This window comes from Heterodontus francisci, chromosome 23 (genome assembly GCF_036365525.1).
Source record: "Heterodontus francisci isolate sHetFra1 chromosome 23, sHetFra1.hap1, whole genome shotgun sequence".
In the NCBI taxonomy this organism is placed as follows: Eukaryota; Metazoa; Chordata; class Chondrichthyes; order Heterodontiformes; family Heterodontidae; genus Heterodontus; species Heterodontus francisci.
In genome coordinates, this window is record NC_090393.1 from 7670557 (window position 1) to 7742645 (window position 72089).

A 72089-nucleotide genomic window follows, 5' to 3' on the forward strand; every position below is an offset into this window, starting at 1 on the left:
TCGAAAAGTGAAGCATGAGGAGAGGTGACCTAATAAAGGTCCTTACAATCAGGAAGGGGTTTGATTACTTAGACATAGGGAAGATGTATCCACTTGGGGAGCAGTCCTAAACTCCTGCTTATAAATATGATAGTCACTAATAAATCCAATAAGCAATTCAGGAGAAACATCTTTACCCAGAGAGTGGTGAGAATGTGGAACTCACTACAACAGGGAGTGGTTGAGGCAAATAGAATTGATGCATTTAAAGAGAAGCTGGATTAGCAGATGAGGGAGAAAGGAATAGAAGGTTATGGTGATAGGGTGAGATGGGTGGGAGAAAGCTAGTGGGGAGCATGGACCAGTTGGGCTGAATGGCCTGTTTCTGTGCTGTAAATTCTATGTGATTTGATGTATCAGTGTAAGGACTTGGCAGGAATGTCATCACTCTATGTACTTGATGTTAAATCACTTCCCCTGTGACACACTCTCCTGTGACAAACTCATTCTACAGCTGGTAGTGCGAGAGCTGCACATTGTATAACTTGTAATTAGATTGTGCTGTATTATACCCAGGCCCCCTGCATGTCACCGTAATAAATTAACTGTCCCTCTCTGGCTTTTATCTGTAGACTTGAGAGAGCAGTGTTGAGTTGGGGGGGGGGGGTGGGGGGGGTGATGGTGGAGGTGTTGTTGGTGGTGAGGGAGGAGGTGTTGTTGGTGGAGGAGGAGGAGGTGTTGTTGGTGGTGGGGGAGGAGGTGTTGTTGGCGGAGGAGGTGTTGTTGGTGGGGGAGGAGGTGTTGTTGGTGGAGGAGGAGGAGATGTTGTTGGTGGAGGAGGAGGAGGTGTTGTTGGTGGGGGAGGTGTTGTTGGTGGGGGAGGTGTTGTTGGTGGGGGAGGAGGTGTTGTTGGTGGAGGAGGAGGAGGTGTTGTTGGTGGGGGAGGAGGTGTTGTTGGTGGAGGAGGAGGAGGTGTTGTTAGTGGAGGAGGAGGAGGTGTTGTTAGTGGAGGAGGAGGAGGTGTTGTTGTTGGTGGGGGAGGTGTTGTTGTTGGTGGGGGAGGTGTTGTTGGTGGTGGGGGAGGAGGTGTTGTTGGTGGAGGAGGTGTTGTTGGTGGGGGAGGAGGTGTTGGTGGAGGAGGAGGAGGTGTTGTTGGTGGGGGAGCTGTTGTTGTTGGTGGGGGAGGTGTTGTTGTTGGTGGGGGGGTGTTGTTGGTGGTGGGGGAGGTGTTGTTGGTGGAGGAGGTGTTGTTAGTGGAGGAGGAGGAGGTGTTGTTGTTGGTGGGGGAGGTGTTGTTGTTGGTGGGGGAGGTGTTGTTGGTGCGGGAGGTGTTGTTGGTGGAGGAGGTGTTGTTGGTGGAGGAGGAGGAGGTGTTGTTGTTGGTGGGGGAGGTGTTGTTGGTGGTGGGGGAGGAGGTGTTGTTATTAGTGGGGGAGGTGTTGTTGGTGGTGGGGGAGGTGTTGTTGTTGGTGGGGGAGGAGGTGTTGTTGTTGGTGGGGGAGGAGGTGTTGTTGTGGGTGGGGGAGGTGTTGTTGGTGGAGGAGGAGAAGGTGTTGTTGTTGGTGGGGTAGGTGTTGTTGTTGGTGGGGGAGGAGGTGTTGTTGTTGGTGGGGGAGGTGTTGTTGGTGGGGGAGGTGTTGTTGGTGGGGGAGGTGTTGTTGGTGGTGGGGGAGGTGTTGTTGTTGGTGGGGGAGGAGGTGTTGTTGTTGGTGGGGGAGGTGTTGGTGTTGGTGGGGGAGGAGTTGTTGTTGGTGGGGGAGGAGTTGTTGTTGGTGGGGGAGGTGTTGTTGGTGGTGGGGGAGGTGTTGTTGGTGGTGGGGGAGGAGGTGTTGTTGTTGGTGGGGGAGGTGTTGTTGGTGGTGGGGGAGGAGGTGTTGTTGGTGGTGGAGGAGGTGTTGTTGGTGGTGGGGGAGGTGTTGTTGGTGGTGGGGGAGGCTACTCTTTTCAGTATTGTTGGCTATTTTACAGGTTCTTAGGTCTAGCTATTTGTTCTAAATGCAATTTAACATCGCCTTCAGATGTGGAACTGAGAATGATTCTCCCCATTAGGGTCACCGTGTACAGACGTCTTACCACTGAGAGGAATATAATCGTTTATTAATAAATAAGCAAACAGCTCTGTATCCATAACATGGGCCACTCAAAACTGGGCATTATTATCACCAATGGAAGCTGTGCAGTGGTCAAGTTACAGAAAAACACTACAACCACCATTGCTGCTCCATGTTAATTGCAGCCACAAATTCCCTTCAAGTAATGGCTGGAGACTTTCTGGAGTCAATTAATCAAAATAAACAGACCAAACAGCCAGGACTCAGTTCTCCCTGCGTAAATAGGAATGCAAGATGCCCTCTTGGCTTCCCCCCTTTCCATTAGACCATTTATTGCAGTCGACAGGCTGACAGCTTGCGTCTGTGTTCCTACGGGTAACATCACTTGCAGGCAATCAAAGCACGATCCAGCCCCATTATATTTCCAATTTACAACTTGATTAGTAAATAATAACTACAGTCAAGCAGAAAAAAAGTTGGCATAATTGTCACTCTCGCAAATAGTTTCACGTGGCAGCGGAGTAATTATGCTCGGCAGAGAGTAAACAATTGGCGAAACAATGTCACGTTGAGCATATTTGATTCATTGCTGTAGTTGCTTCACCAAACGGCATCATTTGCACCCCATGCGCACTCATTGGTGTACAGCTGATCTATTGTTCAATGTTAGCCTATCAGTTCTGAGTTCCACTGATCTGCTATTAAGTAATCAAATGTGAACCCAACCACTTTGGTTTGATGGATGGTTTTGGTGTTTCTGCTCCTTGGCAATACAGTAAAAGAAAGAATCCACATTCATGCTCTCTTGAAATCCCAAAATGCTTCACAACCAATTATACCTTTTTTAAGTGCAGTCAAGTTGTGCACAGCAAGCTCCCATGCACACCAGATAATCTGTTTTGGCAGTGTTGATTGAAGATTAAATATTGGCTAGAACACCAGGGATAATTCCCCTGTTCCAGACGGGCCTCGTTTTAACATCTCATCCAAAAGATGTCACCTTTGATGAAGCAGCACTCCCTCAGTGTTGCACTGGGAGCGTCAGTTTAGATTCTGTGCTCGAGTCTCTGGATTGGGATTCAAACCCCCTGAACCATGACTGACACTTACAGGAACCCACAGCAGTGATGCTGAATGCAATATGTCTAAGAAGAAAGAAAGACTTGCATTTATATAGCTCCTTTCACATCCTCAGGACCTTCCAAAATGCCTCACAGGCAATGAACTACTTTTAAAGTGTAGTCACTGTAGGCAACCAATTTTCGCACAGAAAAGTCCCAGAAACAGCAATGAGATGAACAACTGGGTGGTCTGTTTTGGAAGGCAGTCCAATTTCTTGAAAGGGAGAGATAAAATAGCCATTAAACCTCTCATTTATAGATAAGGGGCCCAATGCCTATTTCAGGCGGCTGCGGGGAGTCCTGAAAAATTGTCCTGCCCAGTATTGGGTCAGAACGTGTTTTGAGCGTCCTTGGGGCGCAGGATAGTTTTGGATTAGTTGGTATTGAAAGGGTTGATTGGTGAAGCAGTCTCCCAGACCTTTAATCAATTGTCACTGAGAAAGGCACAGGTTAATCAAGGATAGTCAGCATGGAGTTGCTAAGGGAAGATCTTGTTTGACCAACTTGATCGAATTTTTTGAAGAAGTAACAAGGAAGATAGATGAGGGCAGCGCAGTTGATGTGGTCTACATGGATTTTATTAAGACATTTGACAACGTCCCATATGGTAGACTGGTTAAAAAATAAAATCCCATGGGATCCAGGGAAATGCAGCAAAGTGGATACAAAATTGGCTCAGTGGCAGGAAACAAAGAATAATTATTGACGGCTGTTTTAGCAACTGGAGGGCTGTTTCCAGTGGCATTCAGCAGGGCTCAGTACTGGGTTCCCTGCTTTTTGTGGTGTATAGTAACGATTTGGACATAAATGTAAGGGGCATGATCAAGAAGTTTGCCGATGACCCAAAGATTGGCCGTGTGGTAGATAGCGAGGAGGATAGCTGTAGGCTGCAGGAAGATATTGATGGTCTGGTCAGATGGGCAGAAAAGTGACAAATGGAATTCAACCCAGAGAAGTGTGAGGTGATGCATTTGGGGAGGTCAAAAAGGCAAAGGAATACACGATTAATGGGAAAATACTGAGAAGTGTCGAGTAAGTGAGGGACCTTGGAGTGAATGTACACAGATCCCTGAAGGTAGCAGGACAGGTCGATAAGGTGGTTAAAAAGGCATATGGAACCCTTTCCTTTATTAGCCGAGGTATAGACTATAAGAACAGGGAGGTTATGCTGGAACTGTATAACTCATTGGTTAGGCCACAACTTGAGTACTGTGTGCAGTTCTGGTCACCTCATTACAGAAAGAATGTAATTACACTAGAGAGGGTACAGAGGAGATTTACGAGGATGTTGCCAGGACTGGAAAAATGCAAGTATGAGGAAAGATTGGATAGACTGGGGTTGTTCTCCTTGGAACAGAGAAGGCTGAGGGGAGATCTGATTGAAATGTACAAAATTTTGAGGGGCCTGAATAGAGTGGAGGTGAAGGGTCTATTCGCCTTAGCAGAGAGGTCAGTGACTAGGGGGCACAGATTTAAAGTGATTGGTAGAAAAATTAGAGGGGAGATGAGGAAAACCATTTTCACCCAGAGGGTGGTGGGGGTCTGGAACTCACTGCCTGAAAGGGTAGTGGAGGCAGAGACCCTCAATTAATTCAAAAGAAGTCTGGATATGCACCTCAAGTGCCATAATCTGCAGGGCTACAGACCAAATGCTGGAAGTTGGGATTAGAATAGGTGGATCGTATCTTGGCCGGCACAGACACGATGAGCCAAGTGGCCTCTTTCTGTGCCTTAAACTTTCTGATTCTATGATTCTAATTGTCTTAGGGAATCAGAAGAGGATTTTGCCTCAGGCATTTTGCTTTCCCCATGAGATTCCATGACATAGTGGGTGAGGCTGCCCCATGTCTGGATAGTGTGAGCTTGATAGGCTGGGATTGTCTTTCCCTGTCCCTTTTGTCTGTGTAGTGTACAACAACCTTGCCACTGACTCAAAAGGTTGTGAGTTCGAGTTCTCCTCCATCCCAGGCAGTGGAGGCACTCAGGTTAAAACCTCCCTGTACATGGATGACGTCGCCATCTTCTGCTCGGATCCGCTGTCTGTGCGCAGACTGATGAGCATCTGGGACCAGTTCGAACTGGCCTCGGGAGCCAAAGTTAACCACGGCAAGAGTAAGGCCATGTTCTTTGGGAATTGGGCTGACCGATCCTTTGTCCCCTTCACCGTCAGGTCAGACTACCTGAAGGTGCTGGGGATATGGTTCGGAAGGGCCGGGGCGTGCACCAAAACCTGGGAGGAGCGAGTAGCCAGGGTACAACACAAGCTGAGCATGTGGAAGCAGCAATCTCTCTCCATTATGGAGAAGAACCTGGTTATCAGGTGCGAAGCGCTCACGTTGTTGCTGTACGTGGCGCAGGTCTGGCCCATACCCCACTCCTGCGCTGTGGCGGTCACCCAAGCCATTTTCCGCTTCATCTGAGGATCCAAAATGGACCGGGTCCGGAGGGACACGATGTTAAAATCTCTGGATAAGGGCAGGAAAAATGTACCCAACGTCGCCCTCATCCTGATGACCACCTTCGTGTGCGGCTGCATCAAGCTGTGTGTAGACCTCCAGTACGCAAACTCCAAGTGTCACTACGTGCTGAGGTTCTATCTGTCCCCGGTGTTGCGAAGGATGGGCCTGGTCACATTGCCGCGGAACGCTCCATCCAGTTGGACCGTGCAGTACCACCTATCCTTCGTGCAGCAGTTTCTGTGGAAAAATACCTTTGACCACTGATCCATCAGGCAGTGGTCTGCACAGAATGTCCTCAAGGCCCTACGGGAAAAGGAGAGGGTGGATCCTGTCGGATGGTTCCCCGAGCAGACCGCCAAAGTCATTTGGCGGAATGCCTCATCACCAGAACTTTCAAACAAGCATCAAGATGTAGCTTGGCTGGTGGTGAGAAGAGCCCTCCCCGTCAGATCCTTCCTGCACGCCTGAAGTCTCACCCCCTCTGCACAATGCCCTTGCGGTGGCTGTGGTGGGGAAGAGATGGTTGCCCACCTCCTTCTGGAATGTGTCTTTGCAAAGCAGGTGTGGAAAGAGATGCAGTGGTTTTTGTCGAGGTTCATCCCAAGCTGCTCTGTAACACAGGAGTCTGTGCTCTACGGGCTGTTCCCAGGGACGCACACCGAGATAAACATCAACTGCTGCTGGAGGACTATCAATTCGGTGAAAGACGCCCTTTAGCTGCCCGAAACTTGCTGGTCTTCCAGCGCAAAGAGTTGTCCACGACCGAATGTTGCGGACTGGCACATTCCAAGGTCCAGGATTACGTGCTGAGGGACGCACTAAAGCTTGGGGCAGCCGCAGCAAAGGCTCAATGGGGAAAGACCACAGTGTAAGGTCCCCCCACCAAGCTGAATAGAGGGGCTGGATCCATGGAAAACCCCTCGAACTGTATCGGAAAATTTTCATTTGCTGTAAAATGTATATGGCATGAAAAATGAAATGGAAGGGTTGTGAGGCAACTCACTCCTGTATTGAAGGAAACTGACCTCCTTTGCTCTGTTTGTATTTTTTTGACTTGGTGCGGTTTGGAACTGTTTTGTCATGTATTGTTAACAGATTTTTATGAATAAAGTATATTTTGGAAATTAAAAAAAAGTTCTCCTCCAGAGGTTTGAGCTCAAAGATCTAGGCTGACACTCCCAGTGCAGCACTGAGAGAGTGCGGCACTGTTAGAGGTGCTGTCTTTCTGCTGAGATGTTAAACCAACTCCCCATTTGCTCTCTCAGAAGGATTTGAAAGATCCCCGAGCTGCTATCTGATGGAGACAGGGAGTTTCCCCCTGGTGTCCTAGCCAATATTTAACACTCAACTAACGTCACTAAAAACACAGATTATCTGGGTCATTATCTCATTGCTGTTTGTGAGATCTTGCTGTGTGCAAATTGGCTGCTGTATTTCTAACATAACAACAGTGACACTTCAGAAGTACTTTAGTGGCTGTAAGGAACTTTGGAACATCCTGAAGCCATGAACAACGCTACAGAAATGCACATCTTTCTTTATGTGAATTCTCAGTTTGAATAACCTACACACAAGGCTAAGCAAAGCTATTTGATCCTAAGGTCAGATCCGAAAAATCAATTTTAGAACTCATCTCTGCCGATATAAATGTCATTTAATTTAAATACACTCAGAATGTGACCTTTAATAACATATTTGTAATAGTACATTACTGGAGGAGTCAAACAGCAATGGGAGAGCTGTTTTTCTGTGATGGAGTTTTAATATCCAATTTAACCATTACACATTACACAATTTAACCATTACATTTAATCTACATATAGACTGGAAAAATTGATGGGCAAAGGTAGCCTCGATGAGGAGTTTATGGAATGTTTTCGGGATAGTTTCTTAGAACAGCACATTCTGGAACCAACCAGAGAGCAGGCTATACCAGACCTGGCAAGATAGGATTAATTAATGACCTCAGAGTGAAGGCACCCTTAGGCATCAGCGATCATAATATGATTGAATTTTACATTCAGTTTGAGGGAGAGAAGAGTGGGTCCAAGATTAGTATTTTAAACTCAAATAAGGGCAATTATGAGGGCATGAAAGCAGAGCTAGCAAAAGTGAACTGGCAAATTAGGTTATGGGATAGATCAATCGAGTCACAGTGGCAGACATTTAAGGGAATATTTCAGAATACAGAGAATAGATACATTTCAACAAGAAAGAAAAATTCCAAGGGGAGGACCCACCATCTATGGTTAACTAAAACAGTGAAAGATAGTATCAAATTTAAAGAAAAAGCCTATAACTGCACATAGGAAAGTGGCAGGTTACAAGATTGGACAGAATATAAAAAGCAGCAAAGAACGACTAAAACATTAATAAAGAGGGAAAAATTAGAGTATGAGGGAAAGCTGGCTATAAATATAAAAACAGATAGTAAGAGTTTCTATAGACATTTAAAAAAGGAAGGAGTTAACAAAGTGAATGTTGGTCCTATAGAAAGTGAGTCTGGGGAATTAATAATGGATAATAAGGAGATGGCACATGAATTGAACAGATATTTTGTATCACTCTTCACCATAGAGGATACAAGTAACATCTCAGAATTAGCTGTAAATCAGGAAATGGAAGGAAGAGAGGAAGTCAAGAAAATTACAATCACCAGGGAAGTGGTACTGAGCAAATTGTTGGAGCTGTGGGCTGACAAGTCTCCGGGTGCTGATGGACTTCATTCTAGGGTTTTAAAAGCCGTGGCTAGTGAGATAGTTGATGCGTTGTTTCGAATTTCCAAAATTCCCTAGATTCGGGGAAGGTTCCAGTAGTTTGGAAAATAGCCAATGCAACTCCTTTGTTCAAAAAGGGAGGGAGACAGAAAGCAGGAAACTACAAGCCAGTTAGCTTAACATCTGTCTTAGGGAAAATGTTAGAAGCTATTATTAAAGACGTTATAGCAGGGCACTTAGAAAAATGCAAAATAATTAGGCAGAGTCAACATAGTTTTGTGAAAGGGAAATCGTGTTTAACCAATTTATTGGAGTTCTTTATTAATTTATTAATGTTTATTAATGTTTTATTAATGTTTTAGTCGTTCTTTGCTGCTTTTTATATTCTGTCCAATCTTCTAACCTGCCACTCTCCTATGTGCAATTATCTGCTTTCGGGGTGGCACAGTGGCGCAGTGGTTAGCACTGCAACCTCACAGCTCCAGCGACCCGGGTTCTGGGTACTGCCTGTGCGGAGTTTGCAAGTTCTCCCTGTGACCATGTGGGTTTTCGACGGGTGCTCCAGTTTCCTCCCACAGCCAAAGACTTGCAGGGTGATAGGTAAATTCGCCATTGTAAATTACCCCTAGTGTGGGGATGGGGTAGGAATATGGGATTAATGTAGGATTAGTGTATATGGGTGGTTGATGGTCGGCACAGACTCGGTGGGATGAAGGGCCTGTTTCAGTGCTGTATCTCTAAATAAATAAAAAATAAGTAACATATGCTGTGGATAAAGAGGAACCAGTGGATGTATTGTACTTAGATTTCCAGAAATCATTAGATAAGGTGCCACATCAAAGGTTACTGCAGAAAATAAAAACTTATGGTGTAGGGGGTAACATTTTGGCATGGATAGAGATTGGTGAGCTGACAGGAAACAGAGAGTAGGCATAAATGGGTCATTTTCTGGTTGGCAAGATGTAACGAGTGGTGTGCCACAGGGATCAGTGCTGGGGCCTCAACGTTTTACAATTTATATAAATGACCTAGATGAAGGGACCGAAGGTATGGTTGCTAAATTTGCTGATGACACAAAGATAGGTAGGAAAATAAGTTGTGACGAGGACATAAGGAAGCTACAAAGGGATATAGATAGGTTAAGTGAGTGGACAAAGATCTGGCAAATGGAATATAATGTGGGAAAGTGGGAAATTGTCCATTTTGGCAGGAAGAATAACAAAGAAGCATATTATCTAAATGGTGAGAGATTGCAGAGCTCTGAGATGCAGAGAGCTCTGAGATGCAGAGGGATCTGGGTGTCCTAGTGCATGAATTACAAAAGGTTAGTATGCAGGTACAGCAAGTAATTAGGAAAGCTAATAGAATGTTATCGTTTATCGCGAGGGGAATTGAATACAAAAGGAGGGAGGTTATGCTTCAGTTATACAGGGCATTGGTGAGACCACATCTGGAGTACTGTGTACAGTATTGGTCTCTTTGTTTAAGGAAAGATATAAATGCGTTGAAAGCAGTACAGAGAAGGTTTACTGGACTAATACCTGGAATGGGCAGGTTGTCTTATGAGGAAAAGTTGGACAGGCTAGGCTTGTATCCGCTGGAGTTTAGAAGAGTAAGAGGTGACTTGATTGAAACATAAGGTTCTAAGGGGTCTTGACAGGGTGGATGTGGAAAGGATGTTTCCCCTTGTGGGAGAAACTAGAACTAGGGGTCACTGTTTAAAAATAAGTGGTCGCCCATTTAAGACAGAGATGAGGAGAAATCTTTTCTCTCAGAGGGTCGTGTATCTTTGGAACTCTCTTCCTCAAAAGGTGGTGGAAGCAGAGTCTTTGAATATGTTTAAGGTAGAGGTAGATAGATTCTTGATAAGCAAGGGGGTGAAAGGTTATTGGGGGTAGAAGGGAATGTGGAGTTGAGGTTACGATCAGATCAGCCATGATCTTATTAAATGGCATAGCAGGCTCGAGGGGCCGAGTGGCCTACTCCTGCTCCTAATTCATATGTTCATATGATCATATGTTGTTCACAATTAAAAAGGGGATTGGGTTTCCACTTTGGGCCCTATTGGCAATCTAGTTTTCTGAATTGACTATTTAGCTCAAATTCTCACTCAAACTCATTTGGATGCCAAACGTAAAATCTTCTACGAACCAGCGCTATTGGGCACCATTTTAGAATGTAATTTGATTGTAAATTCTACTCTCCGTAAACTTGATGTCATCCAAAACTCTGCTGCCCATGTCCTTACTCGCGCCAAGTCCTGTTCACCCATCACCCCTTGTGCTCACTGCCCTGTATTGGCTCCCAGTTAAGCATCGTCTTGATTTTAAAATTCTCATCCTTGTTTTCGAATTCCTCCAAGGCGTCATCACTCCCTATCTCTATAATCTCCTCTGGCCTCACATCCCTCCGAGATATCTATGCTCCTCTAATTCTGACCTCTTGTACATCCCTGATTTTCATCACTCCACCATTGGCGGCTGTGCCATCAGTTGCCTTGGCCCTAATCTCTGGAATTTCCTCACTAAACATCTCCACCTCTCTACTACTCTCTCCTCCTTTAAAATGCTCCTTTGAAACCTACCTCTTTGAGCAAGCCTTTAATCAGTGTCCTCATATACCCTCCACGTGGCTTAGTGTCAAATGTTGTTTGATAATGGTCATGTGAAGTGTCTTGGGAAGTTTAACTACATTAAAGTTGCTATATAAGTTGTTGTGCTGTTAATGGATTAGTTAAAGAATTAACAACATGGGGAATAGGTATCGAATAGGGCTTAATGCCTGCCAAAAGGTAGCAGACAGAGGAAAGTCATTCGACTATGTTAGCAGTTCTAGGCTACAGTCTTCTCATGAATCATTATGACAGAATGACAGAGCACAATGATATAAAACTATCATTACATATCAGATGTGTTAACTAATGGAATGTATCTTTTCATTAAGTTGGCAGCTAAGAGCCTATTTATTATAAATTGCTATGCCCTAGTATTTAACGGCACTTGGTAAGAATTTCCACAATATACACTAAATAAAAACAACGTATTGTTCATACAGCCTAAACTTCGGAGTTCCCTCCCTAAACCTCTCCATTTCTCTATCTCACGCTCTTCCTTTAAACCCAGTAGATTGGCACTTCTAAGCCAAAGGTCAAAGATTTGTGTTTTATGCATTATTACTTTGATAATGACAGTTCGTTCTGAGATACTTATACTAGCAGAATCACTGTCTCTACAACACTCACTGATACACCACACGCGTTGGCCTAACACAACTGTGCAAACAAATATAAAACTGCCTCAGCATCACTAATTGCAGATGGTGCTGTTTAGGCCCTGTCATTAATGGTTAACACAAATGCTCTCTGTTCAAAAATATAATCAGTAAAAATGGAAAATAAATCTTCCTGATGTGGGCTTTATTTCACTGTTCCTTCATCGTCACTGGGTCAAATTCCTGGAATTCCCTAACCAACACAGTTTGGGACAACCTTCAGCACAGCAATTCAAGGAGAAACCTCATCATCACAACTTGCATGTATATCGTGCCTTTAACAGAGTAAAACATCCCAAGGCACTTCAAAGGAGCGTTATCAAACAAACTTTCATATTAGGACACGTGGCCAAAAGCTTGCTCAAAGAGGTGGGTTTTAAGGAGCATCTTAAAGGAGGAGAGAGAGGTGGAGGGGTGGAGAGGCTTTGGGAGGGAATTCCAGAGCTTAGGGTCCAGGCACCTGAAGGCACGGCCGCCAATGGTGGAGCGATTAAAATCGGGGATGCTCAAGAGGTCCAGAATTGAAGGAGCACAGAGATCTCAAAGGTTGGTGGGACCGGTTACAGAGATAAGGAGGGGCAAGGCCATTAAGGGATGTAGAAACAAGGATGGGAATGTTAACACTTGAGTTGATCCAAATTCATTAGTTTCCCTCTGAAGCTGGAAGGAGTCTATCTCATGGCAAGTTGTAAATGGAAACTGCCAGGTGGAATAACTGCTTGTTAATCTTTCCTGTGCAAATGTGAAATATTGATGCAACAATTTAATTTGTTATTCATTAGTATCTGGTGTAAAGATAAAACCCCACATTGACTCTTTCTCTGTGCAGAATTGGCAGCCTCCAGACCTCAAAAACCATTAAAAAATCATGAGGTAATGGAATAAATAATGAGGTCAGTGGAGAAATACTCAGCGACTGAAATATTCCAATAAATTCAGTTTAATTTTAGACAGACCAGGAAGCTCCCAGTGCCCATTAGCCCTGAATCCAAGAACCATGTTGCTCATTCAGAAATGCTGCTAGCTCACACAGTCAATTAATTTAACCCTTCAGGGTACAATGACCATCACCGCAACTCTCCAGGATTCATTCCTCCCTTTATAATTCAGGGCCAAGGTAGAATCCCTGCAGATATCCTGGTATTCCAGGAAATAGGATGGCAACCAATCCCAGAGGACATTGATTACCTTACCCAAGGTTCCTTCGACAGCACTTTGCAAACCCACGACCTCTACCACTTAGAAGGACAAGGGCAGCAGACGCATGGGAACACCACCACCTACAAGTTCCCCTCCAACTCACACACTCCTGATTTGGAAATATATTGCTGTTCCTTCACTTTTGCTGGGTCAAAATCCTGGAACTTCCTCCCAACAGCACTGTAGGTGTACCTACACTAGATGGACTGCAGTGGTTCAAGAAGGCAGCTCACCACCACCTTCTCCAGAGTAACTACGGATGGGCAAATAACCACCGACCTTGCCAGCGACACCTACATCCCAAGAATGAATTTTGAACAATCTCCTTTAGGGGCATGAAGATTTTAAATGTTTTTTCTTTAATTTGAAAGATTCGAGAATTGGGGGCCTCTGGGGGAGTGGCTATGGACTATCAGACTGGACCTCGCAGTCCACCCTTACGGTAGAGAGCCTGCCACAACAAATTGGTATGGGTTCTGCATCAAGGGACCAACATCAGTCTAACAGCCTGGTCCACCACTCCTCTACCGCTGGAGCTAAATATCGGTCCCACGGTGTTCCGGCGTGTCATGTGACCAGGCTCTTGTGCATCTCTTGCACACCCCGATTTTAATCGCTCCACCATTGGTGACTGTGCCTTCAGCTGCTTAAAATCTGGAATTCCCTCCCTAAACCTCTCCGTCTTTCTACCTCTCTCCCCTCCTTTAAAACTTACCTCGTTGAGGAAGCGGTGGCGGAGTGGTAATGTCACTGGACTAGCAATCCAGAGGCCCAGAGTAATGCTCCAGGGACACAGGTTCAAATCCCACCATGGCAGCTGGTGGAATTTAAATTCAATTAATAAATCCTCAGTAAGCTAGTCTTAGTAATGGTGCCATGAGACTATCGATAGTTATAAAAAGCTATCTGGATCGCTAATGTCCTTTAGGGAAGGAAATCTGCCGTCCTTACCTGGTCTGGCTCAAATGTGACTCTGGACCCACAGCAATGTGATTGACTTTTAAATGCCCTCTGAAATGGCCTAGCAAGCCACTCAGTTGTACCAAACCGCGAGAGGAAAGTCTACCTAGACCACGTGGACTGCGGCAGTTCAAGAATGTGGCCATCACCTTCTCGAGGGCAATTAGGAATGTACAATAAATGCTGGCCTAGCCACCCGCATCCCATGAAAGAATTAAAAAAAGCTTTTAACAGGCTGTCCCAGTTTGACTTTATATGGCTTTGTGTCAAATCTGGGTCTGATTACACTCCTGTGAGGCATCTTTGGGTATTTTCCTATGTTAAAGCTGGTATATAAATGCAAGTTGGTTTTGCTGTGTTGACTCTCTATGTTTTTCTGTCCAGTGCTTCAATGCAATGTGATTTGATATGAGCTGATATTGTGTTACAGTTTGCCATTCTCCAGCCTTGTCATCGCAATTTGACTTTTAATTCCTTTAATGATGTCTGATGTATTGATGTTGGAAGCAGTAAATATTCTCATGTGACAGAAAATTCCACGGCAAACAGAACTAAAGCAAGCAGCTTCCTCAAGTCGATTTGGGTCAGACTGATTCAGTTCAAATCAGACCATTATTTCCAGTACGCTGACAACACAGATTCTATCACAAGGTAATCTTCCATTTTTCAACCTGCTATCAGGATTGGGCATGGAGGTGCTGCACACACTGGGAGAATAGGAAAATCCATTGCATTTAGCTGGGTTAGAATTGAGTCTAAAGCACTGGAGTGTAAACAGTGACTGAGGTTGTCTGTACGTAACAGAGGCCATTGTTCCACCAGATGTCTGAGGCAGAATAGAATCATAGACTTGGTATAGCACAGGTGGCCATTCAGCCCATCGTATCCATGCTGGATCTTTGCAAGAGCAACTCCCCTAGTCCTACTCCCCTGCCTTTTCCCCATAGCCTTGCAAATGTTTTCTCTTCAGATAATTGTCCATTTCTCTTTTGAAAGCCTCGATTGAATCTGCCTCCACCACACTGTCACCACACACTATCCTAAACAGATAGTTCAGTTGGAAGAAGCTCCTCTGTCAGCTCAGTGAATAATTGTACTATCAGGTGTGGTATTGAAGGCTACAGACCAGGAATGCCTCCAAGTTTTGACCTTGTTCTGTGTGCTGAGCTCAAGGCGTGTGTTTGTGAGAATGTATGTGGGCCTTGATTTAAGGTTTCATCCAAAAGACAGCACCTCTGACAGTGCAGTACTCCCTCGGTTCTACACAGGGAGTGCCAGCCCAGATAACTGTGCTCAAGTCTGTAGAATGGGCCTCAAACCTACAACCTTCTGACTCAGAGACAAGAGTGCTACCCACCAAATCACAGCTGAAGGCAAACTATCTCTGAGGAAATGATCTTACTCGGCTTAGGAACTTGATGGACACAGTCACAAGGATCCTCTGGTCATTTACTCCGTCATGTTGGAACGGCTTATTGTCCCAGTTGGGCAGTTTAGTGTTTTTCTCTGTTGCTGTTTATCTACAAATCCCCCTGATGATTAAGTTACAAAGTACGCCAGCTGCACATGCCTTTATTGACAGAAGAGGAACAGCTTTATTTAATTTGCCCTGTTCCTCTCGTATAGTATTAGCTGTTAAGCGCTCAGTATTTGAAGCTTGTAGCTGAAGGCTAAATTCAGTGCCATGCACAGGTTTGAAGCTATGTGTTTCCAGCACTGAGAATTCTGCTTCCCCACTGCTCTCTGTGAAGTACTTCAGAAGACTTCCCTGCCAAATAACAAAATTCTAACAAGATGTTAAAGTAAAAAGAAGAAAGACTTCCATTCCTATAGTGCCTTTCAGGATCTCTGAATGTCCCAATGCGTTTTCCAGCCAAAGAAATACATTTGAAGTGTAATTGCTGTTGTAATGCAGGAAATGTGGCAGGCAATTGGTGCACAGCAAGCTCCCACGGACAGCAATATGATAATGACCAGATCATCTTTTTTGTTAGTGGTGTCGCTGGAGGGACACTGGGGAGAACTCCTCTGCTCTTCTTTGAAATAAAGCCATGGGATCTTTTATGTCCCACGTGAGAAGGCCGACAGGGCCTCGCATGAACATCTCATTTGAAAGATGGAACCCCTGACTGTGCAGCCCTCCCTCAGTTAAACTGAGGGCCTGTCTGCTCTCTCAGGTGGACGTAAAAGATCCCATGGGCACTATTTCAAAGAAGTGCAGGGGAATTCTCCCCCGTATCCTGGGGAATATTTATCCCGCAATCAATATCACAAAAATAGATTATCCGGTCATTATCACATTGCTGTTTGGGGGGGCTTGTTCTGCACAAATTGGCTGCCGTGTTTCCTACATTTCAACAGCGACCGCACTTCAAAAATATTTCATTGGCATGCTTGATTGGCACCCCACCAACTGCCTTCAACATTCACTCCCTCCACCACCGACGCAAAGTGGCAGCAGTGTGTACCATCTACAAGATGCACTGCAGCAAGTCAGCACGCCTCCTTAGACAGCACCTTCCAAACCCGCGCCCTCTACCAGCTAGAGGGACGAGGGCAGCAGATGCATGGGAACACCACCACCTCCAAGCCACACACCATCCTAACTTGGAACTAACTCTTGGAAAAAATGTTCTTTCCTTGGGCGGCGCAGTGGTTAGCACCGCAGTCTCACAGCTCCAGTGACCTGAGTTCAGTTCTGGGTACTGCCTGTGCGGAGTTTGCAAGTTCTCCCTGTGACCGCGTGGGTTTCCTCCGGGTGCTCCAGTTTCCTCCCAAATGCCAAAGACTTGTGGGTTGTTAGGTAAATTGGCCATTGTAAAAAATTGCCCCGAGTGTAGGTAGGAGAATTGAGGGAAGGTGGGGATCTGAGAGGGAAAAATGGGATTAATATAGGATTAGTATAAATGGGTGGTTGATAGTCAGCATGGACCCGGTGGGCTGAAGGGCCTTTTTCAGGACTCTATATCACCATTCCTTCACTGTCACTGGGTCAAAATCCTGGAACTCCCTTCCTAACAGCACTGCGGGTGTACCTACCCCACATGGACTACAGCAGTTCAAGAAGGCAGCTCATCACCACCAAGGGCAATTAGGGATGGACAATAAACGCTGCCCTAGCCAATGATGCCCACATCCCATGAACAAATATAAAAAAATGAAATGTCTACTGGTCGTGAAAGGCCCTATATAAATGCAAGTCTATCTTCTCAGAGGTGAGAGAACCATGGTTAAGAAGTTTTCATGACTGCAGTTGGTAATCCTGTCTGTTTTCTACAGCATGTCTTACTTCCTTTGCAGAATTTTCTTGTCAAAGGAATTTAATCTAATCTCCCGTCCACATATAAGAAAGAAAGATGTTTACGTCAACCACATTGACGCCTTCCTCAGGGAATAGAATGTCTCCTAGACTCCTATCAAAATATTACCATTTAATTGGTTGTTCCTTCTGGTCTTTGCTGCTTATTAAACATATGAATCTGATTAGACTTTATGTGTGAGATACTAACAGTGCCCTTAAAGGGGCACTTGTGCTGATTGTTATGAGATGACACTGAGGTCTCAGTTGATCAAATAGGTGCAAGGTGGAAATGTGGTGCACATAGAAGAAGCTTATACTTTTGTAGCACCTCTCACAACATCAGGACATCCCAAAGCACTTTACAATCAATGAAGTACATTTCATTAGTTAATGTTGCACAGTAGGGAAACACAGCAAGATCCCACAAACAGCAATGAGGTAATGACCAGATAACCCATTTTTGCGGTTATGGTTGAGGGACAAATAGCAAGCCAGGACAGTGGGGAAGATCTGCCCTGCTCTTCTTTGAAATTGAGTCATGGGATCTTTTGCATCGACCTGAGAGGGCAAGTGGGGCCTCAGTTTAATGGATTATCCAAATGAGGGCACCTCCAACAATGTAGCACTCCCTCAGTACTGGCACAGGCAACACCAGCATGGCAAGAGACTTGAATGCATAACCTCCTGGCACAGAGACAAGAATGCTACCACTGACCCATGGCTGACATGTTACATGATTGTAGTCTAAATCAAGCCAGTTGCACATGGTGAGTTTGCGTGCAGAGCATCAATCACTCTGTGATTATCCTGACAAAGGAAAGGCACAAAACATGTCCCGGTCAACTCAAGGCAGCACAGCTCACACATACATGCAGGCAAGATTTTAGTGATTGGAGGCACATTGTCTTTGTCATTCTTTGCTCATTTTAGTCAGCTGAACATTGTCTCTCATTTATTATCTCTACACTTAACGTTACTCTTCTCTTTGCAGTGGGTGGCTGCACAACATAAAATCTTACAGGTCAGGAGGAGACCATTTGGCCCATCATGTGCTGGCACTTTGAAAAAGATACCCAATTAGTCCCACTCCTCCCCGGCACTTTTTCCTTTTTAAGTATTTATCCAATTACCTTTCGAAAGTTACTATTCAATCTGCTTCCACCGCCCTTTCAGGCAGCGCATTCCAGATCACAACAACCTGTTGTGTGAAATATTTCTCATAATCTCTTCCTCTGGTCTTTTTTCCAATTAATTTAAATCTCCGTCTTTTGATAATTGACCATCCTGCCAAGTGGAAACAGTTTCTCCTTATTTACTCTACCACAGCCTTTCATGATTTGATCTATTAAACCTCCCCTTAACCTTAAAATAATAGCAAAATACTGCAGATGCTGGAAATCTGAAATAAAAACAAGAAATGCTGGAACCACTCAGCAGGTCTGGCAGCATCTGTGGAAAGAGAAGCAGAGTTAACGTTTCGGGTCAGTGACCCTTCTTCGGAACTGACAAATATTAGAAATGTCACAGGTTATAAGCGAGTGAGGTGGGGGTGGGGCAAGAGATAACAAAGGAGAAGGTGTAGATTGGACAAGGCCACATAGCTGACCAAAAGGTCATGGAGCAAAGGCAAACAACCTGTTAATGGTGTGTTGAAAGACAAAGCATTAGTACAGATAAGGTGATAACAGACTGAATATTGAACAACAGCAAGTGCAAACATGAAAAAAAAACAGTGGGTAAGCAAACTGAACAAACTAAGATGAAATGAAATAAATGCAAAAAAAACTGTAAAAAATGTAAAAAAAGAAAAAATGAAAAAATAACTAAAAATGAAAGTAAAATGGGGGGCTGTCATGCTCTGAAATTATTGAACTCAATGTTCAGTCCAGCAGGCTGTAGTGTGCCTAATCAGTAAATGAGATGCTGTTCCTCAAGCTTGCGTTGATGTTCACTGGAACACTGCAGCAATCCCAGGACAGAGATGTGAGCATGAGAGCAGGGGGGAGTGTTAAAATGGCAAGCAACCGGAAGCTCAGGGTCCTGCTTGCGGACTGAGTGGAGGTGTTCCGCAAAGCGGTCACCCAGTCTGCGCTTGGTCTCCCCAATGTAGCGGAGACCACATTGTGAGCAGAGAATACAGTACACTACATTGAAAGAAGTACAAGTAAATCGCTGCTTCACCGGAAAGGAGTGTTTGGGGCCTGGGATAGTGAGGAGAGAGGAGTTAAATGGGCAGGTATTACACCTCCTGCGATTGCAGGGGAAGGTGCCATGGGACGGGGACGAGGTGGTGGGGGTAATGGAGGAGTGGACCAGGGTGTCGCGGAGGGCACAATCCCTTCGGAATGCTGACAGGGGAAGGGAGGGGAAGATGCGTTTGGTAGTGGCATCACGCTGGAGGTGGCGGAAATGGCGGAGGATGATCCTTTGGATATGGAGGCTGATGGGGTGGAAAGTGAGGACAAGGGGAACACTGTCATGGTTCTGGGAGGGAGGGGAAGGGTTGAGGGCAGAGGTGCGGGAAATGGGCCGGACACGGTTGAGGGCCCTGTCAACAACAGTGGGGGGGAATCCTCGGTTGAGGAAAAAGGTCATATCAGAAGCACCGTCAGGGAAGGTAGCATCATCAGAGCAGATGCGTCGGAGACGGAGAAACTGGGAGAATGGAATGGATTCCTTACAGGAGGTAGGGTGTGAAGAAGTGTAGTCGAGGTAGCTGTGGGAGTCGGTGGGCTTATAATGGATATTAGTAGACAACCTATCCCCAGAGATGGAGACAGAGAAGTCGAGGAAGGGGAGGGAAGTGTCAGAGATGGACCATGTAAAAGTGAGAGAAGGGTGGAAATTGGAAGCAAAGTTGATAAAGTTTTCCAGTTCGGGCCGGGAGCAGGAAACGGCATCCCTTAAACCTCCCCTTAACCTTCCCTGCTCTAAATAGAACAATCCCAACTTCTCCAGTCTCTCCATAGTGTTGAAATCCCTCAGCCCTGGTACCATTCTAGTATCTCCCCTGCACCCTCTCCAAGGCCTCAACTGCAGTCATGTTGCACCTTTGATACAGAAAATGTCCGAAGGCATCTTTCGAAGAAAATATATAAAAGGAACAGATGTTGAGCTTAGTTTGAATGGTGAGTCTGGAGGAGATTTTTATAGGTTGAGAGGGAATTAGACAGGGTGCCCCAGGGAGTGGGCTGAGGCAGATGAATGCTTTCGGCTGCTGAGGCCCTAATCTCTGGAATTCCCTCCCTAATCCATTCCCCCCTCTACCACTCTCTCCCCTCCTTTAATGGCACTTCTTAAAACCTACCTCTTTGACTAAAGCTTTTGGCCACCTTTGGTTTGGTGTCAATTGTTACTTGATATTGCTTCTGTGAAGCACTGTGGGATGTTTCACTTTGCTAGAGGTGCTATATAAATGCAAGTTGCTGTTGTTGAATGCACTGTCACCAATGATGGGGCGAAGGAAGAAAGAGAGGCAGAAAAGGCTAGGGTCAGCAGATTGAAGAGTTTGGGCTGGTGTTTGAGCTGGAGATGGATGGAGCAAAGACACGAAGAGGTTTGAAGAGGATGATGAGGATTTTGAATTGAATGCTTTGCAGCATGGTGGTAAGGTCAGCAAGGATGGGGTGATGGGATAGCAAACGCATATGACAGAATCTTGGACAAGTTCTTGGAGGGTGAAGGACTGGATGCCAACATGAAGAGTGTCAGAGAAATCAAATTTCGAGGTCATCTCACCCACCAGCCAAGCTGCGAATGGAAGAAACTAACCCAAGGTGTGAGTGGCAGATTTTGAGGGCCATATTGAGAATTTGAACCCACGAGGCATTACAGAATAAAGCTCATGTTTTGATCACATTGTGCCAATTGTGCCACTCAGTCTGTCACTAAAGAGCCAAGGCTGGATTATGCTTTTCAAGAGAAGGGAAGAAAGATTGAGCTAACGTTTACGAAGCACGTTTCACAACCTCACAAGAAATGAGCTGGTGTTCCCTACTGAGCACTTCGACATTACCAATTATTGAAGTTGATGATATTTTTCTGCTCCGATACAGTCCCCACTGTTAATGTTAACATCATTAACCTTATATAGGCATTGTAAGATCTTTTAGAGACACAGGGAGAGAACAAAAAGAAAGACTTGCATTTATATAGCACTTTCATGACCACCGAAAGTCTCAAAGCCTTTTTCAGTCAATGAAGTACTTTTAAAGTGTAATGTAGGAAAGGGACAGAGAAGGAAACAGAAAGTGCTGGAAATACTCAGCAGGTCTGGCAGCATCTGTGGAGAGAGAAGCAGAGTTAATGTTTCAGAGTTCTGATGAAAGGTCACTGACCTGAAACGTTAACTCTGCTTCTCTCTCCACAGATGCTGCCAGACCTGCTGAGTATCTCCAGCACTTTCTGTTTTTATTTCAGATTTCCAGCATCCACAGTATTTTGCTTTTATTATAAAGAACATAGGAGAAGGAGTAGGCCATTCAGCCCATCGAGCCTGCTCTGCCATTCAACATGATCATGGCTGATCATCCACTTCAATGCCTTTTTCCCACACTATCCTCATATCCCCGTATGTCATTGGTATTTAGAAATCTGTCAATCTCTGCTTTAAACAGACTCAATGACTGAGCTTCCACAGCCCTCTGGGGTAGAGAATTCCAAACATTCACAACCTTCTGAGTAAAGAAATTTCTCCTCATCTTTGTCCTAAATGGCTTCTTCTTTATTTTGAAATTGTGTCCCCTGGTTCTAGAATACCCAACCAGGGGAAACATCTTACCTGCATCTACCCTGTCTACCCCTTTAAGTATTTTGTAGGTTTCAATGAGATCACCTCTCATTCTTCGAAACTCTAGAGAATACAGGCCCACTTTCCCCAATCTCTCTTCATAGGACAGTCCCGCTGTCCCGGGAACAAGTCTGGTGAACCTTCGTTGCACTCCCTCTATGGCAATAATATCCTTCCTAAGGTAAGGGGACCAAAACTGCACACAGTACTCCAGGTGCGGTCTAACCAAGGTTCTATATAATTGAAGCAAGACTTCACTACTCCTGTACTCAAACCCTCTTGCGATAAAGGCTAACACACCATTAGCCTTCTTAATTGCTTGCTGCACCTGCATGTTAGCTTTCAGTGACTTATTGACAAGGACACCCAGGTCCCTTTGTACATCTACACTTTCTAATCTCTTACTATTTAAGAAATATTCTGCACATCTATTCCTCCTACCAAAGTGGATAAGCTCACATTTTTCCACATTATATTCCATCTGCCATGTTGTTGCCCACTCAGTAAGTCAGTCTAAATCCCCTTGAAGCCGCTTTGCATCTTCCTCACAGCACACATTCTCACCTAGTTTTGTGTCATCCGCGAACTTGGAAATATTACATTTGGTCCCCACATCCAAATCATTGATATATATTGTGAACAGCTGGGGCCCAAGCACTGATCCCTGCAGTACCCCACTAGTCACAGCCTGCCAACGTGAGAATGACCCGTTTATTCCTACTCTCTGGTTTCTGCCTGTTAACCAATCCTTAATCCATGCCAGTATATTACCTCCTATTCCATATGCTTTAATTTTGCTAACCAACCTCCTGTGGGGGACTTTATCAAAGGCCTTTTGAAAATCCAAGTATACCACATCCACTGACTCCCCTTTATCAATTCTGTTAGTAACATCCTCAAAAAACTCCAACAGGTTTGTCAAACATGACTTCCCATTCATAAATCCATGCTGACTATTCCCAATCAGATCATTATTATCCAAGTGTACATTTATCACATCCTTTAGAATAGATTCTAACATTTTCCCAACAACTGATATAAGGCTAACAGGTCTGTAATTCCCTGTTTTCTCTCTCCCTCCCTTCTTAAATACTGGGGTGACATTTGCGATCTTCCAAACTGTAGGAACTGCTCCAGAATCTATAGAATTTTGGAAGATGATCACCAATGCATCCACTATCTCCATAGCTACCTCTTTCAACACTCTGGGATGTAGAATATCAGGTCCTGGGGACTTATCAACTTTCAGCCTCATTAATTTCTCCAATACAAGCTTCTTACTAATCCTAATTTCCTTCAATTCCTCATTCCCCCTAATCCCTTGGATCTCTAATTCTGGGAGATTTCTTGTATCTTCCTCGGTAAAGACAGACACAAATTAATCATTTAGCTTCTCTGCCATTTCTCTATTCCCCATTATAAATTCCCTTGACACTGCCTGTAATGGACCCACATTTGTCTTAGCCAAATGTTTCCTTTATACGTACCTATAGAAACATTTATAGTCCATTTTTATATCTTTTGCTAGTTTACATTCATATTCTATTCTCCTTTTATCAGTTTCTTCATCCTCCTTTGCTGTATTCTAAAATCCTCCCAATTCTCAGGTTTACTACTACTTCTGGCAACTTTATAGGTCTTTTCTTTTAATCTTATACAATCCTTAACTTTCTTTGTTATCCACGGTTGACTGCCTTTACTTTTGGGGTTTTTGTGCCTTGAAGAATGTATAGTTGCTGTAAACTATGTAATATTTCTTTAAAGACTATCCATTGCCTATGTACTGTCATACCTTTTAATGTATTTTCCCAATCCACCTCAGCCAATTTGCCCCTCATACTTTCATAATTTCCTTTGTTCAAATTTAACACCCTGGCTTCAGACTGAACTACCTCACTTTCAAACATAATGCAAAATTCTATCATATTATGGTCACTCTTCCCTAAAGTTTCTTTTACAACAAGATTATTAATTAGTCGTTTCTCATTACATAATATTAAATCTAAAATAGCCTGTTCTCCAGTCGGTTCCTCAACATACTGCTCCAGAAAACCATCCCTAACACACTCTAGAAACTCGTCCTCCGCAGCATTAGTGCTTATTAGGTTTACCCAGTCTATATGCAGATTGAAATTACCCATGATTACTATATTACCCATGCTACATGCTTCTCTGATCTCCTGATTAATGCCATGTCCCAGACTACCACTACTGTTTGGTGGCCTATAAACAACTCCTACCAATGTTTGCTGCCCCTTGCTGTTTCTTAGCTCCACCCAAACAGATTCCACATTTTGTTCTTCCGATCAGAGATCCTCCCTTACTAAGGAAACGGCTGATTGGATTCTAATTCTATCCCCGCAATCATTAAGAACAGTTTTAACATGGGAAGGAAATCCAACAGGTGGTTTGTCTGGGATTTAAACCAAGGATCGTTCCAAAAATCATAAGTTGGGAAAATGCAGGAGGAACAGAATTGCATAAATTCCTGCAGCAATTACTGGCGACTGAGCTACGGATGGGATTCTAGTTCTGAACGTGATTAGGAACATTGGAACAGAGATAGGCCATTGAGGTTCTCCCACCATTTAATTAAATTGCAGCTGATCTGTACTTCAACTCTATTTACCTCTTAGTTCTTAGTTCCATAACCTTTAATAACCTCGTTTAACAAAAATTTCTCAACCCCAGTTTTGAAATTTTCAATTGCCCTCCAGCCACAACAGCTTTTGGGGGAATAGAGTTCCAGATTTTCACAACCCTTTGTGTGAAGCAGTGCTGCCTGACATCACCCCTGAATGGCCTAGCTCTAAGATTAAGGTTATGCCCCCTTGTTCTGGACTCCCTCACCAGAGGAAATAAGTTTTTCTATCTATCCTATTAAATCCTTGAATCATCTCATTGATTGTCAATAATGAGTGAGATCATGGGCTGAAAACAGACAAACAGGATAATGATGCGCGAAAAACTTACTGAATTGGGGCATTTAATACATTACATGCAGAAATTGACCCCTACAGGAATGGCAAATGGTTAATGCCATTTAACCAATATCGGGGGCTGGAACTGCCCCTGTGATAAGTGTGGATGATGTAAGTGGCAGAGGCTGTACCCTCTCCACATTGAACCTCACATCCCATCACTCCAAACTAAATTCAATCTCCCCTTACCTTTTTGTATGCAGCAATGTCAGATCAGTACACAGCCCATTCATTTCTACAGCTGGGAGAAACAGTACAATGGTCATCGAGAGGTTTGTGGCAGTCTGATAGCAGTCCGCTACTTTTTTTGCTGCTGAGTTAAGGGCATGGAGATTTATGCTGTGAGCTATCTAGACATTGAATAAACAACATACACCATTCATGTTGTACCTTGCATTCACTAAACCTGGCAACTGGATTGACAGCTGTTGTATAGATAGACACCAGCAGGTTGAGTACCATTATCGACAGCAGAAATTCCATAAACCCTCTGTGAGAGCTACAACGGACCTTTGGGTGAGTGAAACCAACCTGCAGAAGTGGATAATCCCAAACAGAGCGAAAGTTAATGCTGCTGTTAAATGTTGTTTCAACAACAACTTGCATTTATAGACATTTTTAATGTAATAAAACGTCCCAAAGCCTTTCACAGGAGTGTAAACAAACAAACCTGAACTGAGTCACATAAGGAAATATTAGGGCTGATGAACAAAAGCTTGGTCAAAGAGGTAGCTTTAAAGGAGCATCTTAAAGGAGGAGAGAGAGGCAAAGAGATTTATGGAGGGAATTCCAGAGCTTCGAGCCCAGGCAGCTGAAGGCATGTCTGCCAATAGTGCAGTGATTAAAATTAGGGATACTCAAGTGGCCAGAATTAGAAGAGCATAGAGTTCTGAGAGGGTTGTAGGGCTGGAGGAGGTGACAGAGATAGGGAGGGCCAAAACCCAGATGTGTTTGATTTGTTTTGGTTTGACTCATAGAGTCATTTAGGGCACAGAAGGAGGCCATTTGGCCCACCAAGTCCATGCCAGCTCTCCCTAGAGCAAACCAGGCAGTCCCCATCCCCCGCTCGATCCCCGCGGCCCTGCAGGTTTATTTCCTTCAAGTGCCCATCCAATTTCCTTTCCAAATCATTGATTGTCTCTGCTTCCACCACCCTCATGGGCAGTGAGTTCCAGCTCATTACCACTCATTGTGTAAAAATATTCTTCCTCACATTCCCCCTGCATCTTTTCCTCAAAACTTTCAATCTGTGTCCCCTAATCCATGTACTATTAGTTAATGGGAACAGTTTTTCCTTGCCTAACTTATCTAAACCTGTCACAATCTTGTACACCTCTGTCAAATCTCCCCTCAATCTCCTTTGCTCCAAGGAAAACAACCCCAGCTTCTCCAATCTAACCTTGTCGCTATAATTTCTCATCCCTGGAACCATTCTGGTAAATCTCCTCTGCACCCTCTCAAGGAGCCTCACATCCTTCCTAAAGTGTGGTGACCAGAACTGGAGTCGGACCAAGTAATCCATAAGGGATATGGAGCAAAGGCGGGTATATGGAGTTAGGTTGCAGATCAGCCATGATCTCATTTAACAGGCACAAGGAGCTGAGTGACCTCCACTTGTTCCTAAGGACGACAGGTTCCCTTCTCTGAAGGACATTAGTGAACCAGTCGGGTTTTTAAGGACAATCCAGTAGTTTTCTTGGTCATTTTCTGGTGCCAGCCCATGAATCACTGGATTATGAATTCATCTTGTCATGGTGGTATTTTAATTCACAACCAGTGTCATAACCACTAAACCACTTTAGAAGCACAGATGGCAACACCAGGGCATAAGCATCTGGAAATTGTTGCAACCTCTTTTGGATTGAGATTTATCGCTTTGATGAGCATAATCAAACAAAAGAAAAACACAGAAAAGATGAATTATTTGTGTAAAACTCTGCACTTTAAAGACTTTAACCCCCACAAGCTAAAGCCTGAACATCTGAATCCACACCTCACTCCCCTGTGTGGATGCCCTCATTTGTTTTCTGTATCACTGACGTTCTGAGCTGGTAGTTTGAATTTTCCTTAAAATGTCACACACCGCTGCTTACAAAGTCAATCAAAAATAAATTATTTTGAACAAGAGGAAAACAGTGACAGAAAGAAAAGAACAAGTGATCTCTGCCAAAAATGTACTTTATGAGTCTGCAACATTGAATGAATAATTTATGGTGTGTGCAACCGAGTGGATGAAACCTTGGGGTTTCTCGCTGTTATAAAAGTTCTTGTTCCAGGCACCTGCCAGATATGTTTTCATTAGAGATATGAAAACACTTATCACCTGCCTTGAAAGAATTTGGTGCTGAAACTACTCCTGGACAGTAATGGTAAATAAAAATTAAACAAGATGCAAAACAGAACGCTGATTCGCTGTTGTCCGGCTTGTGATGTCGCCCAAGAACAGACTCATCCTTCATTAAATCCTCCTCTGTTTTATGATCTAAACAGCATTTTAAAGTTTTTTGCATAGGAAGTTGTGTGAAACCTTTCTAAATCACTGGTCAGGTCTCAGAAAAGAAAGAAAGATTTGAATTTATATAGCGCCTTTCCCAACCTCAGGGTGTGCCAAAGCGCTTTACAGTCAATGATACTTTTGAAGTGTGTTTACTGCTGTAATATAGGAAACACGGCAGCCAATTTGTGCACAGCAAGATCCCACAAACAGCAATGTGATAATGAGCAGATAATCTGTTTTTCGTGATGTTGATTGAGGGATAAATATTGACCAGGACACTGGAGCTAACTCCACTGCTCTTCTTTGATATAGGGTGATAGGATCTTTTACATCTACCTGAGAGAGCAGACGGGGCCTTGATTTAATGTCTCAGCCAAAAGACTGCACCTCCAACAGCGCAGCATTCCTTTCATTAGTCATCAATGTACTGGAAAAAGAGATGAGGAAGGGGCCTGAGTAGGACTGGAACAAGGAACGTTCGATTTTTCCCAAAAAAAGAGACTCCCACGCTACCTTGACTACAACTCCTCACATCCTATTTCCAGTTCCTCCATCCCCGAAGCATCTGCTCTGATGATGCAACCTTCCACGACAGTGCTTCTGATATGTCTTCCTTGTTCCTCAACCGAGGATTCCCACCCCCCCACTGTGGTTGACAGGGCCCTCAACTGTGTCCGGCCCATCTCCCGCACTTCTGCCCTCAACCCTTCCCCTCCCTCCCAGAACCGTGACAGGGTTCCCCTTGTCCTCACTTTCCACCCCACCCGCCTCCACATCCAAAGGATCATCCTCCGCCATCTCTGCCACCTCCAGCGTGATGACACTGCAAAAGCATCTTCCCCTCCCCTCCCCTGTCAGTATTCCGAAGGGATCATTCCCTCTGCGACACCCTGGTCCACTCCTCCATTACCCCCGACACAATGTCCTCTTCACACGGCACCTTCCCATGCAATCACAGGAGGTGTAACACCTGCCCCTTTACCCCCTCTCTCCTCACCATCCAAGGCCCCAAACACTCCTTCCAGGTGAAGCAGTGATTTACTTGTACTTCCTTCAATGTAGTATACTGTATTCACTGCTCACAATGCGGTCGCCTCTACACTGGGGAGACCAAATGCAGATTGGGTGACCGCTTTGCGGAACACCTCCACTCAGTCTGAAAGCATGACCCCGAGCTTCCGGTTGCTTACCATTTCAACACACCCCCCTGCTCTCATGCCAACATTTCTGTCTTTGGCCTGCTCCAGTGTTCCAGTGAACATCAACGCAAGCTCGAGGAGCAGCACCTGATCTTTCGATTAGGCACTCTACAGCATTGCGGGCTCAACATTGAATTCAATAATTTCAGAGCATGACTAACCTTTTTTTTATATTTTCATATTTTTTATTTTACTTTTATTTTTTCACCATGTGCCTCTTTTTCATGTAGACAGAGCTACTCATTATTCTGCTATTAACACTCCCTCTGGACGAATGCTTTGTCTTTCAGCACAAGCATTAACACATTCTTTGCCTTTGTCCCATGACAGCTTTGTTATTTAATCTCTCCTGCTCTCTGCCCTATCACACACCTTCCCTTTTTTTCTCTTCCCCACCACTACCACCACCCCCCCACCACCCCTTCACTTGCTTAAAACCTAATTCTTTTCTAACCTTTGCCAGTTTTGATGAAAGGTCACTGACCTGAAACATTAACTCTACTTCTCTCTCCACAGATGCTGCCTGACCTGCTGACTATTTCCAGCACTTTCTGTTTTTATCTGAGACTAGGATGCTTTGGTGGAGACTGTTTACTGCTTGCTACAGCACTTACTTCTGCACTCCTAACACCCAGCCAGTGCTGACTGGCTCTTCTTTATATAAACATCTGAGTACAATTAACTAATCAACACCCAATACCTGCCCACCCTATGACCTTCAACTGCTAGGTATTTAACATCCAGCAACAGAACTTAGACACTAACACAATATTTATCCCTCAATCAACATCACAAAAACAGGTTATCTGGTCATTTATCATATTGCTGTTTGTGGGATCTTGCTGTGTGCAAAGTGGATGCCATATTTCCTCCATTACAACAGTGACTACAATTCAAAAAAGTACTTCATTGGCTATAAAGCACTTGGTACGACTTGAGGTCATGCAAGGCGCTAAATAAATGCAAGTCTTTCTGTCGAGATAAACAGAGGAGCCATTCTGATAGACAGAGAGACACGAGCAAAAAAAAAACAACACCAGGGAAGAGTCGCCAAGAATATTCACTATGATCAGCGTAACCTCACCGCCTGGGGTGCAGCACTGGGTCACAATAGCACCTTGACTGTCTGTGTAAAGGATGAGTATCAGTGCTGTCTTAATGGTGAGATTGGTGCTCTCTCTCTCTCTCCCTGCCGTGGTGATGTGGCAGGTATCAGTCATTCCCCTAGCTGACTGCTGCAGTTCATTGTCGGTGTCTCCCTGTGACTGGAATGCTGGAACTTAGATCAAGCACAATTAGACTGACATTTCTGCTTCCCTTTGGCTTACAGATCATCACTCACGTTTCAAACTACATGCCTGTCCCTTGATGGGATATCCTTCTACCACATGGAAAAGCTTCAGCTGACTGAATGTGAATGGTTTAACAAGCTAAGAGTATCAGCACAGACGTTTGATTCCCAGCCAGGAATCTCCCACCCTATCAGAATGTTGCCTTCACAGGTGATTGGAGATGTACCTGTGTACACAGGGAGCTGGCTGGCACAGTGAGAGCAGGTGTGAACTGTCTCTCGTTCCATCCCATGATCAGATCTGTTGGAGGTGCCATCTTTTGGAAGAGACATCAAACCGAGGCCTACGTCTGACCTCTCAGGTGGTTCTCAAAGGTCCCACAGCCGCTATTACAAAGAAGGGCAGTTATCCCTGGTGCCCTGGTCAATATTTATCCCTCATACAGCATCACTTAAAAAAACAGATTATCTGGACCTTATCACACTGCTGTTTGTGGGAGCTTGCTGTGCTTAAATTAGCTGCCACGTTTCTTACATTATAAGTGACTTCACTTCAAACATATTTCATTGGCTGTAAAGCATTTTGGGACCTCCTGAGGTTGTGAAAAGTACTTTAGAAATGTGAATTCTTTCTTTTGCCTTTACTGAATCTGGTGCTGCAGTGCAGTTTTGTTTACTTTGCTGAACAGCCATTATACAATAATCAGTAATCTTATACTCTATGTGTATTATTGTTGAACTCTTAACCTGCAGAATAAAGAGGAAGTATGTGCAGCTGGCAAAACAAACTGCACCAACAAGCAGTCAGTGCTTGGAGTGTGTTTCTGTTATAAAACCCAAGTGGTTTAAGAGCGCCTGTTTCAATTAATCAGCGAACAAACTTTGCCAGCCTCTGCCAGCCTCGCTTCTCTTCCTTGTTTTCCCTCCGTAGCCTCGCCCCTCCCTATCTCTGTAAACTCACCAGCCCCACAACCCTCCGAGATATCTGCACTCCTCTAATTCTGGCCTCTTGCGCATCCCCGATTTTAATCGCTGCACCATTGGTGGCCGTGTCTTCAGCTACCTGAGGCCTAAGCTCTGGAGTTCCCCCAAACCTCTCCACCTCTCTGCCTCTCTTTCCTCGTTTGAGACGCTCCTTTAAACCTACCCCTTTGACCAAGATTTTGGTCACCAATCCTAATGTCCCTTATGTGGCTCGGTGTCAATTTTTTAAATGGTGGTCACTCCTGTGAAGGGCTTTGGGATGTTTTACTATGTTAAAGGGTGCTATATAAATGCAAATTGTTGTAGTGCAAAATAAAATCGTCCTACAATCTGTCTGTAAAGTAAAAAAGCAAATGCTGGAAAACTGAAATAACAGTAACATAGTAAAATATCCCAAATCACTTCACACGAGTTCTATCAATGAAAATTTGACACCAAGCCTCACATATTATTAATTATAATAATTATTATATTAATTATTATAATATTAGAACAGATGATCAAAAATTTGGTCAGAGCCCAAATTTTTTTAAGGTTAGGCCTTAAATCTCATTCTGGATTCTTCCACTGGAGGAAATAGTTTGTCTGTATCTACCCTATTATTGTCAGTGTTACTGTTCAGCCCAGAAGATTGCTGACAGCTCAAAAGAAAGATCAGATATGAGAGTAAATTTTACAAAACTCCGTTGGCAACTCTTACTGGCAGACACAGAGGTATTAGGTATTAGGTATTAGGTATGCAACCTCACATTCTACATGGCTTGTTATTTTCTAGAAAAGAGAACTCGGGGGACCAGATAGATGTCTTTAAGAAACCCTTATGAAAGTGTTTGAAAGGGTAGACATAGAGAAGATGTTTCCACTTGAGGGCCAAGACCAGAAGTAGGGGTCATAAATATAAGATAGTCCCTAATAAATCCAATAGGGAAATCAAAAGAAAAGTCTTTTCCCAGAATGGTGGGAATGTGGAACTCACTACCACAAGGAGTAGTTGAGGGGAATAGCATAGAAAGATTTAAGGGAAAGCTAGATAAGCACATTAGGGGGAAAGGAATAGAGGGATATGTTGATCGGGTGAGATGAAGAAGAGTGGAGAAGGCTGGTGTGGAGCATAAATACTGACCAGTTGGGCTGAATGGCCTGTTTCTGTGCTGTAAGTATTTGATGGCTGAACATTGATAACATGAAAGCATCTTTACGATTGTAAAGTGGGCCATTATTGGTGATGATCAATGTCCAGTTATGGTCACTCACTGGCTGTATTGCCTCAAATGGGTCAAGATTTGATCAATATTGATCATAAAACTTGTGTTCAAATCAATCTTTAATTCTCATCAATATTCATTTTCAGGATGTGGGCATTGCTGGCATGTCCACATTTGTTGTCCAGCTCTAGTTGCCCTGTGAAGGTGGTGATGGGTCTTCTTCTTGTCGCCCTTGAGATAATGATGCACTCACAGAAGTGTGTGACAGGGAATTCCAAGATTTTAACCCAGCAACAATGAAGGAACAGTAGAATTTTTTTATTCTCTCGGGATCGGTATTTCCAGTAGGGTTGCCAGTTCTTGTCGGGTTTATTTCTGGAAACAGAAACATGGGAGGAAGAGTAGGCTATTCAACCACTCGAGCCTGCTTGGCTGTTCAATTAGATCTGAGCCTCAACTCCTGAATACCCTTACCTAACAAAAATCTATTGACCCCAATCTAGAAAATTTCAATTCAGCCATAATCAACAGCCTTAATAATAATGGCTGTACATGAGACCCATGTCCAAACATAGCTTAATACCCAATGCCGCTGTTTTATTTTTAAAATCATACTGGCTAAATAGGCCTTCAGACTGTACCTGACCAGTGTCTTAATGACCTGTGGCTCAGTTGGTCGGACTATTATTTGTGGGTTCGAGTGCAAAAATCTAGGCTGATAGTCCAGTACAGCATTAAGGGAGCGCTGCACTGTTGGAGGTGCAGTCTTTTGGCTGAGACATTGAATCAAGGCCCCGTCTGCTCTCTCAGGTAGATGTAAAAGATCCAATCGCCCTATATCAAAGAAGAGCAGTGGAGTTAGCTCCAGTGTCCTGGTCAATATTTATCCCTCAATCAACATCACGAAAAACAGATTATCTGCTCATTATCACATTGCTGTTTGTGGGATCTTGCTGTGTGCAAATTGGCTGCCACATTTGCTGCATTACGACAGTGACTACACTTCAAAAGTACTTCATTGACTGTAAAGTGCTTTGGGACGTCCCAAGGATGTCCTATATAAATGCAAGTCTTTCTTCTTTTGTTAATAGACCAGGACTCAGGTCTGCTAGCAAGCTGATGAAGTTTATATGTACAGGAATTTTTTTAGCAAGTGATCATCAGTGGCCTAGCTGGCACTTTGAAGTTTTTTTGTAATTGATAGTGTTTGCCATTGGGGTTGGTCCTCCATGGGGGGATTCTAGGTATACTGAACCCCTGTGTGGACAGTGTATCCTCCCTAGGAACAGGAGGAGACCGTTCAGCACCGCCTCCCCCCCCACCCAACCTTGAGCCCGTTCCATCGTTCAATTACATCAAGGCAGATCTATACCTCCATTTCATTTATCCACCTTGATTCCATTCCTTGATACCCTTACCCAACAAAAATCTATTGATCTCCATTTTGAATTGTCCCAGCATCCACAGCCTTTTGGCAGAGAGAGTTCCAGGTTTCCACTACCCTATGTGTGTGGAAAAGTGCTTCCCAATTTCACTTCTAAAAGGCCTGTCCCTAACTTTAAGGTTATGAAGTTATTCAGGTTTGGTCATGAGATATCTAATAACAATAAAAGCATGCAGCGAAGCCACAATGGTGGTGCCAGATTCCCACAATTCCCTGGGCCACTGAAACTGCTCTATCGAGTGAATGCAACTGGCTGTTGGAGCTGCCAAACGGAGTCAGCACAGAAACAGGCCATTCAGCCCAATAGGTTTATGCTCCACACCAGCCTCCTCCCACCCTACTCCATTTCATCCTATCAGCATATCCTTCTATTCCTTTCTCCCTTGTGTACTTTCCCTTTCCTCCTGATTGCTCACAGGAGTAGCCTGGAGAGCAATCCTCGAGTCCGGGAGGTTCCTGGATAATCTGGGTAGGGCGGGCAACCCTCACCACCAGCATTGTTTTTTATTTGTACATGGGACATTGGCAATACTGGCAAGGCCATACCTGCTACCCAACCTCGCACGCACCGTGGCTCAGTGGGTAGCACTCTCACCTGTGACTCAGGCCGTCAGGGGTTTAGGCCCCACTCCAGAGACTTGAGCGCAAAATCTTAGCTTAGATGGAATATTGGTCTTAACCAATAATTATTCCACAATCAACATCCCTAAAATCAGATTATCTGATAATTTATCATATTGTGGGAGCTTGCTGTGCACAAATTGGCTGCTGCGTTTCCCTACATGACAACAGTGACTACACTTCAAAAGTATTTTATTGGCTGTAAAGCAGTTTGGGGCATCCCGAGATTGTAAAATGTGCTATATAAATTCGCAAGACTATCCCCAGAGAAAGAGGCGCAGATAATTTTTTGCAAAACTATTATTTTGTTTCCTGAGTGGATTTGCTAAAGAGAAATAAATTTCTCCTGATTCACGAAGCTTGTGGCTCCAGTGATCAGCATTGCTACAAATATTAGTATTGATCTGCGTGAATGTTCTCAAATTACAAGGGCTTCAGATTAATCACTTTGGATCTGATTCTGACTCATTGTGACAGGATCCATTCCCTGATGTTAGCAGAGGCTTAACTGCAAAACGACACAAATCAGCAAATGGGTTTTGTGGTTTAATCTGTCTGCACATTAACCCACAGGTACTTACCAAACTACTCATCTCAGTAATGGAAGAAATCAGCTATATGAAAGTGACTTTATCTGCACATTAGAGTGTGATTCTCATTTTATATTTATTACAATTTTGTTTTTAAAATAACTAGTCGATATTTGAAGGGCACTCAAAGGATGAAGTGTGATTGTAAATATTATTCACAACCTCTGTTCACAATATGTGCCAATACAACAGATCACCAAACCATGTTTGGTAGAGGAGGAGTGAGAGAGATTTTTATCCCTATTTATCCGGCAGGAATGAGTGGGCAGTTCCATTGCCCCGGGTTACGTGCCCGACATGTCCGATTTTAATCTGCAGTGTTGAGCAGGCATGGAGGCAACTATCTGAAGCCAGATTTGGTTGTCCTTAAATGTGCTTATTGGAGTCCAATGCTGTTGGTCATGACACCAACTGCAATTTTAACCCGGGCCTGAGTGGAGGCAGTTGGAGCAAATTGCATGAGGATTGGCTCATGAAAAGTCCTGCTACATAGAAAGATTTATATCACAGAAGGAGGCCATTCAGCCCATCATGCCTGTGCCAGCCAAAAAAGAGCTATCCAGCCCAATCCCACCTTCCAGCTCTTGGTCTGTAGCCCAGTTGGTTACAGCACTTCAAGTGCATATTCAAGTGTTCTTTAAATGCGATGAGGGTTTCTGCCTCTAACATCCTTTCAGGCAGTGAGTTCCAGACCACCACCACCCTCTGGGTGAAAAAACTACTCCTCATCTCCCCTCTAATCCTTCCACCAATTACTTTAGATCTATGCCCCCCCGGTTATTGACCTCTCTGCCAACAGAAATAGCTCCCTCCCATCCACTCTTTCTGGGCCCTTCATAATTGTATACACCTCAACTAAATCTTCCCTCAGCCTCTTCTATTCCAAAGAAAACAATCCCAGCCTATCCAATCTTTCCAGTCCTGGAAACATCCTCATAAAAAACACAGGTAAGGTAAGTTTATTTAATTGGTGTAGTGAGGCTTGGAGTCCTCCTCCAGGCCCTACAGGATAGCTTTCTCCTCTCCACAACCAGACTCACTCGTCCTCCCCAGCGAGACATTCCTGATAACCCCTCCCCCACATCCAATTTCCTGGCAGGAAGTAGGTCAATGTCATGGTAACAAGGCCTAGTGGTTAAAATCACCATGGCCTCATCCTGCTATGGGCAGGCAGGAAAGTAACTGACTTCCACAGTTTCCCACCAGAAACCTGCAAGGAATTAAGATCGACTTGTGTCATGTGACATACACTATGGGGTTTAGATCTGCTTTCACCTGGGCACAAGAACACACAAGAATTAGGAGCAGGAGTAGGCTATTCAGCCCCTCGAGCCTGCTCCGCCATTCAATAAGATCATGGCTGATCTGATTATGACCTCAAATAAATTCAATGACCCAGCCTCTGCTGCTCTCTGAGGCTGAGTAATGCTGGCTGATGCTTGCTGGACCTGCATAGAGTCCCTGTTAGGTATAATTTTTAATATGAATACACTATGTAATCTCACTTTAACTCCTCCCTCCCACCCACCACCACCACAGCCTAGCAACAAAAATAGCTGACAGCAATTCATCCCCATTGGTACCAATGGAAAAGCAGTGACAGTCTTTGTAAAAGCTTTTACTGCCTGCATCCTGGAGTGCTGCTATCTCGTGTCAGCTGTGACTCAGCAGGGGAAATCACAGAATCACAGAATTGTTACAGTGCAGAAGGAGGCCATTCAGCCCATCATGTCTGCACTGGCTCTCTGAAAGATCAATTCACTCAGTTCCATTCCCCTGCCTTCTCCCCATAACCTTGCACGTTCTTCCTTTTCATATAGCTGTCTAATTCCCTTTTGAATGCTTCAATTGAACCTGCCTCCACCACACTCTCAGGCAGTGCATTCCAGACCTTAACCACTCACCGCGTGAAAAGGTTTTTCCTCATGTCACTTTTGCTTCTCTTACCAAATACTTTAAATCTGTGCCCTCTCGTTCTCGATCCTTTCATGAGTGGGAACAGTTTCTCCCTACCTACTCTGTCCAGACCCCTCATGATTTTGAATACCTCTATCAAATCACCTCTCAGCCTTCTCTTCTCCAAGGAAAACAATCCTAACTTCTCCAATCTATCTTCATAACTGAGGTTCCTCATCCCTGGAACCATTCTCGTGAATCTTTTCTGCACTCTCTCCAATGCCCCCATGTCTTTCCTAAAGTGTGGCGCCCAGAACTGGACACAATACTCCAGCTGAGGACGAACTAGTGTCTTATACAAGTTCAACATAACCTCCTTGCTCTTGTACTCTATGCCCCTATTAATAAAGCCCAGGATAATAAAGCCCTTGTCTCCCGAGACAAGGAGGCCAAAGAAGAAGAGGAAGAAGACTGTTTGCTTTATTAACTGGTAAATATTTATCCCTCAGCCAACATCACTAAAACAGATTATCTGGTCATTATCACATCACTGTTTGTGGGATCTTGCTGTGTACAAATTGGCTGTGGCATTTCTTACAGCAGTGACGACACTTCAAAAGTACTTCAGTGGTTGTAAAGTACTTTCAGACATCCAGAGGTCATGAAAGGTGCTAAATAAATGTTTTCGTACCTAATACACAACACAAGTTTTTTTTTAACTTCTCTTTGAGGCTACATTTCCAGGTCACAGGCCTCGTTTCATACTAAGAACTCATCAGTACATCTTGGTGGCTGGGACCTGGGAAATAAAGAACTAGCGAGAGAGGAGGCATCTGTTTGAGTTAGTGCGTGTGATTGGGCTGTGTGCAGGATGGGATTTGGTTACAGCCTTGAGGCTAATCGACCCCCACAGAGTTTGTGGCTGTTGTATGCTTGACATTCACTGACTTAATCAGAATTGAGTACATCCCTGCGTAGGAGCTGACATGGTGTGAAAAGACTTTGGAACAGTTGTAAATTGAGTCAGATCACACCACTATAAATTAACACAATAAGCAAGCATGGGAGGAAAGAGAAACGTTTATTATTCTTGATTTTACTTCAGAAAAATTGCTCCAATTCCCCGAAGATTTCCCCAAATCGTTCATCTTGGTTCTGTTACTAACATTCTTCTTTCTGGGTTAGAAGGTGGAGTGTTCAAGCCCCACACTAGGGCCTGAGTTATATTATTATCTAGCCTGACATTCCAGTGCTGTACTGAGGTAGTTCTGTTCTATCAGAGGCCCTGTCATTCAGATAACATGCCCAGGGATTCCGATTATGGCACTATACAAAGAACATAGTGAAAGTGACAGTTGGATCCAGCAGAGCATCTTCCAGACTAGAAACAGAAAATGCTGGAAATACCCAGCAGCTCAGGCTGCATCTGTGGAGAGAAACGCACAGCTAACGTTTCAGATCGATGACCTTTCCTAAGTGTGAGTGTCATCCTGGTCACTTCAGAGGACAGTTTTTAGGGTGCCACAGTGGTTAGCACCGCAGCCTCACAGCTCCAGTGACCTGGGTTCAGTTCTGGGTACTGCCTGTGCGGAGCTTGCAAGTTCTTCCTGTGACGGCATGGGTTTCTGCCGGGTGCTCCGGTTTCCTCCCACAGCCAAAGACTTGCAGGTTGATAAGTAAATTGGCTGTTGTAAATTGCCCCTAGTGTAGGTAGGAGAATGGTGGGGATGTGGTAGGGAATATGGGATTAATGTAGGATTAGTATAAATGGGTGGTTGTTGGTTGGCACAGACGTGGTGGGCCGAAGGGCCTGTTTCAGTGCTGTATCTCTAAATAAAATAAATAAGAGTCAACCCATTGGGGTGGGTCTGGAGACCCATATAGGCCCAGTCTGGGTAAGTACAGCAGGTTTCCTTCCCTAAAGGACATTAGTGAAGTATTTGGGTGTTTGTAACAATCCAACAGCTTCATGGTCACTTTTACTGATATAACAGATTTTTCCATTCCAAATTTGGTAAACTGAATTCAAATTCTCAAACTGCCCATGGTGGGATTTGAACTCGTGCTCTCTGGATTATTAGCCCAGACCTCTGGATCACTTGTCTAATAATGTAACAACGACACCTTCTATAAACTGTCATTGTGAAATACTTCCTTGTTGCAAGTTGTAGCAATTTCCAGAAAGAGTTAAACTGGCTAGTCACCACTCTTTGATTTGACAGGTTACTTGCAATGAGTTCAAGAGGGATTGAAAGGTGAATTTTTCCACCTGCAAACATTACGGGGCAGGACAGAACCACAAGAGGCCTCGAAAGAATTGAGAGAAGGTGAAAAGAATTGGTGATGTGTTAGAGGAACCAGACTACTTTATATCTGAGCTGGGAAGAAATTTGTCCCCTTGTCAAGTTGCTAACTGGAATTTTCCAGCCTTGGGTGTTAACACTTGCTGTTCCATTCTAACCCATTAATACTGGGAGTTATTTCATGTTTGGCACAACTCACTCTGGGCACCAGTGACAGAAACATTTGACATCTCTTGTGCTTAAAGTGCAGAAGCCTTGGACCTGTCAGATCCAATCCCACATCTGCAAGCTATGGTTAAAGAAGTTCCTGCATTTATATAGCGACTTTCACAACCTCGGGTGTCCAAAAAAGCACCTTGTCTCCAATGAATTGCTTTTGAAGTGTAATTACTGTTGTAATGTAGGAAACGCAGCAGACAATTTGTGCACAGCAAGCTCCCACAAACAACAGTGTGATAATAACCAGGCAATCTGTTTTCAGGATGTTTATTGAGGGATAAATATTGGCCAGGACACTGGGAACAATTCCCCTGTTATTCTTTGAGAGTGCAGACGGGACCTCAGTCTCATCTGAAAGATGGCATCTCTGACAGTGCAGTGCTCTCTCAGTATCTGTGAGGGATCCAGGTCACTGGAACTACCTTATGACCCCTCCAGGTTTTTGAAGATAAATATCCCTACTGCCCTTATGAAGATAGTGCACTAGAGAGTTTAGCCTGTGTCTTTGGAAGTCACCACAAGTGATATGGGATCCTGTCAGGTAGATTGGGACACTGCTGACAGAATACGGGCCTTCTTGCAGATAAGAGAAATTATTAACAATTATTTCGCAATATTTATGGGGTTCCGAAAGAACAAAAGCATTTTTGGGAACAATTTGCTGGGCTAAGAGGAAAGAGCAGGGTAGTGGGTCTAATTAAGCAGCACTTTCAAAGAACCAGCACAAGTTAATGGGCTGAATGGCCTCTTTCCCTGCTGTAAGATTTTATGATCTCCCAGTTTTTCCCTTTCTCTCCTCAATTCGATGTTACATGGCTCCAGAGCCACCTCTGATCCCTCACCCAAGTAGGCCATTCTTCATCTGTGGCAGTAGATGGGGAGTGAATGCAGGCTATTCAACTAAGGGAGCATTACCGCCAAACCCAGTCCCATCCTCACGGAGTCCCTTCATATCAGTCAGGAGTGGTGCCCAAGGTTGATGCTTCCATTTCTCAGGGACATTTTGACCTAATTTGTAAAGTATGTTTGGATGTTTTGTTCTGTTAAAGTGTAAAGGGTCAAGTTGCCTTTAGACCTTCTTTTAGATTGTCCAAATGTAGTAAACAATGAGAAGGATAGTAACAGACTTCAGAAGAACAAAAACACACTGGTGAAATGAGCAGATGAAACATAACACAGTGAAGTGTGAAGTGATACATTTTGGTAAGAAGAATGAGAAGAGGCAATATAAACAAAATGGTACAATTTTAAATAGGGTGCAGGAAGGTGGCAGGACAAGTTGAGTAGGCTGCTAAAATAAAAAGGCATATGGGATACTTGGCTTTACTAATAGAGTACAAAAGCAAGGAAGTTATGCTAAACCTTTATAAATCGCTGGTTCAGCCTCAGCTGGAGTATTGTGTCCAATTCTGGGCAGCGCACTGTCGGAAGGATGTCAAGATCTTGGAGAGGGCGCAGAGGAGATTTACTAGAATGGCTCCAGGTGAGGGACTTCAGTTTTGTGGAGAGACTGGAGAAGCTGGAGTTGTTCTCTTAGAGCAGAGAAGGTTAAGGTGAAGATTTGACAAAGGTGTTCAAAATCATGAATGGTTTTGATAGGGTAAATAAGGAGAAACTGTTTCCATTGGCAGGAGGGTCAGTAACCAGAGGACACAGATTTAAGATAATTGACAAAATAACCAGAGGTGATGTGAGGAAACCGTTTTTTTATGCAGTGAGTTGTTGTGATCTGGAACACGCTGCCTGAAAGGGTGGCGGAAGCAGATTCAATGGTAACTTTCAAAAGGGAATTGGATAAATACTTGAAAGGGAAAAAAATTCAGGGCCATGGAGAAAGAGCAGGGTACTGAGATTAATTGGATTGCTCTGCCAAGGAGCTGGAACAGGCAGGATGGACCGAATGGCCACCTTCTGAGCTGTATCATTCGATGATTCTTTGATTCTTTTAATTCGGATCTGGAGAGCCCACCATCAAGGAATTGGGTCCCAGTATTTATCTGTTTCTTGTAAACCATCAGCAGAGTTTGACACCGAGAAATAACCGGAGCCAGCCACAAAAACAGGGGGAAACGGGACACTGGGCATCTGAAATGTGAACGCAGAGAACAGTGTAAATGATTCTTTGATGGAGTCCAGTAAACTGGCTTCAACTCAACTTGACTCTTGGCCAAAACAGAAAGCACCTTTAGACAATATATCAAACTTTCTTTGGCTCATTTCTATTTCTCAATATAGTGGGATTCACAGAATACTTCAGGCTAACCAGAGATTATCTAAGCTGGTGACCCCTATTAGTTAGTTTTCGGGCAAAATTCTATAATTGGTGTAAGCAATTTGTGCACAGCAAGACCCCACAAACAGCAATGAGATAAATAATCTTGTTTTTTTCCCCGCAATGTCAGTTGAGGGATAAACTTTAACCAGGACACCGGGAGAACGCCCTTGCTCTTCTTTGAAGTAGTGCCAAGGGATTTTTTTATGTTCAACTGAGAGGGCAGATGGGGCCTTAGTTTACTATCTTTCCCGAAAGGATACAATGCAGCACTCCCTCAATGCTGCCCTGGATTGTCAGCCTAGATTATGAGCTCAAAGCTCTGGAGTAAGACTTGAATCTACCAGCTTCTGACTGAGGGGCCTGTGTGCTGCCAACTGAGACATGGCTGGCAATCTAAGGTAAATATCCCATGGAGACCAGAGGTTAAGTGGTGTTACAACCAGGTGAGAAAGGGGTCTAGGGGTTCCCTCTCAGCCTTTCCCTGGTTTGACCGTAACAGGGTTTAATTTTTAAAACACCGTGTTTTTAGCACCCCCTCAGTGAATCCTTGTTCACTGCTCTCCAATTGTAAGGCAAAGAAATCAACCATCCCCTTATCCCCTTACGCCCCCACCTCAATGAATTTCGCGCTCGGCATGACGTTGAGCTCTTCTTCCGTCGCCTCCGCCTCCGGGCTCACTTCTTCGACCAGGAGTCCTCCCCCCGACCAGCAGACCCATTCACCCGCCTCCAGCATTCTCCCTCTACCTGGACCCCTCACCCTGGCCTCTTACCCGCTCTTGATCTCTTCATTGAAAACTGTCGGCGAGACATTGGTCGTCTCAATTTCTCTGCCCCCCTCACTCACTCTAACCTGTCCCCCTCTGAACTTGAGGCACTCCGTTCTCTCAGGTCTAACCCCGACATGGTCATCAAACCTGCAGACAAGGGTGGTGCTGTTGTTGTATGGCGTACCGACCTCTACCTTGCAGAAGCTCAACGCCAACTCACAGACACCTCTTCCTACCTCCCTCTGGACCATGACCCCACCACCGAACATCAAGCCACCGTCCAAAGGACTGTCACTGACCTCATCTCCTCTGGAGATCTTCCCTCTACAGCTTCCAACCTCATAGTCCCGCAACCCCGGACAGCCCGCTTCTATCTCCTTCCCAAAATCCACAAACGGGACTGTCCCGGCAGACCCATTGTGTCAGCCTGCTCCTGCCCAACTGAACTTATTTCTTCCTATCTAGACTCTATCTTTTCTCCACTGGTGCAGTCTCTTCCCACCTACATCCGTGACTCTTCTGACGCCCTACGTCATTTTGACAATTTCCAGTTTCCTGGTCCCAACCGCCTCCTCTTCACTATGGACGTCCAGTCGCTCTACACCTCCATCCCCCACCAGGATGGTTTGAGGGCTCTCCGCTTCTTCCTGGAACAGAGGCCCAACCAGTCCCCATCCACCACCACCCTCCTCCGCCTGGCTGAACTTGTTCTCACATTGAACAACTTCTCCTTCAACTCCACGCACTTCCTTCAAGTAAAAGGTGTCGCTATGGGTACCCGCATGGGTCCTAGTTATGCCTGTCTTTTTGTGGGATATGTCGAGCATTCTTTGTTCCAGTCCTACTCAGGCCCCCTCCCCCAACTCTTTTTCCGGTACATTGATGACTGTATCGGTGCCGTTTCCTGCTCCCGCCCCGAACTAGAAAACTTTATCAACTTTGCTTCCAATTTCCACCCTTCTCTCACCTTTACATGGTCCATCTCTGACACTTCCCTTCCCTTCCTCGACTTCTCTGTCTCCATCTCTGGGGATAGGTTGTCTACCAATATCCATTATAAGGCCACTGACTCCCACAGCTACCTCGACTACACTTCTTCACACCCTACCTCCTGTAAGGACTCCATTCCATTCTCCCAGTTTCTCCGTCTCCGACGCATCTGCTCTGATGATGCTACCTTCCATGACGGTGCTTCTGATATGACCTCCTTTTTCCTCAACCGAGGATTTCCCCCCACTGTGGTTGACAGGGCCCTCAACCGTGTCCGACCCATTCCCCGCACCTCTACCCTCACCCCTTCCCCTCCCTCCCAGAACCGTGACAGGGTTCCCCTTGTCCTCACTTTTCATCCCACCAGCCTCCATATCCAAAGGATCATCCTCCGCCATTTTCGCCACCTCCAGCGTGATGCCACTACCAGTCGCATCTTCCCCTCCCTTCCCCTGTCAGCATTCCGAAGGGATCGTTCCCTCCGCGACACCCTGGTCCACTCCTCCATTACCCCCACCACCTCGTCCCCGTCCCAGGGCACCTTCCCTTGCAATCGCAGGAGGTGTAATACCTGCCCATTTACCTCCTCTCTCCTCACTATCCCAGGCCCCAAACACTCCTTTCAGGTGAAGCAGCGATTTACTTGTACTTCTTTCAATGTAGTATACTGTATTCGCTGCTCACAGTGTGGTCTCCTCTACATTGGGGAGACCAAGCGCAGACTGGGTGACCGCTTTGCGGAACATCTCCGCTCAGTCCGCAAGCAGGACCCTGAGCTTCCGGTTGCTTGCCATTTCAACACTCCCCCCTGCTCTCATGCTCACATCTCTATCCTGGGATTGCTGCAGTGTTCCAGTGAACATCAACGCAAGCTCGAGGAACAGCATCTCATCTACCGATTAGGCACACTACAGCCTGCCGGACTGAACATTGAGTTCAATAATTTCAGAGCATGACAGCCCCCCACTTTACTTTCATTTTTAGTCATTTTTAGTTATTTTTTCTTCCTTTTTTTTTTTGCATTCCTTTTTACATTTTTTGCATTTATTTCATTTCATCTTAGTTTGTTCAGTTTGCTTACCCACTGTTTTTTTCAGGTTGTTTTTCTTCAGGTTTGCACTTGCTGATGTTCTATATTCAGTATATTCACACCTAATCTGTACTAATGCTTTGTCTTTCAAAACACCATTAACATATTGTTTGCCTTTGCTCTGTGACCTTTTGGTCAGCTATGTGGCCTGGTCCAATCTGCACCTTCTCCTTTGTTATCTCTTGCCCAACCCCCACCTCACTTGTTTATAATCTGTGACTTTTCTAATATTTGTCAGTTCCGAAGAAGGGTCACTGACCCGAAACGTTAACTCTGCTTCTCTTTCCACAGATGCTGCCAGACCTGCTGAGTGAATCCAGCATTTCTTGTTTTTGTTTCAGATTTCCAGCATCCGCAGTATTTTGCTTTTATTAAAGAAATCAACCAGACAGGTTTTCTTAGATTTAAACAAGAAAGGTGTAAGTTTATTAATCTTAAAACTCTAATTTGGTTAAAACAAGTACGAATATGCGATGCGACCACACTAGCATGCATACGCGATAAACACACACGCAGATAGAGACACAAAAGTAGAAAGAATAAAGGGGAAAAGTTTGAAGCAACAGCTGGGGTTTATTTACTGTCCTTTGAGTTCAATATCGAGTCTTTGCTTGCAGTTAAATCTTGACATTTCGTTGGGGCCCAGTGGACACTTTCAAACTTGTTTCGATGTAGGAGTCTTCTCTCTTGAGGTTGAAGTGTCTTCAGTGGATCTGGAAATTCATGAGGGAGAGAGAGCCAGGCAGGAGAGAGGCTCTTTCTTCAAGTTCAGTTGAAGTCTGACCCAAACTGTTCTGTGAGCAGTTCAAAACCAAATCTGGGCCAGCAGGTTAGTCATGTGACTAGTTGTTTTTTTAACAAACCTTCCTGCATTTTTGTGTAATCCTTTCATTTTAGCAGACACCCGCAATGGGGGGGGGGGGGGGGTGTGGGGGGTTGGGGAATGGAATGCTGGCTTGTTCCACATTCAATGTCTGGTGATCAAAATCCATTTGGGTTAATTGGATCAGGGAGCAGTTCTCTTGTCTCTCCAGGCAACTGTCTCTTAGTATGCAAAAATGTTTCCAGCCACTTCTGTAATTTCTTTAAACAAGTTATCTTTATCAGTCCAGCAACAGTTTAAAACTAATGTTCCTATGATGAAATTAATATGCCTCATTCTTGGCAGGTGGGGTCTTCCTGACTGTGGTCATAGAAGAGGGAGGAGAGATTGTAGGGGTAATGCATGAACAGGACTTGGTGCGGGATAGAATACTGGAAACTGAGTATGGAATTAAAGATGGAAAGCCATCTTGTAATCCCTGGAATATTAGAAGGTTAAGGGGCGATTTGATTGAGGTTTTAGGATTTTGAAAAGTGTTTAAAGAGTGAACAGAGAAAAAGTTTTTCCGCCAATGAGAGAGCCTAGGACAAGGGGACATAACCTTAAAATCAGAGCCGGACCATTCCAGAGAAACGTTTCTTCGTGTAAAAGCTGGTTGAAGTGTGGAACTCTCTCCCACAAAACAGTAGATGCTAGGATTCAATTAATTTTTAAAAATCCGAGATCGATAGATTTTTGCTAGGCAAGGGTATTAAGGGATATGGAGCCAAGGCAGGTGAATGGAATTCGGATACAGATCAGCCATGGTCTCATTGAATGGCAGAACAGGCTCGAGGGGCTGAATAGCCTCCTCCTGTTCCGATGTTCCAAATTATATGGGAGTTTGATAGAGTAAATAAGGAGAAACTGTTTCCACTGGCAGGAAGGTCAGTAGCCAAAGGACAGAGATTTGAGATAATTGGCAAAAGAACCAGAGGGGAGGTGAGGAGGAATTCTTTTTAAGGCAGCAAATTGTTATGACCTGGAGTGCACTGCCTGAAAGGTAATTGGAGAAATATTTGAAAGGAAACATGTGCAGGGATCTGGGAAAAGAGCAGGGGAGTGGGACTAATTGGATAGCTCTTTCAGAGAGCTGGCACAGGCACGAGGGGCTGAATGGCCTCCTTCTGTGCTGTAGGATTCTATGTGTTACCAGCATTTCTTCCTTTGGTTTCAGATGAGCTGTATTTGCCATATTTTGCATTATCAATATGAATCTGGTGCACATATAGACTGATGCTTATGGCCTAATCAGCTAATAATGGATTGGGTTACAGAAAACCTTGGAATTGCAGAGCAGGACGTCAGCATCTGAAACCTGCAGTGAATTTCCAGCCATTGCAATTTTTAAATTAAACACAGAAAATGCTGGAAATGCTCAGCAGGTCAGGCAGCATCTGTGGAGACAGAAACAAGAGTTAGCGTTTCAGGTCTGTGACCTTTCATCAGAACTGGAAGATGTCAGAGATTTAGCAGGTTTTAATAAGTATAGAGGCAAGGGAAAGTGGGGGGGTGGTGGTGGTGGAAAGAACAGAAGGGACGGTCTGAGATAGGGTGGAAGGCAGGAGAAATTAACAACAACCTATATTTATATAGCGCATTTAACGTGGTGCTGGTTATGATTTGAAATTGTCGAACGCAATGTTGAGGCCGGAAGGCTGTAAAGTGTCTAATGGGAAGGTGAGGTGCTTCTCCTTGAGCAATGAGTGTCATTGAATCAGTGTTGGAGCCTGAGGACAGAGAGGTCAGAGTGGGAGTGAGATGAAGAATGAATATGATAGATAAACGGAAGCTCAGGGTCATGCTTGCTATCTGAACGAAGGTACTCAGTAAAGTGATCCCCCAATTTGCACTTGGTCTCCCCAACATAGAGGAGGAGTTTTTATTTATTTTCAGATATTTGCAAATTTTTGTCTATGGCACCTGGCAGATTCACCCTCACCTGGGATGATTAAAAGAGGATTGTGCAATAAGAACAGGCAATTCTGGAAACACTTTACGGGTCAGACAGCATCTGCAGAGACAGAGAGCAAGACCTCAGGCCAATGGCCTTTCGTTGGAACTCTTTGACCTGAAACTTTTACTCTGTGTTTCTCCGCACAGATGTTGCCAGACCTGCTGAGTGATGCCAGCATTTTCTGTTAGTATTTCAGATTTCCAGTATCTGCAGTATTTTGCTAGGAAAAGGATTATGTTTAGGTTTCAACATAATAAATTCAAATCATTTGCAGCTAATTAAAGAGCTTTAACATGGATAATGTATCATTACACAAGATCCATTCTGATGTAAGTTCAATTTCTGTAAATTCAGAAGAAAAACCATCAGCTCCCACAAATCACGATAGCATCCTACGCACAATGTCACTTTCCCTGGCTTTGCACAGAGCATGTTGCAATAAAAGCAAAATACTGCGGCTGGTGGAAATCGGAAATAAAAACAGAAAGTGGTGGAAATACTCAGCAGGTCTGGCAGCATCGGTGGAGAGAGACACAGAGTTAACATTTCAGGTCTGTCACCTTTCAACAGAACTGGCAAAGATTAGAAATGTAACAGCAAGTGAAAGGGAGGAGGGGGAAGAAGAATAAAAGGGAAGGTGTGTGATAGGGCAAAGGCAGAAGAGATTAAATAACAGAGATGTTACAGAATAAAAGGCAAAGGGATTGATGATAGTTGTAGTAAAAGACAAAGCATTAGTCCAGAGAGAGTGTTAATGGCAGAATGATGAACGGGGCAGACGGTGGCGTAGTGGTAATGTCACTGAACTAGTAATCCAGAGGTCCAGGTCACTGCCCTGGGGACATGGGTTCAAATCTCACCACGGCAGCTGGTGGAATTTGAATTCAATTAATTAATAAGTTCAATTAATTGTTCAAAAAATCTGGAATTGAAAACTGGTCTCAATAATGGTGCCATGAAACTATCAACAATTTTTGTAAAAACCCATCTGGTTCACTAAGGCCCTTTAGTGAAGGAAATCTGCTGCCCTTACCTGGTCTGGCCTACATGTGCCTCCAGACCCGCAGCAATGAGGTTGACTCTGAAATGCCCTCTGAAATGGCCCAGCAAGCCATTCAGTTGTCAAGGGCAATTAGGGATGGGCAACAAATGCCAGCGATGCCCACATCCCATAAAGAATTTTTTTTAAACTGTTCAAAAACAAAAACATGATTAACAAGTTTAAGAAAGGCACATGGTTAAAAAAGAAAACAAAAAATGAAAATAAAAAAAGTATATTAAAAAATGGACATCAAGCTATGAAACTGTTGAACTCAATGTTGAGTCCAGAAGGCTGTAGAGTGCCTCATCGGGAGATGAGGTGCTGTTCCTCAGGCTTGCACTGAGCTTTACTGGAACACTGCAACTGGCTGAGGACAGAAATGTAGGCATGAGAGCAGGGGGATGAATTAAAATGGGAAGCAACCAGAAGTTCAGAGTTATGCTTGCAGACTGAGCAGAAGTATTCCGCAAAGTGGTCACCCAGTCTGCGTTTGGTCTCCCCAATGTAGAGGAGACCACATTGAGAGCAGTGAATACAGTATACTACATTGAAAGTACAAGTAAATCGCTGCTTCACCTGGAAGGAGTGTTCAGGGCCTTGGATGGTGAGGAAAGAGGAGGCAAAAGGGGAGGTGTTACACCTCCTGTGATTGCATGGGGGATGAGGTATCAGGGATGAGTGGACCAGGGTGTCGTGGAGGGAATGGTCCATTCGGAATGACGACAGGGGAAGGGAAGGGAAGATGCGTTTGGTGGTGGCATCATGCTGGAGATGGCGAAAATGACGTTGTCTTTTGGATGAGATGTTTAATTGCCCTTTCAGGTGGATGTGAAAGATCTATCTATCTATCCCTCAACCAACATCACGAAAACAGATTATCTGGTCATTATCACATTGCTGATTGTGGGATCTTGCTGTGTGCAAATCGACTGCCATGTTTCCTACATTACAACAATGACTACACTTCAAAAGTGCTTCATTGACTGTAAAGCACTTTAGGATGTCCTGAGGTTGTGAAAGGTGCTATAGAAATGCAAATTCTTTCATACTTTCAGACATAGCCATTCCCCTTTCAGTGTAGCGCAGAGCAGTGAACTGGGTATTATCTTCAGGCAGCTGGGTGCTGGACTGCAGCAAAGGGTCAGAGTTTAGGGTCTCTACAAATGCTATAAGCTCAAGGCCAGTGACCCACTTCCCTCCCCCCAGCACTTGTGTGTTGCGGTGGTTGAACAGCAGAACAAAGAAACAGTTGAAAGGTTGTTGGACGTCAATCAACTACTGGGCTGAGTTCTGTCAGCACAATTAGAGTCTGGATTTGCAGGTTGCTGAGACATAACTGGAACATGCTCCAATCACAGCGGCCAAAGTATTTTGGATCAAAATGCTTTGCAAGATTTCCTTGGAATTTATATCAGAGTACAGATGTTATGAGTTAATGAACACATATCAAACTGCATTAACACATATTGTGATGGTTTTACTTTTAATTAAAATGTGAAAAGAGGGTCAAACCATATTTATCCAGAGAATCCTATGAATAAAAGATCATCAGAGTAAAAACACTGATTAGCGAACTTCACACACAAGCACTTAACATGTTCCCATTAAATGTGCCTCACTTTACTTCGAGAAACACTCATTGCTTCAGTGTTTGATCATTGGACCTGCAATTGGAACTGAATCTGGAGCCGGATCTAGATCTGGATCTGGACTTGATTCAAGACTAAGACCTGGATCTTGATCCATTGTTGTGGCTCCTGATGCGCAAATATATTTTCCAGAATGACTCCCGATGCCTCAGTGAATACATACACTACCCAGTAAAACATAAGGATCAGGCAAGCCCCAGATTCAATCCCTGGCCTCTGCTGAGTTATCCCAGGTGACCTTGGGAGCATTGGTCATACAATTGCCCTTTGCATCAGTGCCCTTTGGCTGGAAAGGGGACCAATCAGCCAGGTTTCCTGCTACTGATTGCTAGCAAGTGCCCCCAGCACAGAAATATGTTTGTGTGGACAGGATCAGCCTGGGTTTTGGTTTCCTATCCTTACTATGTCACATAATCAAAGACTTGGAAGCAAACAGCACGTGGTGCAAGGAACAAGATAGCACACAGGTGATACCTTTAGAGAGGGAAGGAAGATTGGGAAGGGAGAGAGCACCTTTTCCATACTTGCCAGTATCTCTGCCAATCAAGGGAATCTTGCCAGGCACAGAGTACTTCTTGTAATTCTTAGCATACCATAAACTTAATTTCACCCAAAACTCTGCTGCCCGTGTCCTAATTTGCACCGAGTCCTGTTCACCCAACACCCCTGTGCTCACTGACCTACATTGGCTTCTGGTTTAGCAAGGCCTCGATTTTTAAATTCTTGTCTTTGTTTACAAGGGTGGCCTCGGCCCTTACTATCTCTGTAACCTCCTCCAGCCCTGCAGCCTGCTGAAATCTCTGCACTCCTCTAATTCTGGCCTCTTGCTCATCCCCGATTTTCATCAGTCCGCCATTGGTGGCCATGCCTTCAGCTGTCTGAGCCCTAAGCTCTGGAATTCCCTCCCTAAACCTCTCCGCCTCTCTACATCTCTCTCCTCCTTTAAGACACTCCATAAAACCTAACTCTTTGAACAAGCTTGCAGTCATCCGCCCTAATATCTCCTTATGGGGCCTGGTGTCAAATATTGTCTGATAATGCTCCTGTGAAGGGCCTTGGAATGTTTTACTACCTTAAAGATGCTACATAAATGCAAGTTGTTGGAGTACATGGTGGGCTGGGAACACATTCCCCACTTTTTTATTTTTAATCTCCACACCCCAGCCATCTCCCTACTGTCTGATGGGGGGTTAATATCGATGACAATTTCACTGTAGTATATTCGAGCACGGAGGGCATGACAGAGGAGCTGAGGCCAATTCCCATCTCATCAAAGTCCACACACTGTGGGCAGTGTTGGGGGTGGGGAGGTCACTGGAAACCAGTGAGAGCAAGAAATCTCATTGACTATCTACACCCTTCCCCAGGGGCAGTGAGGTCTATTGTAGGACCCCTTACTGCCTCACTGGTTCAGACTGTACCCCGGCTCAGACCGGGATTCAAAGCTAGACTCTTCTGCACGGTTCCAGTATCACATCAATGCAACTGACATTAGTTCATTATAAAAGAATTTGCATTGCTATAGCACCTTTCATGACCACAGGACATCCCAAAGTGCTTTACAGACTTTTTGAACCATAGTCACTGTTGTAATACAGGCAAATGAGGCAACCAATTTGCACACAGCAAGCTCCCTTAAACAACAATGAGATAATGAAGCAGCCCGTGTCCAGATGCAGCAAGACTTGGACAACATCCAGGCTTGGGCTGATAATTGGCAAGTAACAATCACGCCACACAAGTGCCATGTAATGACTCTCAAACAGGAGAGAATCTAACCATCTCCCCTTGATGTTCAATGGAATTACCATCGCTGAATCCCCACTATCAACATCCTGAAGGCTACCATTGACCTAAAACTGAAATAGACCAGCTACATAAATACTGTGGCTACAAGAGCAGGTCAGAGGCTAGGAATTCTGCAGTAAGTAACTCACCTCCTGACTCCCTAATGCCTGTCCACAATCTAAAAGGCACAAGTCAGGAGTGTGATCCACTTGCTTGGATGGATGCAGCTCCAAAACACTCAAGAAGCTCGACACCATCCAGCACAAAGCAGTCCGCTTGATTGGGACCCCATCCATCACCTTCAACATTCACTCCCTCCAGCACCAAAGCACAGTGGCAGCAGTGTGTACCATCTACAAGATGCACTGCAGCAACTCACCAAGGCTCGTTAGACAGCACCTTCCAAATCTGCAAAATCTACCACCTAAAAGGACAAGAGCAGCAGATGCATGGGAACACCACCACCTGCAAGTTCCCCTCCAAGTCACACACCATCCTGACTTGGAATTATATCACCGTTGCTTCACTGTCACTGGGTCAAAATCCTGGAACTCTATTAGATGCAGGTGAGCACTTTGGCGATAGTGATCACAATTCGGTTAGGTTTACCTTAGCGATGGGCAGGGACAGGTATATACCGCAGGGCAAAAATTATAGCTGGGGGAAAGGAAATTATGATGCGATTAGGCAAGATTTAGGATGCGTAGGATGGGGAAGGAAACTGCAGGGGATGGGAACAATCAAAATGTGGAGCTTATTCAAGGAGCAGCTACTGCGTGTCCTTGATAAGTATGTACCTGTGAGGCAGGGAGGAAGTTGTCGAGCGAGGGAGCCGTGGTTTACTAAAGAAGTTGAAGCGCTTGTCAAGAGGAAGAAGAAGGCTTATGTTAGGATGAGACGTGAAGGCTCAGTTAGGGCGCTTGACAGTTACAAGCTAGCCAGGAAGGATCTAAAGGGAGAGCTAAGAAGAGCAAGGAGAGGACACGAGAAGTCATTGGCGGATAGGATCAGGGAAAACCCTAAGGCTTTCTATAGGTATATCAGGAATAAAAGAATGACTAGAGTTAGATTAGGGCCAATCAAGGATAGTAGTGGGAAGTTGTGTGTGGAATCAGAGGAGATAGGGGAAGCGTTAAATGAATATTTTGCGTCAGTATTTACAGTAGAGAAAGAAAATGTTGTCGAGGAGAATACTGAGATTCAGGCTACTAGGCTAGATGGGATTGAGGTTCACAAGGAGGATGTGTTATCAATTTTGGAAAGTGTGAAAATAGATAAGTCCCCTGGGCCAGATGGGATTTATCCTAGGATTCTCTGGAAAGCTAGGGAGGAGATTGCAGAGCCTTTGTCCTTGATCTTTATGTCATCATTGTCGACAGGAATAGTGCCGGAAGACTGGAGGATAGCAAATGTTGTCCCCTTGTTCAAGAAGGGGAGTAGAGACAGCCGTGGTAATTATAGACCTGTGAGCCTTACTTCGGTTGTGGGTTAAATGTTGGAAAAGGTTATAAGAGACAGGATTTATAATCATCTTGAAAAGAATAAGTTCATTAGCGATAGTCAGCACGGTTTTGTGACGGGTAGGTCGTGCCTCACAAACCTTATTGAGTTTTTCGAGAAGGTGACCAAACAGGTGGATGAGGGTAAAGCAGTGGATGTGGTGTATATGGATTTCAGTAAGGCGTTTGATAAGGTTACCCACGGTAGGCTATTGCAGAAAATACGGAAGTATGGGGTTGAAGGTGATTTAGAGCTTTGGATCAGAAATTGGCTAGCTGAAAGAAGACAGAGGGTGGTGGTTGATGGCAAATGTTCATCCTGGAGTTTAGTTACTAGTGGTGTACCGCAAGGATCTGTTTTGAGGCCACTGCTGTTTGTCATTTTTATAAATGACCTGGAAGAGGGTGTAGAAGGGTGGGTTAGTAAATTTGCGGATGACACTAAGGTCGGTGGAGTTGTGGATAGTGCCGAAGGATGTTGTAGGGTACAGAGGGACATAGATAGGCTGCAGAGCTGGGCTGAGAGATGGCAAATGGAGTTTAATGCGGAAAAGTGCAAGGTGATTCACTTTGGAAGGAGTAACAGGAATGCAGAGTACTGGGCTAATGGGAAGATTCTTGGTAGCGTAGATAAACAGAGAGATCTTGGTGTCCAGGTACATAAATCCCTGAAGGTTGCTACCCAGGTTAATAGGGCTGTTAAGAAGGCATATGGTGTGTTAGCTTTTATTAGTAGGGGGATCGAGTTTCGGAGCCACGAGGTCATGCTGCAGCTGTACAAAACTCTGGTGAGGCCGCACCTGGAGTATTGCGTGCAGTTCTGGTCACCGCATTATAGGAAGGATGTGGAAGCTTTGGAAAGGGTGCAGAGGAGATTTACTAGGATGTTGCCTGGTATGGAGGGAAGGTCTTACGAGGAAAGGCTGAGGGACTTGAGGTTGTTTTCGTTGGAGAGAAGGAGGAGGAGAGGTGACTTAATAGAGACATATAAGATAATCAGAGGGTTAGATAGGGTGGCTAGTGAGAGTCTTTTTCCTCGGATGGTGATGGCAAACACGAGGGGACATAGCTTTAAGTTGAGGGGTGATAGATATCGGACAGATGTCAGAGGTAGTTTCTTTACTCAGAGAGTAGTAGGGGCGTGGAACGCCCTGCCTGCAGCAGTAGTAGACTCGTCAACTTTAAGGGCATTTAAGGGTCATTGGATAGACATATGGATGAAAATGGAATAGTGTAGGTCAGATGGTTTCACAGGTCGGCGCAACATCGAGGGCCGAAGGGCCTGTACTGCGCTGTAATGTTCTAATGTTCTAACAGCACTGTGGGTGTACCTACACCACATGGACTGCAGCGGTTCAAGAAGGCAGCTCACCACCACCTTCTCAAGGGCAATTAGGGATGGGCAATAAATGGTGGCCTGGCCAGCGAAGCCCACATCGCCCGAACGAATAAAGAAAAATTACCAGATAATCTGAAATCTAAACAGAAAATGATGGAATCAGCATGGCACGTCAGTCAGCATCTGTGGAGAGAACTGGAAAGTTAATGGCATTGACTTGGCGGTGGCGTTACGCTGGTGATATCATGTGGGTGCCTGTAACTTGCCCTGGCAGATATTCAGTTCCACTGAGTCAATGAAGCAGGGGAATTCTCCCCAGTGTCCTGGCCAGTGTTGAGCCCTCAACCAACATCACTGAAAAACACTTGATCTGGTTATTTTCATAATGCTGTTTGTGGGATCTTGCTGTGCTCACCTTGGTTGCCGTGTTTCCTGCATTACAACAGTGACTACACTTGAAAAAGTACTTTAATGTCTAGAAAGCACTTTGGGACGTCCTGGGTCGTGATAAGTGCTGTACAAATGTAACTTTGTTCTTCCAATGCTGGCCAATAGATTTTGCCCGTTTTGTACTGCCCCTTCACCCCTGCCCCCATCCACGCCTCCACCACCCCCCCACCCCCCCCCCCCCCCCACCCTCTCCACCCCACCCCGGGTGAATTTCCAACCTACTGCCTCGGGATCCTCCTTCAGAACTGAAACAGAAGAGGCAGACATGGAGCATTAAAACAATCAAATAAAAGAAGCAGGAAATCTATAGAAAACTCCACAGACAAACCCAGAAAGAAATTATGAGTGCAATGATGTTATCTCAGTCAAGTGTCAGAAACATGAAGCTGTTAATGAAAGAAATGATGTGTAAATAGTGTAGGAAGGGAGTCCTGGGGAAACTGGGAGAGAAGGAAAACATGGAAAACCTGGCAGTCGGGTGTGAAATAAAAACAGGTTTCAAAATGAAGATGTAACAAAAGTCCAAACTCACTGTTCAGACCAAGGAGAAAGTTGGGATCTTCCTCTTGATGCTTGCGTTCAACTTGGTTAGAACAACATCCAAGATTAAAATCAACTAGGTCTGAATAGAAATGGCAGAGAGAGTTAAAGTGGCAAACCACGGGTAGTTGCGGGTGGACAGAATGAAGATGTGCAGCAAAGATTCCCTGGATTTGTTATCACCGATGCAAAGTATTAATTTTTTGGTTGTGTTGGCTGAGGGGTAACTATTGACAGGAGAACTCCCTGCTCATCTTCCAATAATGCATGGGAATCAGACACCTTAAAAGGCAGGCATGGTCATCATTTAGAGAGAGGGAGAGGCAGTGAGAGAGAAAGAGAATGAGGGGGAGAGGCAGTGGGAGAGAGAGAGAGAATGAGAGGCAGTGGGAGGGGGACAGAGAGAGAGAGAGGCAGTGGGAGAGAGTGAGAGGGAGAGACAGTGGGAGAGATAGAGTGAGAGGGAGAGGCAGTGGGAGAGAGAGAGTGAGAGGCAGTGGAAGAGAGAGAATGAGGGAGAGACAGTGGGTGAGAGAGAATGAGAGGCAGTGGGAGAGAGAAAGTGAGAGGGAGAAGCAGTGGGAGAGAGGGAGTGTGAGGGAGTAAAGGAGAGGGAGGGTGAGGGAGAGAGAGGGGGGGATGGGCAGGAAGAGAGGTGTAGGGAGAGGCAGTGGACAGATGAGAGGGGAGAGGGAGAGGGAGAGGGAAACGTACAAAAACAACTTCTCTTGAAATAAGTTCCACCCCCAAGAAATTAATTTGAATTTGAAAGCAGTTTGCACCAATTTCTTTTGTTAGAACCCAATTTGAAGAAACTGTTTTAAAAAATCAATTGCAAATTCTAACCAAGTGTTTCAGTGGTGATAACATTTTCTCTTTTAAAGCTGTAGGAAACACCCTGTGGTCAGTGATCTCATAGTTGTTATTTGTTCCACATCCGTTGCACATGCTAACACACGCACACAGTTACAGACAATCACACCCAACACACCTTCCTTCCCCCCCCCCCCCCCCCCAACAGACCACCTTTGCCTCGCCAGGGCCCGACCAATTACCCCCAGCGAGGCAACCAAAACTTACCTTTCCTCCCGGCTCCATGTCCTATATCTTCTGCTGGGCTGCAGTCCCAGCACTGGCCACCACTCCCAGTGGCGCTGCTGGGACTAAGAGCTGCCGGCCTGCTGATTGGCCAGCAGCTCAATGAGGCGGGACTTCCTCCCTCAAGCGGGTGGAAGTCCCACCTTGGAACAATTAAAGCCTGGGGACTCGTACAATAACTGAACAGATCCCCAGGCAAGGCAGAAGCGGATTCGCCACCGACTTTTACATCGGAGGCCGGCTCCTGTCTGCTCACCGTAAAATTCCGGCCACAGAGACACACATATGCACAGTCATATACACACACACACTCACAGTCCATAGACACACACATACAGAGATACACACCCATACACACAAACACTCACAGTCACATAGACACACACACACACATACAGACACACATAGACACACACACACGTAGAGACACACACACACTCACAGTCCATAGGCACACACATACAGAGACACACACACAGAGACACACACACACACACACATTCACAGTCACATACACACACATAGAGTCACACACGCACACATACACACACATAGACACACAAACACACTCACAGTCACACACACACTCGCACACACATACACACTCACAGGGACGCACACACACACACACTTACAGAGCGAGAGAGAGACACACCCACAAACACACTCACAGACACAAACACGCACAGGCCGTTTGAAAGAATCTGCTTTAGATCACTCAACAGAAGGCAGAAAGAACAGATATTCTAACAGTTCATCAGGTCCACAATTCAACCAGTGAAAACTCATTAGTTGGGTTTCACTTCTAATTATTCACCTGGATATTGCAGTGATTCTGAGCAAAGTTACTGATAGACCAGTGACACAAAACTAGCACTTGGACTTCAGCCTTTTAGAGCTTCATAGAAACAAAGTCAGACAATAATTGACACTGAGCCAAAGAAGGAGATATTAGGACAGGTGACCAAACGCTTGGTCAAAGAGGTAGGTTTTAATGAGCATCTTAAAGGAGGAAGAGAGGTGGGGAGGCAGAGGTTTAGGGAGGGAATTCCAGAGCTTAGGGCCTAAGCTGCTGAAGGCACAGCCACCAATGGTGGAGCGATTAAAATTGGAGAGGCCAATATTGGAGGAGGCAGAGATCCCGGAGGGTTGTAGGGTCAGAGGAGATTACAGAGATGGCAGTTTTTGGCAGGGGGTGGGGTTAGTGGTCATGAAGGGATGGACATGAGGATGAGAATTTTAAAATTGAGGTGTTGGAAAACTGGGAGATGATGTAGGTCAACGAAATGACAACGAGCTCCTTAAGTGGCTCAACAGGACATTTAACACTGTCAGGTGGGTTGGCTCTTCCTGCTGTCGGCAGTGCCTTTTAAACTTGGAGCATGCTGGTTCCGCTTTGGGAAACCGGGGCACCGATGCAAGGGGTGGCTTTAAGCACCCGCCCCCTACCTCCACCCCCACCCCCGATCCCGCCCTTTCAATCAATTAAAAACCCTGCCCACAGAAGGAATAATGCTACCATTTTAAGTTACTGTGAACATTGCAGTTAAAAAGACAGGTTGAAATAGTATTGCTCGGTCTGGTAAAGCTCAATTCCAAACTGCCTCCCCAACACCCTCTCAAAGATATCCCACCCGCCCCTCTGCATGATGATGACACAACATTGGCTTCTGCACTAATCTTAGCCTCGCTTTTGCAAAATGTAACATCCATGATGTTAAAGTGAGCAACACATGTCTAAATAGTGCACACATTCCCAGCACCCAGTGACAGTTTCGAGATGACTGCTGCAAACAGTTTGCTTTGTGTCTTCACTTATTCCCACCTTGCGATACATGTCTACCCTGGCAGCAAGTACACAGTGCAGCACTGCAGCTCTGAACTCTCTGATCCAACACTCGGAGAGCAAATTCCATTGGGAACCACGGAATATGAATCCCAGTTAGTGTTGCCAACTCCCCAGGATTGGCCTGGAGTCTCCAGGAATTAAAGGTTAATCTCCAGGACGCTGCTGTGAACGAAAACCCATAAGAAAAGTCATAGGGGCATGAAAACAAAATTATGGATTTGTTTCATTTTCTTTGAATGGTTTCATTTATTAATTCTGAAAAATATTGGAGATGGGGAGTGGGTGTGGGTAAGTAGAAGAGGCTGTTTCACCAAAAATTAATCCAATTGGGTTTCAAAGAGTTGGGTTCCTTTCCAGTTGGCCATGGGAAGGCATTGGGCCCGCAGGATGGATCAATGGTGGGAGTGTGGCAGGGTCGTGGGGTGGTTCAAGGTGGTAGCTCATGTGATGAAAGCTCAAGGAATACACACATCTAGAGCTGGCAACACCAACACCAGTGTGAATGAGATTGGACACGATTCATGTTCCAACTTGCTTTATTCTTGTTTAGATTAACCTGAGATAGAGATTAGTTCTTGTTTAATATCCACTTGAAACACTCTCATGTCTTTACTCTGTGGCATGTGACACTGTTTTTCTAACAGAACAATATCCTTATCTGCTCTTATCTTCAGTGAAGTAGGGAGCTAATTTCAGGACTTTGATACTGGCAGCAGAGGTTAACCAGGGCGTGGCTTGGTGTAATATGCAAAGAATTTACTTTGTTTAATGAAGGGGCCTCACCTCTCCCTAACCTCCTCCAGCCCCACAACCCTCTGAGATATCTGCGCTCCTCTAATTCTGGCCTCTTGAGCATCTCCGATTTTAATCGCTCCACCATTGTGACTGTGTCTTCAGTTATCTCGGCCTTAAGCTCTGGAATTCCCTCCTTACACCTCTCCACTTCACTTTCCTCCTTTAAGACACTCCTTAAAACCTACTCCTTTGACCAAGCTTTTGGTCATCTGGCCTGCTATCTCTTTATGTGGCTCAGTGTCATAATTTGTTTTATCATGCTCCTGTGAAGTGCCTTGGGACGTTTTATTATGTTAAAGGTGCTATATAAATGTAAGTTGTTGTTGTTGAATGCACTTATCACAGAAAGCTGATTGACTGCAGTAGTACAGCTGAGCAAAAGTCTGTGAAACCTTTTATTGAGTCACACAGTACACCCTGGAGACATCATTATAAATGATGAACAAAACTTAATTCACATGTAATTTCTTTATGGCTAAATTATATTGCAATGCCCTTGTGCCTTGAGGGACAGTGTGCAGCAATGATTCTATTTCATGTTTTCGTGAGCATGTGTGTATTTTTTTTTACAGTTTCATATATGTCTGCTCAAAGTCTCTGTCTCCAGCTCTCGTGGAAAAATTTAGCCCCTCCAGCCTGTTCCCCCCATTCAGTGAGATCATGGCTGTTCAGTAACCTAACCCCATATTCCTGCCTTTGCCAATTCCTTAACACCATTGGTTAACAAAAATCTATCAATCTCAGATTTACAATTAACAATTGATCTATCAATTGTTTGTGGAAGAGAGTTCCAAATTTCAATCACATTTTGCATTAAAAAATGTTTCCTAGTTTCACTCCTGAAAAGTCTGGTTCTAATTTTTAGACTATGCCCCCTTGTCCTAGACTCCCCAATCAGGAGAAATAGTTGTGTTCTGAATAGTGTTCTGAAGAAGGGTCACTGACCTGAAACGTTAACTCTGTTTCTCTCTCCACAGATGCTGCCAGACCTGCTGAGTATTTCCAGCATTTCTTGTTTTTATTTCAGATTTCAAGCATCTGCAGTATTTCACTTTTATTATAGAAACAGTTTCTCTCTCTCTACTCAATCTGTTCCCCTTCGTGTCTTGAAAACTTTGATCAAATCACCCCTTAACCTTATAATTTCCAGGGAATGCAACCCTAGTTTGTGGAATCTGTCCTCTCATCATCACTTAAAATTACCATCAATATCTTTGGGTTCAAGAGGGGAGCAAAAAAAAATCACTCAGGGTTCTGACTCTTGATTTGCTGTTCAGTGAACCCCTTGTTGGCAAGTGCCTTGTGTGTGGACCATCATCTCAGGGGTATCAAGCTCCACTGTAAAGAGTGAAACACCCTGCCAACATGCAGAGACAGGGGACATGTGTGAGAATGCTGGAGGCTTTCTGCATCGGTGCGACCACTCCAGCTTGGGACAGGCTGTCAAGGCCTAGGAGAGAATGCAGAAGAGATTTACTAGAACGATACCAGGGAAGGACAATTTCAGTTATGTGGAGAGGACCTGGAGAAGCTGGGATTGTTCTCCTTAGAGCAGAAAAGATTAAGGGGAGATTTATTAGAAGTGTTCAGAATTACAATGGGTTTTGATAGGGTAGATAGGAAGAAATTGTTTCCACGGGCAGGAGGGTTGGTAACCACAGGACACAGATTAAAGATAATTGACAGAGGAACCAGGGGGAGATGACGAGAAATTGGTTTATGCAAGAATTGTTGTGGTCCGTAATGCTCTTGAAATTTGCAGGGCTATGAGGAAAGCATAGGGGGTATTGGGACTAATCAGATAGCTCTCTTAAAGAGCTCGCACAGGCATGATGGGCCGTGGCCTCATTCTGTGCAATATGATTCTATGATGTGGGGAGAGGAAGTGAGAAAAAGGTTAAATCTAGCAGAAAGTCACCAGCTGCCCTTGCCCTACATCGGACAGAGAAAATAACTGGAAGACAAGTGTTATAAGGAAGTGACTTTTCTACTTAAACTTGATTCTCCTTCTAATGGCTTAATCTATGTAAAATAATCTCATCAATTGTCCCTGTGATTAATGTGATCATTAAATCACAGTGCACTTTGCGTTTGTCGAGCCTGTCTTTAATTATGTGCTGACTGTTATTTTGACAAAGATGTAATGATCTTCTGCATCTTTACCCCACACAGAAAAATCATTACAGCTCCTGAGTGCCTCTTCATATTTTAGAAACTTACACAGAAATCTAGAAAAGAAACTTAAGATCTAAATTTTCCTCTGTGGTTATCATTTAACGTGTAGGCAAGTAAGCAACAACAACAATTTGCATTTATATAGCAGCTTAAACCTCCCAAGGCCCTTCACAGGACCTTTATTAGACAAAATTTGACACTGAACCACATGAGGAGATATTACAACAGGCGATCAAATGCTCACACAAAGAGGTAGGTTTTAAGAAGTGCCTTGAAGGAGCAGAAAGAGACAAAGGGGTTCAGGGAGTGAATTCCAGAACTTGGGGCCCATGCAGCTGAAGTCATGATCACCAATAGCACAGCGATTAAAATTAGGGATGCCAGAGGCCAGAATTGGAGGAGTGTAGAGATCTCGAAAGGTTTTAGGATCAGAGGGGGGTTACAGCAGTTGAGAAAACCTGAAGGAAAGAGCTACAGGATCTGTTCCGTTTCTCTCGTCTACTCAAGTCTTAGTCATAGAATCATTTACGCATAGAAGAAGGCCATTTGGCCCGTTGAGTGCATGCCTGTTCTCCATGGAGCATTCCACTCGGTCCCACTGCCTCGCTCGAACCCCGTGGCCCTGCAGTATATTTCCTACAAGTGGGCATCCAATTTCCTTTTGAAATCATAGATAGTCTCCGATTCCACCACATCCTCATGGACAGTGAATTCCAGGTCATTACCACTCACTGCATAAAAAAGTTCTTCCTCATATTCCCCCTGCATCTCTTGCCCAAAACTTTAAATCTGTGTCCCCTAGTCCTTGTACCATCAGTTAATGGGAACAGTTTTTCCTTGTTTAACTTATCTATGTCTGTCATAATCTTGTACACCTCTATCAATCTCCCCTCAATCTCCTTTGCTACAGGAAGAACAATCTCAGCTTGTAACTAAAATCCCCCATCCCTGGAACCATTCTGGTAAATCTCCTCTGCACCCTCTCAAGGACCCTCACATCTTTCCTAAAGTGTGGTTACAAGAACTGTATGAAATTCTCTAATTGGGGCCTAACCAGAGCTTTATAAATGTTCAGCATAACTTTCCTGTCTCTATTTATGAAGCCCAAGATCCTATATGTTTACTAACCACTCTCTCAATATGTCCTGCCACCTTCAAAGATCGATGCACATGCAGCCCCAGGTCCCTCTGTTCCTCCACACTCTTTAGAACTGCATCATTAAGTCGATACTGCCTCACCCTATCCCTGCTGCCAAAATGCATCACCTCACACTTGTCTGTATTAAATTCCAACTGCCAGGTCTGCCATTCTCCTAGCCTATCTATGTCCTGTTGCAGGTGGTTCGTATCATCCTCACTGTTTACCACTGCTCCAAGTTTGGTATCATCACCAAATTTTGAAATTCTACTCTGTATTCCAAGATCCAAGTCATTTTTATAAAACAAAAAAGCAATGGTCCTAGCAATGACCCTTGGGGAACACCACTGTCTACCATCCTCCAGATGTAAAACAACCATTTACCATGACCTAAAAGCAAAATACTGCAGATGCTGGAAATCTGAAATAAAAACAAGAAATGCTGGAACCACTCAGCAGGTCTGGCAGCATCTGTGGAGAGAGAAGCAGAGTTAACGTTTTGGGTCAGTGACCCTTCTTCGGAACTGACAAATATTAGAAATGTCACAAGTTATAAGCAAGTGAGGTGGGGGTGGGGCAAGAGATAACAAAGGAGAAGGTGTAGATTGGACCAGGCCACATAGCTGACCAAAAGGTCATGGAGCAAAGGCAAACAATATGTTAATGGTGTGTTGAAAGACAAAGCATTAGTACAGATTAGGTGTTAACGGACTGAATATTGAACAGCAGAAGTGCAAACCTGAAAAAAAACCAGTGGGTAAGCAAACTGAACAAACTAAGATGAAATGAAATAAATGCAAAAAAAAAGATTGTAAAAAATGTAAAAAAGAAAAAATAGCTAAAAATGAAAGTAAAATGGGGGGCTGTCATGCTCTGAAATTATTGAACTCAATGTTCAGTCCGGCCTGCAGCGGTTCAAGAAGGCAGCTCACCACCACCACCTTCTCAAGAGATGGACAATAAATGCTGTCCTAACCAGCGATGTCCACATCCCACAAACGAATAAAACAAAAGCATTATCGGCCTTTTACAAATCCATGGTGAATCTCCTTAATTAACTCAAACCACTCCAAGTGCCTGTTGATTTTTCCTAATTATTGTTTTTGAAACCTTACCCATCACTGATGTTAAACTAATTGGCCAATAGTTGCTAGGACTGTCCTGACATCCTTACACCCTTTCTTGAATAAGGGTGTCACATTTGCCACTCTCCAATTGTCAGGCACCTCCCCAGTATCTAGGGAAGATTGGAAGATTATGGAACGCCCTTCTACTATCTCCACTCCCACCTAAGTATTCTAGCCATATATATGAGTTTATTGGACAGGAAAGACAATGTTAAAGTTTAAACAGAGCAGTAACAGAAGTGGTGGCTGATATAAGTGGGAAATCAGGAGTTATTGCTGGATCTCTCTTTATTGAACCCACTCCCGTTGGCAGCCCAGGTCTCATTCCCATTGGCAGTACCAACCTGATTGGCATCAGTCACTCCATCTGGTTGAGGCTGCTAGCAGGAATCTAATCAGGTTAAACCTGGCAGCAGGAGTTTAGTTGACTCAGGGCTGGGTCAGTCAGGGATGCCACCTGATTCTGAGTCGTAGCAGTTAACAGGTCAGGGCTCCCATGAATCAAGCCAAGTTGAGTCTTCCACTGCAAGTTGTTTTGGGTAAGGGGTTGCTGCTGGAAATTGGGAGTAGGGTTAGGTTGGGTTGTCATTGGATTTGGATTGAGACCATCCCTCAGAGTTTAATTAGGCCGTCACTGAGAATTGGGTTAGGTCAGGACTGTCACTGGCAGTTAGATTTGTTCAAGGTTGCGAATGAGGATTAAAGAAAGAACTTTCATTTGTATATAGAACCTTTTGCAACCTCAGGACATCCCAATGTGCTTTACAACTGTTGAATTATTGAAGTTTAGTCATTGTTGTGATGTAGGGAATCATGGCAGCCAATTTGCGCATAGCAAGATCCCACAAACAGCAGTGAGATAAATGACCAGATAAGCTGTTTTTGATGGTGTTAGTTGGGAGAAAAATGTTGCGGAGGGCACCAAGACAATTCCCCTGTACACTTGGTGTTATCCAAGGCTGGTGTCTGACAACCTGCTGTTCTGTTGGGCAGAAGAAACTCTACCTGTCTGCTTGCTTTCAAGATGTTTGAAGAATGTGATGGGTTTATGTATATGTGTGTGTGTATTGTTGGTGAAGGCACAAGCCAACAGCAGCCTGAACAACTCGATCAGCCTGCATGGGCTCAGATCGTGGTTTTGCATGCAATGCCCTGTACAAACCTCAGCCCGGCACTAGGGAAATGTAGTAAACGGATTTATGTATTTATGTATCTCCTCAGCAGCTCGCTCAAAAACATCTCAAAGTACAATGACACAATGAGTTACTTTGAAGTATAGTAGTGCTTCTATGAAATGGAACACAGAAGACATTTTGCACACAGCAAGATCCCACAATGAGATAAATAAAATCTGTTTTTGATTGAGCAAGACATGTTTTTCATTTTATTTTATTTTCAAAATATACTTTATTCATAAAAATCTGTAAAAATTACATCACCAGTTTCAAACAGCACCAAGTCAAAAAATACAAACAGTGCAAAGGAGGTCCGTTTGCTTCATTACAATCATGAGTTGCCTCACAACCCTTCCATTTCACATTTGTCATGCCAATTACATTTTTACATTTTACAGCAAATGAAAATTTTCCCGATACAGTTCGAGGGGTTTCCCATGGATCCAGCCCCTCAGTTCAGCTTGGTAGGGGGACCTTACACTGTGGTCTTTCCCCATTGAGCCTTTGCTGCGGCTGCCCCAAGCTTTAGTGCGTCCCTCAGCACGTAGTCCTGGACCTTGGAATGTGCCAGTCCGCAACATTCAGTGATGGACAACTCTTTGCGCTGGAAGACCAGCAAGTTTCGGGCAGACCGAAGGACGTCTTTCACCGAATTGATAGTCCTCCAGCAGCAGTTGATGCTTATCTCGGTGTGCGTCCCTGGGAACAACTCGTAGAGCACAGACTCCTGTGTTACAGAGCTACTTGGGATGAACCTCGACAAAAACCACTGCATCTCTTTCCACACCTGCTTTGCAAAGACACATTCCAGTAGGAGGTGGGCAACCATCTCTTCCCCACCACAGCCACCGCGGGGGCATTGCGTGGAGGGGGCGAGACTTCGGGCTTGCAGGAAGGATCTGACAGGGAGGGCCCTTCTCACCACCAGCCAAGCTACATCTTGGTGCTTGTTTGAAAGTTCTGGTGATGAGGCATTCCGCCAAATGACTTTGACGGTCTGCTTGGGGAACCATCCAAGAGGATCCACCGTCTCCTTTTCCCGTAGGGCCTTGAGGACATTCCGTGCGGACCACTGCCTGATGGATCGGTGGTCAAAGGTGTTTTCCCACAGAAACTGCTCCACGAAGGATAGGTGGTACGGCACAGTCCAACTGGATGGAGCGTTCCGCGGCAATGTGGCCAGGCCCATCCTTCGCAACACCGGGCACAGATAGAACCTCAGCACGTAGTGATACTTGGAGTTTGCGTACTGGGGCTCTACACACAGCTTGATGCAGCCGCACACGAAGGTGGTGAGCAAGACATGTTGGTCCAGGAAGCTGACAGAATTCTCCACTCTACGTTGAATAATGCTGAGGAACCTTTAATATCACCCTCAGTACTGCAGTGTAGTGTCAACCTAGCTCATGTGCTGAGGTCCGTGGTGGGTCTTGAACCTATGAATCTGAAGTGCTATGAACTGTGCCAGGAAAAATACAGTAAAAGGGAACTGCTGTTTTCCTCAACTATTTCCTATCCACATCAAATTTTGAAAGCCCTTTGTAGCATGCTGTGACTCATTTTAATTCATTTAAATCTAATTTACAAACCATTTGACTTTCACACATGGTTCGCTAATACACATTTGCTTCAATACATTGTGCTCCAAAACAGGGAATACTAAAATGCATTACGTGATTGATGCATGGACGTGCATTGTCTCATACGGCACAAAAGGAGAATATTCGGCCCATCAAGTCTATCCTGGCACTCTGTAGAGCAATCCAGCCAGTCCCATTCCCCCATTCTATCCCCTTAGCCCTGCAAGTTTATTTCCCTCCAATTTGCCCTTCCAATTTCCTTCTGAAATCATTGATCATCTCTGCTTCCACCAAACTTGTAGGCAATGTGGTTGACAAACATCAATGCAAGGAAGAAGGAACAGGATTGATGTTCATTGTGCTTTTCAATCCATTCAGTTTTCTTCCAAGTTATATTGAAATATATATGTGGAATATTTTTCTTGTAGTCTCATATGTAAATCAACTTAAACAGGGCAGAAATTTAAGTTCGTCACTAAAAGAAGGAACGGAGAGGTGAGCAGAATTTTTTTTTATGCCAAGCTTTGTTAGTTCTGTTGACCACTACAGTTGACTTCAGTGCTCCTGGACTATGGAGGGGAAATATCAGCCGACATTCCTGCTTCGATATCCAGTTATCCCTGCTGGAAAGAGTGTGTCAACAATGTTATGACCAGGTGAGCAATGTGTCTAGGGGTCTCTTGCTGTCTTCACCTGGTCTTATTGTAACAGGGTTTAATTTTAAAGTTTTGAGCTCTCCCTTTGTGAATCCTTGTTCACAACTTTCCAATTATAAGGCAAATAACTGAGCACAAACAGGCTTTCTTTGGTTTAAAGTAGAAAGATGAAATTTATTAAACCTTAAACTTAAACTCTAATACGGTTCACGCCTACGGATATACGACGCGCTCATGCTAGCATGCAAACGCAATTTAAACATGTAAAATAGGGACAGAAAAGAGCAGAAGAAAAGCTAAGTAGAACAGTTTAAGGCAATATCTTGTTACTGTTTCTCAAGCTCCCTGTAGTCCTTGATTGAAGTTATATTCTTGCGTTTCATTGGGGCCCAGTAATCTTCTTAAAACTTTGTTCACGTGGCAAACCTTTCTCTCTTTGAGTTTCACGTGTCTTCAATGGTTTCAGTTCCCTGAGAGATGAGCAGGCAGACAGGCAGGAGATGTTGTTACTTCCATTCCAGGAGCACACGACGTTCTGCTTCAAATCCCTTTGTTTGGGAGTTCAAATTTTAAAAAAAACTTCCCAGGTTGCCCAGCAGGCTAGTCATGTGACTAACTCCTTATATGGAACAGTCTTTTCAAAAATCCGTTGTGGGAAGTGCAACTTCTCTGCAACAGCCATAGTCATGTGGCTAAAACTGGTCTGACCACTTCTGTGTATTGAGAAGCAACTGCTGGGGCCCCCATTGTTTCAACATTGTCTGGCATTATGCAAATGTCCTTCCACTCAGGGCTTGCAATTTTAAGGTTCTGTTCATGTGGCGAAATAGTGTGTGCCTCAGTCTTGGCAGGTAGGGGTTTGCCTGACAACAAATACTTTCTGAAGAAGGGTCACTGACCTGAAACGTTAACTCTGCTTCTCTCTCCACAGATGCTGCCAGACCTGCTGAGTATTTCCAGCATTTCTTGTTTTTAAATACAACAACAACTTGCATTTATATAACATCTTTAATGTAGTAAAACATCCCAAGGCGCTTACAGGATTGATTGTCAAACAACATTTGACAACGAGCCACTTAAAGAGATATTAGGACTGGGTCGCATCTCATCTGAAGGAGTGACTTAAAGAAGGAGTAATGCTTGAAAAACAGGTGCCCAGTTTAACCTCCACAACCTTCAGCAGCAGAGGAAGAAATTTGAGGTGGCAGGGTGAGAGAGAATGCTTAAAAATTAAACTGTAGGTTGTTCAGCCACTAAATAAAGCAAATTCTGAGAAAGCAGTCTAGAACCTCAAGATGTACCATGAAAAGTTCAGGGTTTCTGTAGGCCCAAAAATGCAATCATTGCTTGTTTCTGCAACCGAATGCTTTGCATTGAGTTATTCAGTGAAAGGATTAGAGGCAAGTGTTAGTCATCATGTTGTAAATTGTGTTTTTTTCATTCCTTGAGGTTTTGGTTAATCCTCTGGGAAATGTTGCATCATCTGCACGTCAACTTGATCTACTTGAACTCCTAATCCTTAAGAGGCAGAATGCTGAGCCAGAGGGGTATTACATAGCACCTGGCCTTTCCTCTTTGTTAGCAACATCAGGAGTCATTGATCATCCACCACAGGCTACACAGCACCTGACAATGCTAAAATAGGCTGCTATTGTTAGGATAATGCACTAAGCAGGCTCTTGCTTTATACCGAGTGTAAAAACGAGACACAGCCAGTGAGGGTAAACTGCTGGAAATCAATATGGTACTTGCAGCACTGGCAATGATGAACTTTCAATCGATTTAAACTGTTTATGTTAAAAAAGAAAGTATTTATTTTGCACTCCTGCACCAAGGAACAGCACACCCACTTTGAGGAGCTTTTGCACTTCGGTTTCATTTTAATGGGTTCTTCCCTTGCCTTAACAAGTTCACCTTGGGACTTCCTGGCAGTTGTGTAAGACCCAGGGATCAGGAGCCAGTGGCATTAGCACAGATTTCACTCTTTGCTAAACCAGCTCACGGCCTCTGTTGGCTGTTTGGCCCCATTGTACTATGTGGAGAGCTGGAACGCAAACACGCAGCAGCAGTTCAACAACAATTTGCATTTATACAATGCCTGTTCATGACCTCAGGATGTCCCAAAGCACTTTACAGCCAATGAAGTACATTTTTGAAGTGTAGTCACTATTGTAGTACAGGAATCGCAGCAGCCAATTTGCGCACATCTGTTGCTACTGCTCTAAATAGAGGTTCCTTTCCTGTGACTCCCAACGCCCTGCATCTGTGCCCAGCTGATCATGGCTACGTCTGTCCTCCATCCCCCCGAGAGGGACTGTCCACATCTGCCTCTGCCTCTCTCACCTCCTCCTGCTCACTAGTGACATGCTCTTCACCCAGTGCCACCCTATCTAATCACCCGTGAGGATCCACCAATGTGATTGTATCTGCACAGATGGAGGGCGTGCTTTTATGATGTGACAGTGCTGGCTCTGATGTCTCTGCTGGCAACGCTTGGCCCAGTGCAGACACAGGAATCTGTCCTTCTCCCTCCACATCAGAACCTGTGGGAGACACAAGAAGACATCATGAGAACGGCCCTTGGAGACTAGAAGCCTCTGCAGTGCTGAAGCTTCCCAATGCAGCTGAGGCTTTGACATGCTGTCAGATGGGGAGGAGTGCACTTCACCCCCTTTATCTACACATTGCAATGTCTTTTCACCTTCTCCACCAGGAATGTCCATCTCTCCTTCCCTGACTTGTTCCTGGAGGACCTACCCTGGCAACCTCCATGGCTTCCTCCTTTGCTGCAGTCACTATGTGGAGATGGGCTGCTCCTCCTCCTGCCAGAGCCTTTCCCCGGGTATTATGTGCCCTTTTCTCCTGCAAGGACAAAAGAGAGGGATAAGTTACCGCTGGCCCCTGTGACCAATGCCAGCGGCTCATTGACATAGGAAGCTATGTGTATCAATGATGCCAAGTCCTCAGTAGCACTATTGCTCTGAGCCTTGCTGAAGAGCCAGTAAGTACCCTGGGCACACATTCCTCCCAGGTTCAGGAGCAGCATGGCGCCCTCAGGCTCCTCCGCTGGACTGTCTGCTGGAGGTTGAATACCCTGAGGCCTATCATCAAGGTCTGGAGTTACACTCACCTTGCCAGAGCGAATAAGGTCATTGAACCTTTTCCAGCACTGGACCCCATTCCTCCAGACCATACTTCATCTGCTAACATTCTCAACAACCTCAATCCATGCCTGTTTGGTTTGGGAAGGTGGCTTTTCCTGCCACCACCTGGAAAGAGGACCTCCCTCCTCTCCCTCACTGCCTCAAGGAGGACCTCTAGGTTGGTGTTGGCGAAGCGAGGGGCAGTCCTGCTCCGGGTGCCAGTGCTCTGCCTTCCTTTTCCGATCACGGCTGCTTCAATTCCCTCAGTCAAATGGCAGGCACAGTAATGGCTGCCATGGTGTGTTTAAATTGGACATGCACTTGCACAGTCCCACCTCCAGTCCCACCTCGGCTGTGGCTGCCCAACCCACTCTCCAGCCAATTAGCAGCCTGCCTCCACCAAAATCAGGGGCTATGACTGCTTCTGTTACCCCCCTCCCCCCACATCGGGTGCGTTCAGATAATCCGTTTTTTAGTGATGTTGATTAATGGAATGCTGGAGACGGGCAGTAATTGGAGAATCTGGAGGGGCTGAGAGTTGTTTTTGAAGGCAAGACTGATGACTTGTGCTTTTGAACAATATAAAAACAGGAAACTGCAAATGGGGGAAATCTGAAATAAAAACAGATAAAGGCAGGTTGATGTTTCGATGGAGACCTGTTGCCAAAACCTGTACAGTCAGCAATACTGGTGAGTCCTCACTCGAGGGTCTCGGACAGCTGGTGAACTGATGCACATGTGAAACATCAGAGCACAAAAACCTCTGTGAAACAACTCATTGCCAACACATCACATTTAAAAAACAACTCTACAGAAACATTTATTATTGGAAAGAGTGAAACAGGCTCTTGCATCTCAGCAGTTGTCTTTGATGTTATCAATCAGTTCCACTGTTTACAACCAGAAACCCCCGACAGCGCAGGGACGTTGATATATAGCACTGTAATAAATGTCTCCTTCTGTATATCATGCAGCATTAAATCACTTCAAGGCAAGATGACCTGTTCCTAATGTGTGTGCCTCACTGCTTTTTGCGTCTGATGTTTCTCACTCCTTTCTCTACCCTCTTTGCACTTACTTGTCCTTCTGATGGCATCTCTGCACTTTGTCTTGTGACTACCTTTGTGGATAGACAACTGTGATTATCAAAAAATCAAGACAGCAGTGTCTAGTGCCTCCTTATCACATTATATAGTTTTATAATTTGATTAGGGTGTGATTCATTGTGCTGCATTTCTGATTTTATGGGCCAGTAAAGTTAGTCTAAAAATAGTTCAATGATCTTCCACCTTCCATAATCTGGACTTCATTCAAAACTCTGCCATCCATATCAGAACTCGCACCAAGTCCAGTTCACCCATCACCCATGTGCTCACTGACTACACTGGTTCCGGGTCCAAGAATGCTTTTATTTCAAAATTCTCATCCTTGTTTTCAAATCTCTCCATGGCCTCGCCCCTCCCTATCTCTGTAACTTCTTCCAGCCCCACAACCCTCCAATTGTGGCCTCTTGTGCACTCTGATTTGTATCACTCCACTACTGGTGACCATGCCTTCAGCAGTCTAGCTCTGAAGCTTTGGAATTCCCTCCCATAGCTTCTCCACCTCCCATAGGTTCCACTTGTAGAAGCTGATTTTAAATCAGGGCAGGAATCAGGATGGACTGGAATTGGAGCGGACAACGATCTGTTTGCCCCCCTCCTCCTACCCTGGAGCCTCAGGTCACATCCCTGACAACGATTCCGACTGGTGGAAATAAGCTCACTGCCTCACAAGGTGAGAGGTCAGGCTGCTGCAAGGGTCTCCCCACCTCAAAATCAGCCGCTTTCAACACCTCCCTTAGGATATTCGGTGCAGTTAATTCTCCAATCTGCCAGCGAGACAGTGCGCCCCCTTCACACTGCCTTTATTTACTGCTGTCAGCTGACTTCACCAAAAAAAAATTCTCTTCTTAGAAACTGTAAGAGATTTTGCAGATTGCATTGTTCACACTTACCTTTGATACCTGTTAAAATCTTTGTTAGC